We start from the raw sequence: 70,682 nt of genomic DNA, 5'->3' as shown, positions 1-70,682 counted from the left end.
AGGGACATTTTGTGCTTCGAGCATGGGTTAAAGTGGGCAGAAAATGTGCACCGAATGATGTATTACGAGGCGTTCTGGCTCAAGTGGATCCCAACACTCAAGACCAAATGTTTACCCAAGGAGACGATGACGACGACCTGAAATTAGTTGGAGTCTTGGAAGACATATTGAAGGATAAGAAATGTCTCATTGTGTTGGATGATGTATGGGTATGGCACACACAACTAATGGGTATCTTGCCAAACAAGAATGTTCGAATCTTGCTTACAAGCAGGCTAAGAATTAAAGATTTTCCAAATCAAGTTGTACGCTTGTTGAATGAAGAAGAAAGTAAGAAATTACTTTGTGAGAAGGTGTTCGGTAAAGAGGGTTTCCCTCTTAGCCTTGAGAAATTGGGAGAGAAGATCATCAAAAAATGTGAAGGTCTTCCACTTATGATAGTCATAGTTGCAGAGCTCCTGTCTGAAGACAAGACCCCAGAATACTGGACTGAGGTAGCTACAAAACAACATAATTCAGTTTTTGTGGATGCATATAATCAAATATCAGAGGTATTTTTCCCAAGCTATGAATATTTACCTCAATATTTAAAAATGTTTTTTCTCTATATGGGATCTTTCCCTCCATATTGTGATATTGAAATAGGCGATCTCATCCGTCGATTGAGAGCTGAAGGGTTTCTTGAATCGACTGAAGAAAGAACTTTGGAAGAGTTTATGGTCAATTGCTGGAAAATTCTTGCTCATTGTCGTAATCTTGTTATGTATGAATCAAATGTAGAATCTTGGTTCTCGAAGGGGGAGTTTCAGGTGCATTCGTGTTGGCAGCACGTGTGTAAAAAAGAAGCTAGTAAGATCAAGTTTTTGCATGTTTTACAAAGTTGTGACGATGTTATGAAAGGCCAGCGGCGGTTGTGTACCCATCATAACACTTTATTTGCCTTCAAAGAAGTGTATAATTCAATAAATAGTACTTGCGCATCCACTGCCCGTTCTCTCCTTTGTTTGGGTCGTTTCCACCAATATCCGGTGCCAATACATGATATGGATTTCAAGTTGCTCAGGGTATTAGATGCTCAACAGGTCCGATTTTACCATATCCCACCTTTTATTATGAAACTAGTCTGTCTAAATTATCTTGCCCTAGCTTGCAATGGAGAGATCCCTAATTTCATATCCAACCTTTTTCACCTTCAATCATTGACTATCCATACACATATAAACATTAAAAAGCGTGGGGCTCCGTTATACGTGCCATTGGTAATATGGGACATGCAAGAGCTACAACATATTAGTATCTTAGGAAGAGACCTACCGACCCCCAAGTCTGATGCTACTTTGGACAAACTCGTTAGTCTTTTTGGTATTAGTCCCAAGAGTTGCATTAGAGAAAATCTCAAGAGAATCCCTAATTTAAGGATGTTAGAAATTATGACGGAGTTGAAGCCTTATGATGATGACGATGATATAAACCTATTGAGTGGCTTGGATTACATCTCAAAGGAACTCCAATATTTGCAACTACTTATATATGAAGTAACAAACCCCAACATGAAGTATCAGTCCATAGTTCCTCTTTCAATGTTCCCATCAAGTTTGATAAGGTTGGATTTGAGTGGCTTAGGGTGTCCTTGGAAGCACATGAATGACATTGGTTCGCTGCTGCCAAAGCTTAAGTACCTCAAGTTACGTCACTATGCCTTTCATGGACCCGAATGGAATATAGAATCGGGGTGTTTTTTGAAACTTGAGACACTTGTTATTGAAGACACCGATTTGATGCTATTGAGACCTCAACATGGAAGCCTCCCAAAGCTTGAACTCCTAAGCATAAGGCATTGCTACAAATTACAACAAGTCGATTGGACTTGTGATCCCTCAATGGTCACAAAGCCTACAATTGAACTGGTTGAGTGCAGTCCTACAGTTGAGATGAGACCTCACTTTATAGTTCGTTGCCACTCTACTATTTGAGATGAGAAGTCGTAGCCAGACTCTGAGCTTGGTTAACAGGTTAGATTTCCTACTTCATTTAATCTTCACAAACCTCATCAACTCATTTCTTTCTTAACTAAAATGCTTGTGCTTGTGGTGAAGATGAAGTTGCACCAAGTTTCCTTTGCAAAACATTATCGGCTTCCGAAGATTGGAGTGCAGAAGTGTTTTTGAATCCTCGTTGGAGGCCTTACTTCAACGTAGAACCTGAGTCGATTTGATAATAAATTTGCTTCATATTCTTCAGCGTGAAGTGCAAATCCTTATATGAAGAAAGCTTGAACCAGATATGTGAGTATAGTTGATGGATTTGTTTAGTATAATGTTTTATGTTGGTGTTGGAAGAAGATGAGAGACATGCCATCTTTTTTCTGCAATTAAACTTCTATTTCTTTGAAACTTTGTTGATTGACTCCTTCATCCGTTCTTGGATGTTTCCTATTCATTTTTTTTGTGTTTTCTTTTGCTATGAATGTTGGTTTTATATATCTTCTTTTGATGTTTAGTGCATGTTTGATAGAGTTGATAACTTATCTAGGGACGAAATTCTATGAAAAAAATAATAATGTTGAAGTATACCATCTTCTTTATTTTTCTTGTGTCTTTTGGTTAAAGTGGCTATATAAGTACGAGTTTCGAACGTTATTCAAATATTCAACTTAAAGATTATAGTCTCAACAGAAATTTAACAGTTTTGAATGTTAGTGTACTCTTTTATGCCTCGTTTGGTAGCTGGTTTAAATTATTGAAATTTTTATTACTAATTAGTTAATAATGTAAGATAGATTATGTAGTTCTATATAGTTCTATAGTATATGAATAAGACGACTTGAGTGAATGGCTTGTATATTTGATAAATAAAACAGATGCTTTAACCCTATGTTTGGTAAATATAATTTTGAGTAAAGGCTAAAACTGGTCCTGTCCATTTTACGATTTGATCTTATACTTTATTTTTTGAATTTTTGCATCCTGAACATTTCAACTCGAATCACAATTAGTCATATACTAACAATTCCGTCAATTTTTAAACGGTTTTAACTCGATTTGACTGATTTTGAAAATGTTTTAACCCATCAAGTTTCGGATCACCTCTTCTAGAAAAATTCATTCCTAATCCTAAATGTTCGATAGCTCGTCGGGCTCATCGAGCCATCAGTTTCGGGCTACTTTTTCACTTTTACTTAGTTTACCACAAGTTCCGATGAGATGGGCCTTCAGTAAAGCTTGAATTGGGCCTTTATCTTTCCCTTATTTAGCTATATAATAGGCCCAACAGTAGCGTCGTCCCCTTGTTAGTTTCCACTCCGCTTGTTAGAGGGGGTGAATACCCTTACTAAATGAATATATTTTGTTTTAATAAATAAAGTTTGAAATTAATTAAAATTAAAACGAAAAAAGAAACTAAATAAATATAAACAAAATCAAAACAAAACTTAAGGTCTCAAATTCTGTTTTTATGTTATCCGAAAAATATTCATCCCTCCCTACACACATAATATTCGAGTACATAAGGAAAAGAATGTTTGCAATCCATTACAAGAATTTCACAAAATTTCAAATTATTTATAATTTCCCAAATTTCTTGTAAATAGGGTAGAATATTTCATTTGTGCATGCTATAGCAATTTGGTATTTGGAGATACCCCATTTTACCACTAATCATTCAATTCCAAACATTAATCACCTTTAAAATATTTTATGATGAACCCAAAAATATGAACATTAATGGACACATCATGTGCAGTGCTGACTTTGCAGAGAAATGCAGGTATGGATATAATTAAGTATTAGAATTCCCATAACCAACTTTAAAATAAGTATTCTATTGACTGATCCGATCCAATCGATATGATTGAAAAATAATATTTTTGCATTATTGGATCGTCATAGTCAATACACGTTATTAGCAAAATCATTTTAAAAATTTCAACTCCATCATCTTCACCACCACCAACAATTGTAGCATACTCATTTCCTTGATCATTCATGGCGGCTTATGGTGCAGCTGTTTCTCTCAAGAATACGATCAAGCTTTATACGCAATCGTCTCGCATTTCGCTGGTTTCTCCCTATCCAATAGTCGAGCAATTCATCGCTTCCTATTGTGCTTTGTTTGATCATTCATACATCAAAGTGGTGATGGCGGCTTATGCTGCAGCGGTTTGTCTGAACTACACAATTTCGAGCATTCGACAATCGTTTCTGATTTCACCGGTTTCTGTCTTTCATATCTCATATTTCAAATGGTTGATGGTGGCTTATGTTGCAGCGGTTTATCTCAAGTATAAAATTCTACCTCGTGCTCTCTCCGTAAAATTCATAGTGCCCGCGAAGGCCTACAATGCCATGTGTCGCTTGCAGAAAGTTCTGCTGAAATTGGAGGAGACCGGCTTCAGCAGGATCAGGACGAAGGTGAATGCTTTGGATGAACGGATCAAGGAGGCCATATGGGAATTCGAAGATTTGATAGAATCCAACTTCACCAATCAGATTCTTCCACTGCTCGAAAGTGGAACAAGTCACTTGTCTTACTCCGTAGATCTTTGGAGTCTGAAGCAGAGTGTTGATTGCTTCGTGGAGAGGGTGGCGGTCATGGAGGCAGAGTATGATGTTGAACTGGCTAATATGTCTGAAGAAGAAGGCGAACCTATTTCCTCGAGAATTGATTTTGGTAGAATCAACTCGGAGATGGTTGGATTGTCTCTTGAATTTGAACGAGCCGTGGATTACTTGATCGGAAATGAAGGGAATCGGTTGTTAGTTACTGGGATGGCTGGGGTTGGAAAGACAACTATTGCGAAGAAAATATTTGAAGATCCATCAATTCAGAGACATTTCGAGCTTCGTGCATGGGTCAGAGTGGGCAGGAAATGTGGAGCAAATGAGACATTACGATGCATTCTAGCTCAACTGGATCCTAACATGCTTGCCCAAGATGATGGCGCGAAATTAGTTGGACTCTTGGAAGAGATATTGAAGGACAAGAAATGTCTCATTGTGTTTGATGACGTATGGAAATGGGATACATGGGTGATGGACAACTTGCCGGAAGAGAATGTTCGAATCTTGGTTACAAGCAGGCTAGCAATTGAAGAATGTGCACATCATGCTACATTACGCTTGTTGAATAGAGAAGAAAGTAAGAAATTACTTGGTGAGAAGGTGTTCGGTGAAGAGGGTTTCCCTTCTTGCCTTGAGAAATTGGGGGAGAAGATTGCCGAGAAATGTGAAGGTCTTCCACTTATGATAGTCACAGTTGCAAGGCTCCTGTCCAAAGACGACAAGGACCCAGAGTGTTGGACTGAGGTGGCCGAAAAGCAACATAATTCGATTTTTGTGGATGCATATGATCAAATATCAGAGGTACTTTTCCCAAGCTATGATTACTTGCCTCAATATTTGAAAATGATTTTCCTCTATTTGGGAGCTTTCCCTCCGTATAGTAATATCGATATAGACAGCATCAACCCTCGGTTGATTGCTGAGGGGTTTCTTGAACCGACTGAAAATGAAACTACTAGTGATTTCATGGCCCAATGCTTGGCAAAGCTTTTTAACTGGTATCATCTTCTACTACTCGATACAAATCTAGAATCTTGGTTTTCAAAGCAAGAGTTTCGTGTACATTCTTGTTGGCAGTATTTGTGCAAGAGAGAAGCTAGTAAGATTAAGTTTTTGCATGTCTTACAAAGCTGCACTGATGTTATGAAAGATCAGCGTCGATTGTGTGCCCATCGCAACACTTTGTTTTCCTTCAAAGAAGTGTATGATTCAATAAAAAGTGATTGTGCATCCACTGTTCGTTCTCTCCTTTGTTTTGGTCCTTACCACAAATATCCGGTGCCAATACATGACATGGATTTCAAGTTGCTCAGGGTACTCGATGCTGTTAAAGTTCGATTTTACCATATCCCACTTGGAATTCTTAAACTAGTTTGTCTAAAGTATCTTGCTTTAACTTGCAACACCGAGATCCCTATTTCCATATCCAATCTTCTTCACCTTCAATCCCTGATTATCAAACCACATATGAACATTAGAAAACGTGGAGTTGTGTCGTATATGCCAACCGAAATATGGGATATGCTAGAACTACAGTATATTGCTGTCATGGGAAGAGACTTACCGACCCCTAATTCTGATGCTACTTTGGAAAAATTCTCTTGTATTTTTGGGGTGAGTGCAAAGAGTTGCACAAGAGAAATACTCAAAAAAGTTCCTAATTTAATTGAATTGGGAATTATAACAGAGTTGAAGCCTTATGATGATGATGATGATTGCAACCCGTTGAATGCCTTGGGTTATATCTCAGAGGAGCTCCGGTATTTGCATATACTTACATATAATGTAATGAACCCCGAGATGAAGTATAAGCATATAGTGCCTCTTTCAATGTTCCCACCAACTCTTATAAGGTTGCATTTGAGTGGCTTAGGGTGTCCATGGGAGCACATGAATGAGATTGGTTTGTTGCTACCAAATCTTATGGATCTCGAGTTAAAACACTATGCCTTTCAAGGTCCCGAGTGGTATATAAATCCAAGGTGTTTTATGAAACTTGAGACACTTGTAATCGAAGACACGAATTTGGTGCGATGGAAATCTCAAAATGGAAGCCTCTCAAGGCTTGAGCTCCTAAGCATACGGCATTGCTACAAATTACAACAACTCTTTTGGAAACGTCATCCCACAGCAGTTCCAACTACAGTTGAGTTAGTTGAGTGCAATCCCTTAGCTGTAATTTCTGCTCATCACTTGAGATCGCGATCTGCCTTTAGAGTTCGTTGCCACTCTTCTTTTTGAGATAAGAAGTTGTAGCTAGACTCTCAACTTGGTTAACAGGTTAGCCCTCCTACTTCATTTAATTTGCATAAACATCATCAATTCCTTTAGTTCTTAACAAAAATGTATGTGTTTGTAATGAAGATGGAGTTGCATTGACCTTCCTTGCAAAACATGATCATCCCTCGAAGATTGCAGCCTAGAAGTGATTTTGGATTACATGTTGAAGGCCTTTTTCTAATTATGCTTTAATTTCAGTACTTGAGGTATAGGCTTAGCCCATCTTTATTTGACTACAGTTATGAGTTTCTTCTATGTATTACTCCCTCCGTCTCCAATTAATTGACACCGGTTAATTTGACACAGATTTTAAGAAATATAGTGAAAAGTGGTTAAAAAAGAGTTAGTGAATGTGCGTCCTACTTTTATATATTAATCATAATAAAATGTGAGGGGAATGAGTTGATAGAATGTGCGATTCATTATAAAAAAAATAGTAAAAAAGAAAATTGATGTCAGTTTAGGGTGTAATCACAATTCTTAGCATAAACCATAAATGAGTTATACTACTATATGATTAAAGCTTCGGAATGGACAAATTCCATGTTCTCTGATTTGACTAACTAAATAATTAATCTCCTACATACATATAATAATAAAATAAAATTAATTTCATATTTGGCGCCAACACCTCCTCGTTGCTTCGTCTCTAGTTTCGACCAAGTGTGAAAATTTTATTTTTTACGTTTGGTTTGGCGAAAAGTTTATTTATTGGAGATGGTAAGCAAAATGCAGATATAGGTCTAATTATTGATCATGTTGCTCAAATTCTGACCCACACAATCATAATAAATTGGGGGCAGGCTTAAAATGACTTAATTATACCAGTAGAAATATCTCCTTAATTAGTTCGATAAATTTAATTCAAACTGATTCAGAATAGGGGTCTTTGTCTTTAAATTCCTTTTAACTTTCATTAAAATTCAATTTTATAATCCAACTTGAAAAATTCGCCAATAAATTTATAACCAAAATATTAATTTGTAATGATTTTAGAAGTAATCAAAATTTTGATTCTATGGCTTATTATAACTTATACTCCCTCCGTCCCGGCTAAGATGACACATTGCTTAGCCGGCACGGGGTTTTAGGAGTTATTGGTTAAAGTGTTTAATTGGAGAGAGAAAAGGTGGGTGTAAGTATTAAAGTAGAGAGATAAAAAAAGATTGAATATTTTAATAGGAGTGAGAAAAAGTGGTTGAGTGTATTAAATGGAGAGAGAAAGTTACCAAAAAATGAAATGTGTCATCTTAATTGGGACAAACTAAAAAGGAAAACGTGTCATCTTAAGCGGGACGGAGGGAGTACTTTATTCGTCCCAAGAAAGATGACTCATTTATTGAGCGGTACGAGATTTTATACAGTTTGATTTTGTGTGTTATGTGAAGAGAGTAAAGTAACAGATTGGGAATAATGTAGAGATAAATATATTTCTATTTTAAGTAATGGATCATCTTGGTCGAGACAAACTAAAAATAAAAGTGAGTCATTTTCAGTGGGACGGATGGAGTAGTGATGACACAAAATTTTAGAAAATGTCTTTTTGTGTGTTTAATGGAGAGAGAAAATATAAATTTATATATTAATGTGCTAGAGAGTTTAAAAAAAAAAGAAATGTAACTATGAGAATAACTAATAAGACAAAAAAAATATAAATTTTACAGTGATTAAATATTCTGTAATGATATTATTATTACAAAAAATATAAAAAAATCAATGATGGTGTAATTGGGTCATTATTGATAAATAAAACAAAAATATGATTAAGTTAGATGAATATTAAAAATCGGAAGAGAGAAAATAATTAAATATGAAAAAGATGATTGGCTGGATAGTCTTCTTGGTTGATGATGAACATGATATATGAATTTTGCAAAATTGAAAATTCTTGCAATCGTGCGACCAAGTATAAATAATTACATGGTTGACTGAAAAACAATTTATACAATTGATAAATAGTGAGGTATATGGACGTGCATACACGTTGTTAGCAGTTTCACTTTAACAATTGCATACCAAACCCCGCCGCGGCCAACTCCTCTCCTCCAACTAAGAATGTAAAATTGACTTCGCCACCACAACTCAACCTATATTTCATATTTCAGTGGCGGCTTATGGTGCAGCCACTTCTCTTAAGAATACGATTCAGCGTATTCTACAATCGTCTCGCATTTCACTGGTTCCTCCCTCTCCACAAATCTCACTTCCCGCCTACGAAGCCATGGTTCGCTTGCAGAAAGTTCTGCTAAAATTAGAGGACACCGGCTGCAGCAAGATCAGGTCGAAGGTGAATGCTTTGGATGAACGAATCAAAGAGGTCGTGTGGGAATTCGAAGATTTACTAGAATCTCATGTGTATCAACAGATTCTTCCACAACTCGAAAGTGAGAGAGATCACTTGCTTTTCTCTGTAGATCTGCAGAGCCTGCGACAGAGTGTTGATCGCTTCGTCTCTAGGGTGATGGTGATGGAAATGGCTTACGATATTGAACTGGTGTACATGCCAGAAGAAGAAGGCGAGCCTATTTCGTCAAGAATTGATTCTGGTCGAATCGACTCAAATATTGTTGGATTATCTGATGAATCTGAACAAATCAGAGATCATCTTCTTTCAGAAAATGGAGATGGAAGGAATTGGCTATTAGTTACTGCCTTACTGGGATGGCAGGGGTTGGAAAGACAACTCTTGCTAAAAAAGTATTTGAAGATCCATCAATTCAGAGACATTTCGAGTATCGAGCATAGGTCAAAGTAGGCAGAAAGTGTGAATACAATGAAATATTACGATGCATAATAGCTCAAGTGGATCCCAACTCTCATGTTGAAATGCTTACCCACGGAGAAAATGTTGCTGACCAACAATTAGTCGGACTCATGGAATACAGATTGAAGTATAAGACATGTCTCATTGTGCTGGACGATGTATGGGAATGGGACACACGAGTATTGGTTAGCTTGTCACAAGAGAATGTCTGAATCTTGCTAACAAGCTGGATAGGAATGAAAGAATCTTCATTTCTAAGAATGCACTTGTTGGATGGTGAAGAAAGGAAGAAATTACTTGGAGAGAAGGTGTTCGGTAAAGAGGGTCTCCCCCTTAATTTGGAGAAATTGGGAGAGAAGATTGCCAAAAAATGTGAAGGTCTTCCACTTATGATAGTTACCGTTGCAAAGCTTCTATCCAAAGAAGTTAAAACCCCACAATACTGGACAGAGGTTGCTGAAAAACAACATAGCTCAGTCGTCATGGATGCATATAATCAAATATCAGAGGTACTTTACCCAAGCTATGACTACTTACCTCAATATTTAAAAATGTTTTTCCTCTATTTGGGAGCATTTCCTTCTTATAGTAATATTAAAATACACAACCTCTTTCAACGGTTGATTGCTGAGGGATTTCTTGAACCGTTTGGAAAACACACTTTGAAAATGTTTCTAGCCGAATGCTTGGCAGGGCTTGCTCATTCGTATCATCTTGTTCTATACCAATCAAACCCAGGATCTTGGTTTTCTAAGGAAGAGTTTCGAGTGCATTCTTGCTGGCAGCATTTGTGTAAGAAAGAAGCTAGCAAGATCAAGTTTTTGCAAGTTCAACAAAGTCGCCATGAAGTTATGAAAAACCAACGTCGATTGTGTGTCCACTGCAACACTCTATTTGCCTTCAAACTAAGTGTTTGATTCAATAAAAAGTGATTGTGGATCCACTGCCCGTTCTTTCCTTTGTTTTGGTCGGTACCACCAATATCCGTTGCCAATACATGCCATGGATTTCAAGTTGCTCAGGGTACTTGATGCTTTTGTAGTACGATTTTACCATATCCCAATTGAAATTTTGGACCTACTTCATCTAAGATATCTTGCCCCGACTTGCAATGAGCTCCCTGTTTCCATATCCAAACTTTTTCACCTTCAATTCTTGATTATCCATCCGCATATGAACATTAAAAAGCATGGAGCTCTGTCATTTATGCCGGTAGAAATATGGGACATGCAAGGACTACAACATCTTGAGGTATCCGGAAGAGACCTACCAATCCCTATTCCGATGCAACTTTGGACAAACTCTCTAGTGTAAGTGGTGTGAGTGCAAAGAGTTGCAATAGGGAAATTCTTAAAAGAATACCCTATTTAAAGGGATTAATAATTCTGATGGAGTTGGAACCTTGTGATGATGATGATGATGATGATTATAGCATCCTATTTAGTGGTCTAGGTTATATCTCAAAGGAACTCCAAAATTTGAATGTACTTACTTATAGCGTAATGAACCCTGAGATGAAACATGAGTATTTGGTACCTCTTTCAATGTTCCCAGCAAGTTTGACAGTATTGTGTTTGAGTGGCTTAGGGTGTCCATGGAAGCACATGAATGACATTGGTTCACTGCTACCAAACCTTAGGACCCTCAAGTTACAACACTATGCCTTTCAAGGCTCAGAATGGAATATAGAATAATGGTATTTTTTGAAACTTGAGACACTTGTAATTGAAGATACCGATTTGGTGCAATGGAGAGCTCAACATGGAAGCCTCCCAATGCTTGAAATCTTAAGCATACGACATTGCTACAATCTACAACAACTTGATTGGGCGCGTTATCTATCAATGGTCACAACTACAGTTGAATTAGTTGAGTGCAATCCCTTAGCCGCTGCTTCTGCTGAACAAATAAGACCGAGATATCTCTTTAGAGTTCGTTCCTACTCTTCTTTTTGAGATGAAATGTCGCAGCTACTCTCTTGGCTAACAGGTTAGCCTTCCCTACTTCATTTAATTTGCACAAACCATATCAATTCATTCGTTTCTTAATGAGATATCTGTGCTTTTGATGAAGCTGCATTAGTTGGTATCACTGTCAACATGCCGCCTCGTTGTCAACCCATCGCAATGGAAGACGTTTCCTAGTTGTCCTATGTCTCGTTGAGTTTCAATTTAGTCAGAATTGTGTTTCTAGTTGTCTCGGAGTTTCCTAATGGTATTATGCAGTTTGTAATACATGAAAGATTAATGTTTGCAACTTATGATATTTTCTTCATGTAGAATTTTGGTGTTATTTATTTTTCGTTGCATGGTATTGTGCTTGAACAATTAGTAGAGGCCTTCATAATTTTCTATAAGGATTTTGGTTCTCTTGTAATTAAATTGATAGAGATGGACAGAATTAGCAACTAATTACCTTCTGTTCGGACATGTTTTTGTCGACAAGATGGAGATACACAGAGAAAATTCTTTTTTTTTTCAAGGGAACAATAAACATTCCATAAAAGGGGTAGTTTTTTCTTTTTTAATTCCCACAAAGTGAGCGACGCCATGATGGACATGCGTTGCTGTTAATGACACGCATATTATAAGCGCGTTTTACCGTAAGATGCATGTGACTTATGTGTCGATAAAACGACACATTAGGTAAACATGTTTTTATTTATCGATGCTTGAGCCTCATGCGTCGTATATGAACATTAGAAAACGTGGAGTTGTGTCGTATATGCCAACCGAAATATGGGATGTCGTATATGCGTCGATAAAACAACTTCAAATAATTTGCATAAACATCATCAATTCCTTTCTATCTTAACAAAAATGCATGTGTTTGTAATGAAGATGGAGTTGCATTGACCTTCATTGCAAACATGATCAGCTCTCGAAGATTGCAGCGAAGAAGTAATCTTTGACTATTATGTTGAAGGCCTTTTTTGATCATGCTTTAGTTTAAGTTCTTGAGTTATGGGCTTAGCCCATCTTTGTTAGACTACAAAGAAATACTGGGTTGTGGTCACAACCCATTGGACTAATTCTTGATCATGTTATTTAAATTCTGACCCATCTAATCATTAATTATAGAGACACCAAGCTTGAATTTAGTACTTTTTGTATGTCCCATTAAAAATGAAACGTTTTTTCTTTTTGGGTTATCCTATTAAAAATAAAACGCTTCCTAAAATGGAAATAACATATCTCTACATTTTCATCTTTGTTACTTTAGTTTCACTTCACTACCTCACAAACAATACTTCATAAAATCCGATGTCGAAAATCAAATGTTTCATTTCTAAAGGAACAGAGGGAGTATATCATTAAGACTTGAACAGATGAGAATAAAACAAATGTTTAGCTAGACTCTCAATTTGGTTAACAGGTTAGCCTTCCTACATCATTTAATTTGCTCAAACATCATAAAATTTTGTAACCTTCTTAACTAAAATATGTGTGTTTATTATGAAGGTGGAGTTGCATTAGCTTTCCCTGCATCAGATTATATCATGAGACCGACCAACGCTCCACACCATGACTCCTCGCTCCCAACCCAACAAAGATCTTTCTAGTTGTCTAAGGTTTCGAGGAGTTTTTCGACTAAATCAAAATTGTGTTTTCTGATTGTCTGATGAGGTATTGTTGAGGTTTCCCAAGAGTACTTTTCAGTTTGTTGTTGCAATAAATAAGCAGAGACAAGTAATTAGACATGACTACAAACATGATTGAATGTTTAGACCTTATGATTTTTTTTTTCATGTACAGATTTTCATTGCATGGAATTGTTCTTGAACAAATTAGTTGTGGCTTTCATAATTATCAGTTTTTCTTACTTAATGTGTATATGTACTCTTTTAGATACAATTATTCGGCTATATATTTAATGGCTATATTATATAAGGTGGTTCCTAGCAAATAAAATCATTACATATGATCAAATTTGCAATTATCCGGATTCTTGGTTTTTAACGAAAGAGTTTCACGTGCATTCTTGCTGGCAGCACTAGTAAGATCCTAGGAAAGAGTTCCTAGGAAAGAAGCCAGTAAGATCCGGTTTTTGCATGTTTTGCGAAGCTGCGGTGATGTTGTAAAAGACCAACGTCGGTTGTGTGCCCATTTTTATACTTTATTTGCTTCGAACAAGTGTATGATTAATGAAAAAATGATTGTGCATCCACTGTTCGTTCTCTCCTTTGTTATGGTCCTGACCACCAATATCTGATACCAATAGATGCCATGGATTTAAAGTTGCTTAGGGTACTAGATGCTCTTAAGGTCCGGTTTTACCATATCCCACGTCAAATTATGAAACTAGTTTGTCTAAAGTACTTTGCCTAACTTGCAGCGAAGACCTCCCTATCACAATATCCAACCTTTTTCACCTTCAAGACTTGATTATCCATCCACCTATGAACATTAAAAGGCGTGGAGTTTTGTCATATATTCCAGTAGAAATATGGGACATGCAAGAACGGTAGGAACTGGCAGCGGAAGCGCTCACATAAATCAATTACATAATAATTCTGATCAATTTAGCAGATTATTTAGAAAAATTTTATTCGCGCAATTATCACATGTATCATGCCTCATAACTCAAATAAAACATGCTTTAAATAAATTTAAACCTAAAACATGCTTTTCTACGGTTTAGCCATTATACCTTAATGATTCTCCAAAGAATCGAAGATAGCTAGCGCCTTCTCCACGTGAAGATCTTTAGTACAAAATCACGGATCTTCTGTCTGGGAATCCCAGACTGTAAACTGATATCAGGGTTGGCTGATCTCACTAGTATACTAGGACTTAAATAAAGAAGACAGAAATCCTTTCCCACGGAGGAGAAGAAATCGCCGCCCCTTATCTGTGTAGAGAGGGGTCGAAATTTTTTAGTAAAAATAAGTGTATTTTATGTCTCCTTTATTTTCCTATTTATATTAAGTCACATATTGGGCCCAGACAGGGATCTATGGAAGGCTTTGGATATGGGATCCTCCAATTAGTTTTTTACTAATTAAATTAAACCCAATTTAATATAAGCTTATAATTGGAATATTACGAGCAGCCACTACAGAAGTAATATTGCACTCCCCATCCAAATCCGAAATTATAAGTACTCCGGGTTTCCATTGCTTGATATTTATTTCCCGCGCTTAAGATAGAAACATCTATTAATTAATTATTGTCTGCTACGGACTTAATTAATTAATATCTTATTTATTCCAAGAGTGGACTCAACAAGAAAATCTTATTTATTATTCATAGAGTAATTAAACTCCAACTAGCTAGGTTTCGAATAATAAAATCTTATTTCAAGCTCCTATTGAGGATGTTATCAAACAAGACTCACCTCGCGCACGATTCAACATAATAGCAATTCTAGCACCGCTAGATATTAATCACCACTACCCAATATACCAGTCTTATTGGGTTGCGAAAAACCCGCACCATTTGGTAAGTCAAAGTAATGCATAATCAATACCATATGCTCAATGCTAACGTACATTGATTAAGAAACAATAATTTACAAGACCTCGTCTTTCCGTAGATAGCACAAAGGCATGTCTCGCTGTTAGATCCAATTCGGTGCTATACCACACCAACGTCATCTTATTTCAGTAAGGCTTAGAAATAATCAGATCGACATTCCAACCTTGCACGATAGGTAGTGTAAGCCTATCTAGGTTGTGAAATTCTTTTTTTTCTTTTTTCAGAACTGACCGTGTTACCTTAAATTGAACGACGCCCGCAACCGGTCTACTAAAACAAAGACTTAGACTTTGTTAAGTTACTTATACATTTAAACATGTGATAAACATCCATTAAATGTAAAACATAACATTATTATGACAAAAATAATCTATTTGTTCCTTTGAAAAATAAAATAAGAGTTTTAACAGCATTCAATCACTCGAAAGGTGATTTCTAGTATACAAACTCTAACAAGAACTACAATATATTAGGATTTGTGGAAGAGACCTACCAACTCCTAATTCTGAAGCTACTTTGGACAAACTCTCAAGTCTTTTTGGTGTGAGTGTTCAAAGTTGCACTACAAATATTCTCAACAGAATCCCTAATTTAAAGAGCTTAGTGATTCTGATGGACTTGAAGCCTTATGATGATGATGATTATGATGATAGCAACTCATTGAGTGGCTTGAGATGTATCTCGAAGGAACTCCAATATTTGAACATCATTTCATATTTTGATATGAAGTACGAGGTCATGCTACCACTTTCAATGTTCCCATCAAGTCTAATAAGGTTGGAGTTGAGTGGCTTAGGTTGTCCATGGAAACACATGAATGACATTGGTTTGATGCTACCAAATCTTGAGAATCTCAAATTACAAAACTATGCCTTTCGAGGCACAGTGGGATATGGAATCTGACTGTTTTTTGAAACTTTTGACAATTGTAATCGAAGACATGGATTTGGTGCGATTGAGAGCACAACATGGAAGCCTACCAAGGCTGGAGCTCCTAAGCATACGGCATTGTTACAGATACCAACAATTCAGTTGGACGTGCGATCCTTGATGGTCACAACGCCTACAATTGAATTAGTTGAGTGCAATCCCTCAGCTGTTGATTCTAACCGGAATCTCACTTTACAGTTCGTTGCCACTCTTCGTTTTGAGATGAGAAATCGTATTTAGACTCTCAATTTAGTTAACAGGTTAGCATTCCTACATTTAATTATGCATAAACCACATCAATTCAATCTCAATTCATTTGAATATATATGTACGCTCATATACTATATTCATTTATCGTTTTTATCAGGAAAATGAGAGAGCAAAAGGGGCCAAGTGTCGCCATATCCCATCATTTCCGTTATATTACAATGTTATTTCTTGAATCTAGTTATCTTTATACACTATGAGTGAGAATAATGTGTTTGCTAAAGCAAGAAAACATTCATTTTCTTACATCTTGAAATGAAAATTTATATACAAACACAGCTAATTAGGCATGTATTTCATCAGATGTAGATGTAAGATATATGACACGAACCGAATTCGTCTCATGACGAACACCAAAATATGTAGCCCCAAATCTTGTGCAACACTCTCTGATCACTACCAGAGAAGCCCATACCCCATCACGAAAACTGGTCCACCTCGCCCTCGCCAAACGAATAACCGCAGAGACGAATACTAACCCTAGGATGGAACCTAGGATCATGAACAAGCCTGAGAACGGACCGGGGCCTAATCTTATGTCGTCGGCCGCCTTCTGTGAGGATGCCGGCGACGAATTACAGTTGGAGTGATTGAGCATGTTCTTCTCCAATGTGTCAACATGTCCACTCTATGATACTTTGAGTATTGCTTCTGATATATCAATTGCTAATGGTGACCCCTTTTGGAATGCCTAGTCATGTACACACATATACAAAATTAACAAGAAAATTCTAAAATATGACTTGTTTTACATTATATATATATTCATTCATTTCCTATTTTCATTCTGTTTCATCATACCAAGCATGTCCATAGAGTAAGAGAAAACTGTAGGAAATAAAAGGATGAGAAGTTGATAGTATCTTACAAATCCAAAGCCACCTAGTTTGAATCTAGGCCCCGATTCAATGTAGCCGTTGCAATACGTGGCGAGGAACACCTTGGCATGTGGTACGACGAAGAAAGCGGCTTTGATCTCACCGTTGTCTAAAGCTCGTGGATAATCATCAATGGACTTGACCCGCTTGATATTGTTGGGTTTGAAGTTTAGGACATTGATGAGATAATCACAGATGAAGGAGTTGCCATTGCATCCTACAGCTGCATTGGAGCTCCTTAAAACGTCTATCTCCCTCACAGATGGCTCCAATCTTGGAACGGTCATCATCGAGCTTAGGACAGCCGTGAAACTCGCTCCGACCACGAAAATCACGCATATCCACACCGCCAACACAAGCTTGGACGTTGAGTTCTTGATGTTCTCTCCTGCGATAAAACACGGAGTTCACTATATTAGTATTGAACTCATCATCCCTTAACAAGACCAACATACAGACCACCAAACATGAGAACTCAACTTAAAAGACTAGCCTCTTAGAAACCAACTCATTTGGTCTATAAATCCCACATCTGTTTTCTTACATAACTAATACTCCCTCCGTCCCCTATTAGGAGTCACTCTTTGACCGGGCACGGGTTTTAAGAAATGTAAAGAAAAGTTGGTTGAAAAAGTTAGTGGAATGTGAGACCCATTTTTTTATATTGGTTTTATAATAAAATGTGAGTGAATTGAGTTAGTGGAATGTGGGACCTACTTACTATTTATGGTAAAAATGAAGTGTGACTCTTAATTGGGGACGGACCGAAATGGAAAAATGTGACTCTTAATGGGGGACGGAGGGAGTATAAGACAAATTTGAATTGAGCCTTAAGCATAAACGGACAAGGATCTTTCCTAAGTCAATATGGGACAAACACCATAAGTTCCTCGGGGACATCCAACAAAATTGGAACGATTGACAGAAGATTAACATGGGCCATATGTAAGAATCACACGCACAAATCGAGAAATTGTAGCTTACTCACTTTGTGACAAGGAGATTATGGTGACTGAGAGCCAAAGAATAGAGCAAATAGTTTGGAGAATAGACTTTCCGGTGAATTGGTCGTTGCCGGCTGCGAATTCGCTGAGCCAGATGACAAATCCGGTGGCTGTGCTGACGCCGGCGAGCTGCAGCCACATCATCTTGGTGAATGGATTCAAAGCTATGAATTTGGAATCTTTAAGTCCGGGTTTCACAGTCACCACCATCACCAGCCCCGACTCTATATAAGGCTGTGAAAACTCCACGTAAACGGTCCGGTTTGCCATTATTTCTGTGTCACCTACTGCTGCATCCAAGCTCTATTGCCACAGATTTAAAGAGTATTGAAATGGAACGGAGTATTTTCTTTTATATATGCTATTCTCTTATTACTTATTTTTTTTCATATTTATCTGTCTTACTTAATTCACTATAAACAATTTCCTTAAATTTTTCCGAAAAAAAAGAAGCGATTCAAGTACCAAAAGTAAAACAGAGAAAAACAGGGGAAAAACAGAGGAAACAGAGGAAGTACTACCTTGTTGTGAACATGAGCAAGCATTTCATCATAGGAGCCATTAATGGGAACTAATTCATATTGAATATCGTACGGAAGTTTAATCACCACCGCTTTGAAAACCTCGATCGAAAATCCGGAGATCAGAGACGAACCGGAATCATATGTGACCTTCACGAACTGATTGAACGCGCCTCCAGCCGGAACGCCGATTTTCAACGGCCTATCTCTGCTCCCCAAGATCCACCCTCTCGGAACCCAACTCCGGTGACCACACCGCCACTTCTCTGTAGCTCTTTCCGATCACATTCACAATGTGGAAAACAGGCTTTTGTGTGAGGAAGCCGTTTTTGAAGATTAATTTTCCACTCAGGCCTTCGAAGTATTCGCCGGCGCCAGCGCCGGCGAAGATGGCGTCGTAGGCGCGGAGGGCGTATATGTTCGGCGTCGGATTTTCTTCTGATGGAAAATTGGATTCATATTTTCTTCTGAATTTAGATTTGAACGCTTTGAAATTGTTGTGATCAGTTGAATAATCTGATTTTATGGCAAGAACTCCTTCCATGTTGAGTAGAAGCGATGAATCGGCGGAATCTAGAAGATTCGAGATCTCGTCCGCCACGATCCAGACGAAGCCCTTCTCCATCAATCCCAAAACCCGAGCTTTCTCGAACAAGATCGCTGCAAATTCGAGAGAGCAATGCATAACGACGAAGACCCTTGAGTTGGTGGCCCTGATCATCTTTGTTAACTCGCTCTCGATGGATGCGTGGGGGACGGGGGCGGTGGCGTGGAGATTGATGGAGATGTCGAGGGCGTGGAGAGCGCGGGAGAGGAGGAGGAAGAGGGTTGGGTCTTGGGAGATGGAGATGAGATTTCTCCAGTGGAAATGGGCTATAAGTGAGGCGATGCATTGGATTTGGTGGGCCGCGGGGAGGGTCATCTGGTTGAAGGACGGGGGAGGTTGCGGTGGAGGTGAGGCGGCCAGGGAGAGGGAGATGATGGGTGGTGGGGTTTTGAGATGGGAGACTAATGCGGCTTGTTCGAGTGTTAGGGTTCCGATGATCGTGTCAACGTGTTTGTGGTTGATGAGATCCAGTGCTGCATACGTTTAAAAAGATTTGTATCAACCATCGATGCTATATAGCTTTATAGTACTATTACAGACACGAAATAAAAGATTTGTATCAACCATCGATACTATATAGCTTTATGATAATTCATTAATTCATGTTTCATAATTGAAAATAAGCCAACTATGCACATACTATATACTCCCTCCGTCCAAAAAAATAGATCACTTTTGCCGTTTTGGGACGTCCACAAAAAATAGATCACTTTCTAAAAATGGATAGTTTATCTCTCATACTTTTCCCACTTTTTCTTCTCTCTCTCATACTTAACTCACTTTTTCTCCCTATCTCTATTACTTTAACTACTTTTTCTCCCCCTCTCTCTTACTTTACCAATTCTACATTAAAACTCGTGCCGAACAACAATAGATCTATTGTTTGTGGATGGAGGGAGTACATAAAATAAAAAAATATATAAAAAGCTAAGATAATTCTTGAATTTTACAAGACTCTATATAAGAAATACTTGTACTACATACCTACTTCACCTCATAACATTGAAGGCCCTCTCTTCCTAAATATAAGTAACTAAGCAAATTAAATAAACAAACTAAGTAAAGAATGCCGTACCAGCAGAGGCAGCAAGAGCTGAATTACCATGTAAATCTTTGATGTGCAAAGCCAAGTTCAAACAATGTCTCAAATCTTTGGCAGCCATTTTCATGGCTATCTTTTGCTCTTTTCCGATTCTCGAGCTCTCATCGATGATTACTCCCACACTCAAATTATCCCCACGAGCTTGAAGCTCCGGACATATCGTGGATTTCAATGAGATCGTCGACTCTACCAACCAGCATGACACAAATAGTAGGAGGTGGAGAGTATGCATTCCCAAAGAAGAATCAGAATAATTTCCTCCAATTTTGAGGGAAATCTTGCAAATTAATGAGAAATTGGAACATACAACCACTATATTTAATTTGATTCCTCTACCTTACACTGACCTTTTATTATATAATAATTTTATTTTATTAAGTACTACGAGAATATCTAAGTGGCTTTGATAAATTGAATAAAATTTACGTTAAAGGATTATGGCGACCTTTTCAAACTGATTTTATTATGGTTGTTATTGGCTGTTGAGATTAAAAGAAATGGAGTTTGAACAAATAAATATTTATGTATAAATTATTACGTCTTTTTCATAATGAATTATTACGTCTTTTTCATAATGACTGTCACGCTTTGAGTAGGACGTGGAACTGGAAATTTCATGTAAGATGCCATAGGATAGTTACTAGAATAGATGATGTTGAATTTTGGTGGACTTATTATTTGGGCTGGTTATTTAATTTGACCCATGTATTGGTTTTTTGGGCTGAGCCCAGATGACTTACCTCTTGCTCCAGATGTTGCCACGTGGACTCCCTCCACCCGGATCATGGCCCTGAGCCGTTGGATTGTGAAGTGTGTTATGTGAGATGAGAGACTCTTGAGTCTCTCATTCTTTCGAACTCTCTCTCTCTCTCTTCTCTCTGTAGACCTAAATCTCTCTCTCTGTTCACCCTCTCTTCTTCGATGGATCTTTCACCATTCTTGTGTGATCTCTCACGGTTTCTTCAGTGATTGAACAAGTGTGAGTGGTGGTGAAGGCAACTGCTTTGGTTGCTGGTTGTTGTGAGGAACTAGGGTTTGGTGTGTGAGGTTTTCTGTGTGAGTTTGTGTTCGGTGCTTCCAGATCCTGTGTGGTTGAGTTGTGTTGTGTTGACTTCTGTGGTGAGAGGTTAATCTCTAGTCAGATTCAACGGTGCTCCCTTGGATTGGTTTCTGGTTAAATAGATCTGGTTATTGGCGGGTTTCTGAGCCATTCTTTGATCTATTCAGTTTCTCTCTTGTTTCTTGAGTTAACCGGATTGTGTATGCTTCTTTTGATCCGAGAGGATCTTGTTTGCTATCACTAATCCGTTTATTCAGTGTGCAGGTTCCATTAGGAGAACTTTGGTGATACTTCAAGAACCCTAGTTTAGCTTATTAACTACGGTTGTAATAGTTGATAGTTCTTTGGTTGTAATCTTGAAAACTCAACAAAATCAGTCGCGTGGTTAGAGTTTGATTGAGCTCTCCTAATGAAGAACAAAGAGGTTTGGTAAATAGTGAATCTGTACCTTATCCGATCCCTACAGATGACTTACGACTTAAAGAGTAACGAATAATAGTATTTCCAATACTTGACTGTGGGAATATCACTATAATTAAGTTTAATTAAACTGTATGGTATTAAAAATAGGATATCGTTGTGTGTGTTAGAGTGTCGACCTGGATATGAAAATAGTACTTCCTACATTCCAAGATAAACGAGTCATATTCCTTTTTAGGATATCCCACTATAAATGAGGGATTTCCCTTCTTGGCAAAAAATCATCACTCTTACTTTATTGTCCACCTATTTTATTCTCTCTTCACTTCTATACTTTTCTCTCTCTAATACTTTCTTCTCTCCACTTTACTGTTTAAATATCAATTCATTATATCTCGTGCGCAAAAGAAGCGCTTCGCACCTTGGGACGGAGGGAGTACTATTATTACAGATGAAAACGTGTGTATGTAATGTTGAAGGTCGAACCACCTAGGGTGGGTTTTCTCTTTTAATACTCCCTCAAACCCCATTAGTTGACACGAATTTTAAGAAATATAGTGAAAAGTGGATGAAAAAGTTAATGGAATGTAAATACTACTTTCATATATTAATTTTATAATAAAATATGAGTGAAATGAGTTAGTGAAATGTGAGATTAATTACCAAAAATAGTAAAAATAAAGATGTATTAATTAAAAATTAATATCAATTAATGTGGGACAGAAGAAGGGCTATAAATAGAATATTGTAATAAAAAATCATAACACAAAACCACCCTATCAACCATATCAGTATACAATCTTCTTCATATTTTCTTATGTATTTTAGTCATTTAACAACCGACAATATAAGTAGTTGCAGTCGAGAATGCCAATGACGTGGAAAAGTCAACAATCTTAGAATGACTGAAATTCGTGCCGAAATCACCATTTTATTATTTGTGTATTTACTTTATTACTACTCCCTCCGTCCCAAATAATTCGGGACACTCGGACCCGGCACGGGTTTTAAGAAATCTAATGGAAAGTGAGTTGAAAAAGTTGGTGGGATGCGGGTCCTATTTTAAAGTATTAGTTTTATAATAAAATGTGGGTAAGAATGAGTTAGTGGAATCTGTAGTCCACTATAAAAAATGGTAAAAGTAAAGTGGGACAAATTATGTGGGATGGCTTGAAATGGAATACTGAGTCGAATTATCTAAGACGGAGGGAGTATTCCTTTTAAGCTGCTACGGCTGTTGGACTATTTACAAATAGTCAGATTATTTGTTTTGCACTCAGTGTTTTCTCTATCAGTTGGTTTATTCTTATGGCGAGTTTGCATCATTCTTATAACTTTAGATATTCTTGCAGTATATTAAACCCACCCCAAAGGTTGCTAACAAAATTATGTGTTGACATTAAAATTTTAATGTAGTCGTGTTGACATTTTTAATACACTGTGTTGATGAGTCAGTAGAGTTAGCAACTTAAGAAATTAGCAATTGATCACACCCTCTTAATTTTATAAGGGGGCACTTAATTAACTCTAATATCTTAATTAAATATCCTAATTCTGACTTAAAATAGAAATAGTGCAAGTAGGTTGGGATGGACAGAAAACAAAATGTTGCGAGTAGCATGGGCTAGAGGAAGTAAGGGTGAGAGCATATTATGCATTCGCCAAAGCAAGAAAACGTTCATTTTCTTACATCTTGAAACAAAAATTATATACAAGCACACTTAGGCATAGATGTAAAGATACAAATCACAACCAGTCGATACTTTGTCACTTGCGTATTTCACAGGATGTAACATCTATGGCACGGCCCGAATTCAGCTCATGACGAACACCGAAACATGTAGGGCGAAACCTTGCGCAACACTCTCTGATCACTACCATTGAAACCCACACCGCATCACGAACACTGGTCCACCTCGCCCTCGCCAAACGAACGACTGCAACGACGAATGCCAACCCTAGGATGCAACCTAGGATGAAGAACAAGCCAGAGAAAGGCCCGGGGCCTAATCTTATGTCGTCAGCCGCCTTCTGCGAGGATGCCAACGACGAAGTGCAGTTGGAGTGATGGAGCATGTTCTGCTCCAATGTGTCAACATGTCCACTCTGTGATACTTTTAGTATTGCTTCTGATATATCGATTGCTAATGGAGACCCCTTTTGGAATACCTTATCATGTGCAAACATATACAAAATCAAGAAGAAATTTCGAAAATGTGACTTTTGATTGTCCCAAAAAAAATGATTTAGTCACAAAGTACACTTTTTTCTTAATATACGTATCCAAAGTAAAATATGTCACTTATAATAAGATGGATTGACTAACACTTTCTAACCCAAAAGTATGTACAGTTCTCAATTGTCTTTTGTCAATGACATATTAGTACTCGATAAATTGACTTTGTTTTAAGATTTTAAGACGAGGCCACCTTCACCCGAGCATAAACTCCGCACAAATCTTCAGTTACAAACACGACTTTTCTAAACCTAAGAAACGGGCTTAAATTGAATTCAATGAACGAAGCCAATTTATGGGTGTCGTTAGAGGCAGTCTTAGGACATGCTTAGTACGATGAAATGAAGATAAGAATGAAATGATCATTCATATCTCTGTTCCAACGTTTGGTACGATATTTTTACATGAACCGTTATTCTTTTCGGAATAATCGTCCCCACTAGATTAGGAATAGTCACTGACTCACTCTATATGCTACTAGTCTTTCCTTATCTTCTAAAATTTGTTCTTTGACAAAATTATCTTTTATGGTTTGTCTTTAGTTATCTATGTTCATTCATTCCTAGTTTCAAGTCTTATTTCACCGTCGTTTCTATTTCATCATACCAAGCATGCCCTTAGAGTGAGAAAACTGAAATAAAAAAGGATGAGGAGTTGATATCTTACAAATCCAAAGCCACCTAGTTTGAAACTAGGCCCCGATACAATGTAGCCGTTGCAATACTTGGCGAGGAACACCTTGGCATGTGGCGCGACAAAGAAAGCGGCTTTGATCTCGCCATTATCGAAAAGTCGTGGATACTCATCAATGGAGTTGACAGGCTTGACATTGTTTGGGTTGAAATTTAGGACACTGATAAGATAACGACAGATGAAGGAATTGCCATTGCATCCTACAGCTGCATTGGAATTCCTCAAAAAGTCTATCTCCCTCACAGATGGCTCCAATCTCGGAACGGTCATCATCGTGGTCAGGACAGCCGTGAAACTTGTCCCGACCACGAAAATCACACATATCCACACCGCCAGCACTAGCTTTGTTGTTGAGTTCTTGATGTTCTCTCCTGCGACGAAACACGGAGTTCACTGTTTTAGCATTGAGCTCATCATCGCCACAATACGTCCAATGTACCCATAGTTGGTTACTGACCAGAAACATGAGAACTCATCTCAAAAGATTAAGCATGTTCGAAAACAACTTATTTGGTCTTAAAATTTCACATCTATTTTCTTAGATAACTAATGTTTAACAAATTTCACACCTATTTTCTTAGATAACTAGTGTTTGGCGGAGGAAAAAACTTCGCGGAAAAATAACGAAGAAAAGATAAATGACTATAAAAGATAAAAGAACAATAAAAGATCATCTTAATTGATATTTCTTGAATTAATAATATGAAGGTCTCCTATGTATAATATGTGGAGCTAAAATAATATCCTACCAAAATAAAGTAAATCAAATCATATATTCCCTCCGTCCCAACTAAGTTGAGTCGTTTCCATTTTGGATTAAAACTAAAACATCCGATCATTTTTACTTTATTCTATCACCAACTTTACCCTCTCTTTGTCTTTCTTACTTTATTCATCTTTTCAATACAATTTTTTAATCTCCGCATGACTCAACTTAGTTGGGACGGAGGGAGTAATATCCTAAACATATATAGAAAAGATAGGATTTATCAATAACTAAACTAAATAATAGGGAATGGTGGAGTGGGATACTCAGTATCAGTATTAGTTAGAAAGAGAAAGTGACCTTATTGTTTCCATAAATCGAAATGTGTCATCTTATTTAAAATAAACTAAAACAAAAAGTATATCATCTTAGTTGGGATGGAATGAGTAATTCAGTAGGTTGAAGGTTGAATATACTCACTCTGTGACAAGGGTATTATAGTGACTGAGAGCCAGAGAATGGAGCAAATGGTTTGGGGAATAGAGTCGCAAGTGAATTGGTCGTTGCCGGTGGCGAATTCGCTGAACCAGATGACGAATCCGGTGGCCGTGCTGATGGCAGCGAGCTTCAGCCACATCATCTTGGTGAAGGGATACACAGCTATGAATTTGGAGTCTTTAAGGCCGGGTTTCGCCGTCACCACCATCACCAGCCCCGACTCTATGTAAGGCTGCGAAAACTCGGCGTAAACGTACCGATCTGCCATTATTTCTGTGTCACCTACTGCTGCATCCAAGCTCTATTGCAACATAGAAGAAAAACTAAGACTGAAGATTGAATGGAACAGAGTATTTTCTTTTATTATAACAGGGTTCGTTTTCATATGTCTGAATTGACACAAAATTAGTACTCCCCTTATATCTTGCAAAGTTTGTTGCATTTCCCTTTTATATTTGTTTTAGTATTGAATGTATAACTTATTTGCATTCATATTTTATTACTCCCTCCGTACCATAAAAATATGTGCAATTTTCATTTTCGTGCGTCCCACAGAAATATATGCATTCCATTTTTGCAAAATTATATCAATTTAATAATAGGTTTTACTATCCCCTAGAACTATTTTAACTATCATTCTTCTTCTCTCTCTTACATTTATTTTACAAGTCTCCTCCTCTCACTTACTTTGCAAATTTTTTCTTAATTCTCATGCTAATACCCATAATTTTTATGTGATTGAGGGAGTATAAAATTAAAATATAAAAGTACATTCTACCAATTTTCAATCAAAATGGAAATAATTTCTATTTTAAAAAGACTAAGGGATTACTTATATATTTTATTTTTTTTCAAATTCTACGTGTCTTACTTAATTCACTATACACAATATCTTTAGATTTTATACCGAATATCTTTAGATTTTATACCGAAAAAGAAGCAATTCAATTATCTAGAGAAAAAACAAAGGAAGTAATGATCTTTTTTTATGGTTCCGTAAAAAATTTAATGGTCATGCCACTGTGCAATTAGCGTTAACTGTTAAGTTTTTGACAGAACTGTAAAAAAAAGACTACTTCGTCGACATTTTCATTTGTCATGGACTTGCTTTTAAAAAAGTTGAATGTTTTGAATCAAATTCGTATTTTGGTCATATGTTTAGGATAGAATTGATCTTTATTCTTAATTCTCGCGTCATTTCAAATTTTCATTTAAATATGGGATGGAGAGGGTGAAAAAAAATAATAAAATATGAGAAAGAATAAAATATGGGATGGAGAGGGTGAAAAAAATAATAAAATATGAGAAAGAATAAAATAAATATTTATGGCTGAAAAATGAATCCAACAATAAAAAAGGAAATTCAATCACTTGGAAAAGAGAGTAATAGTACCTTGTTGTGAACTTGGGCAACCATTTCATCATAGGACCCATAATAGGGAACTAAAACATAGTGAAGATCATACGGCAGTTTCTTCACCGCCGCTTCGAAAACCTCGATCGAAAATCCGGTGATCCGAGCCGAATTCCGGCCAGTATCGTACATGACCTTCACGAACTGATTAAACGCGCCTCTAGCCGGAACCCCAATCCTCAACGGCCTCTCTCTGCTCCCCAAGCTCCACCCTCTCGGAACCGTACGCTCTCCGCCCGGCCAGAAGATCGAGCTCAGTCCTCTGTCGCCGGAGATGCCCAACTCCGGCGACCACACCGCCACTTCTCTGTAGCTCTTGCCGATCACATTCACAATGTGGAAAACCGGATTTTGCGAGAGGAAGCCGTTTTTGAAGATTAATTTTCCACTCAGGCCTTTGAAATCTTCGCCGGCGCCGGCGCCGGCGAAGATGGCGTCGTAGGCGCGGAGTGCGTAAATGCTCGGTGTTGGATTCTCTTCTGATGGAAAATTGGATTCGAATTTTCTTCTGAATTTGGATTTAAACGCTTTGAGATTGTTGTGATTAGATGAATAATCTGATTTTATAGCAAGAACTCCTTCCATGTTGAGTAAAAGCGATGAATCGGCGGAATCTAGAAGATTCGAGATCTCCTCCGCGACGATCCAGACGAAGCCCTTCTCCATCAATCCCAAAACCCGAGCTCTCTCGAACAAGATCGCAGCGAATTCGAGAGAGCAATGCATGACGACGAAGATCCTCGAGTTGGTGGCGCCGATCATCTTTGTTAGCTCGCTCTCGATGGATGTGGCGGTGGTGGTGTGGGGCTCGATGGAGATGTCGAGGGCGTGGAGAGCGTGGGAGAGGGGGAGGAAGAGGGTTGGGTCTTGGGAGATGGAGATGAGGTTTTTCCAGTGGAAATGGGCGATGAGGGAGGCGATGCATCGGATTTGGTGGACCGCGGGGAGGGTCATCTGGTTGAAGGACGGGGGAGGTTGCGGTGGAGGTGAGGCGGCTGGGGAGAGGGAGATGATGGGTGGTGGGGTTTTGAGGTGGGAGAGGAGTGAGGCTTGTTCAGGGGTTAGGGTTCCAATGATCGTGTTGATGTGTTTGTGGTTTATGAGATCCAGTGCTGCATAAAAAGATTCCTGTAAATGACCAGTAATTGAATAGCTCGAATACCTATTATTGACGAAAAATTAAGTGAGTTGACTTGATTGACATTCGTAATTGGTTTTGTAATTCATTTTATGCTCATTTTATTAGTAAGTAGGATTACTTGTATTAAAAAAAATATCCCTATTTTAGGTCCATTTATTAAAATTAGTACTATCTTCATCCATAAAAAATAGTCTTATCTTGCCATTTTAGGATGTCCACGAAAAATAGTCTCATTCCTTAAAATGGAAAGTTTCTATCTGATATTTTTTCCACTTTTTCTCCTTCTCTCTCTTATTTTACCATTTTTTGCATTATAACTCTTCTCATTCTACACCAAGGTGGCGTTCGGTTGCCATAACTAATAATCATGGGACTATCTAGGATTAAGTTGTGGGATTATTTTAGTTGGAGATGGAAGGCTATGACTAATTATCATGAGGACTATCCATCTAGGATTAAGTTGTAGCTATGGTTCAATTTTATGAAACAAACATGATACACATTTAATCATGTAATTTAATCTTAGCAACCGAACACCCCCGAGGTATTAAGTAAATATGGAATGTAAAATGTTGTGCCTAAATGTGTGGTGGTCAAACGATGACTAAAAAATTATGTAAAGGCACAAGTTGTTGCTTATAGTATTATTCATATGTATGTGATCATAACCATTCTATTTCAATTTTAATTTTCGATGTTTTTTAACGGAAAAAAAAAAGCAGAAATGTCAAATATGCTAGTATCTTAAAATCCGAAATTCCAAATACACTCTGTATGATTGTCATCCTTATATCCTAAACCATGGTAAACACGACATGATACATGCAGCTTCCCTCTAAATAATAATTCACCCGTCTCAATCTACTTAAATATGTACTCATTTCTTGTTAAATACTACGATATTTACGTCCCAAAAAATGTAGGAGTACTATTAAATAGGGTGAAATAGAGGGAGTAATAAATAAATACATATAGTTACGTATGAAAACATAGGAACAATTTACCTAATTCGACTTAAGTCAAATTTTCATCCATAACTTTGAAGACGAGAAAATCGAATTTATTTCCCACCCGAAATATAAGAGTGACGCAAATTCAGTAAATATATCTAAAGTAAAGAATTTCGTACCAGCAGAAGCAGCAAGAGCTGAATTACCATGTAAATCTTTGATGTGCAAAACCAAGTTCAAACAATGGCTCAAATCTTTGGCAGCCATTTCCATGGCTATCTTCTGCTCTTTCCCGATTCTCGTACTCTCATCGATGATTACTCCCACGTTCACATTGGCCCCGTGTGGCAGCAGCTCCGGACATACAGCGGATTTCAACGAACTCGTCGAGTCCACCAACCAGCATGTCAAAAACAGTAAGAGGTGGAGAGTATGCATTCCCGACCAAGGACAAAAATAATTTCCTCCACTTTTGAGGGAAAGTCTTGCAAATTAATGAGAAATTGGAACAACATCCAACCACTTTATTTTGATTCCTCTACCTTAGATTGATTATTTTATTAGTTGAACGAGATTGAATGAATTTTATGTTCAAGGACAAGGAATGGAGACTTATTCAAACTGATTTTATTAATTGGTTGTTTTTGGCTCTTGAGATTAAAAGAAATGGAGGCTTGAACAAATAAAGGGTTATGTCTTATTCATAGCGACTGTCACGCTTCGAGTCTGACGTGGAACTGGAAATTTCATGTAACATGCCATAGTAAATTCACTAGAATAGATGACTTATGAGTAACGAATGCAGTGTATATTACTCCCTCCGTCTCACAAAGATTGACTCACTTTGATCGGGCACGAGTTTTAAGAAATGTTATGAAAAGTGAGTTGAAAAAGTTAGTGGAATGTGAGTCCTATTTTTATATATTAGTTTTATAATAAAATGTGAATAGGAATGAGTTAGTGGAATATGAGGTTCACTACCAAAAATAGTAAAAGTGAAATGGGACAAATTTTGTGTGACAAACGGAAATGAAAAAATGGGACAATCTTTATGGGACGGAGGGAGTAGTATTATTTCCAATACTTACCTGAGGGAGTATCACTATAAGTTGAATTAAATTGTAGTACGGTATTAAAAATTGGATATCAATTGTGTGTGTTGACCTAGATGATAGTATCCTCAACAAAATCAAGAATTCACATTCGTTGAATCAACGTTTGACAAAGATTCAAGATTTTTAATCTTCATATGTTAGCCTGATAAAATCAAGGATTGAAGTTGAATAAGGTTGGATTTGAAGCATGGAACTCTTTGTTGCATGTTAGGGACAAGGAACTTTGGATAAACTAGTTTCATAATTTTAAGTGGGATATGATAAAAACGGATATGAATAGTGTTTAGTACCATGATCAACTTGAAACCCATGGCATATATTGGCACTGGATTTGTGTGGTAAGGGCTATAACAAAGGAGAGAATGGGCAGTGAATGCGCAATCACTTTTTATTGCATCATACGCAAATAAAGTGTTGCAATGCACACATAACTGGCGTTGGTCTTTCGTAACATCATCACAACTTTGTAAAACAAGTGCTGCCAGCAAGAATTATGGTAACAAATTTTTGAAAATCAAAACTATTAGGATATACTTTCATTCAAGCTCTACCACTAGAGGTTCGTCCCTAGGGTATACTCCCACTCAAGCTCTGCCACTAGCTACATGATGCTATTGTGAATTTAGCAAGTGGCTAACCTCGGGCTAACCATCAAGTAACCATAGCCCGGCCATGGATTTTCCAAACATTTATCTTACCCAACATGGGGAGGGACTCTTAAATGAGACACTTAAAACTCACTTCTAATCTAGTAGTATCTATTATAAATGATACTCCATCCGTCCCAGATAATTCGACCCATTATTCAATTTCGGGTCGTCCCACATAATTTGTCCCACTTCACTTTTACCATTTTTGGTAGTGGACCCATATTCCACTAACTCATTCCTACTCACATTTTATTATAAAACTAATACTTTAAAAGTAGGACCCACATCCACCAACTTTTTCAACTCACTTTCCATTAGATTTCTTAAACCCCATGTCGGGTCAAGGTGTCCCAAATTATCTGGGACGGAGGGAGTACAAAGGACCCTTTTATAGATGTGGAAGATTGGGAAATGAAAGGTCACTCAAACTAAAGTTGGAATATGAAAAGACACTAAAAAATACTCCCTCCGTCCCCAAGATAAGTGATTATATTCCTTTTTGGGGTGTCCCACTATAAGTGACTTATTTCCATTTTTAGCAAAAAGTCATCTCTCTTACTTTATTCTCCACCTACTTTATTCTATCTTCTCTCCTCTACTTTTCCCTCTCTCATACTTTACTCTCTCCACTTTAACTTATTTAAATATCATTCCTTAAATTATGTGCCGAAAAGAAGTAAGTCACTTATCTTGGGACGGAGGAAGTATTCAAAATTCTGCTTGTGCTTGCTCCTAATCCGACGAGTTGTTGGGGTTAATTAGTCGGTGTACGAAGCCGGCGACTCACTAGAAATGCTTCTGAAATCACTAACAAAACTGTCGGGTCGCTATGCCTTGCGAACACAATGAGTCGCTGGGTTCGCACTGCTCCACGCAGCCTTCGTTAGACTACTAACTTCTTCATCCGGATTAAACTCTTTTGATGATGAAGAAAATGGTGGTCTTAGAAGCCTATTTGGACATCATCCTGATAGGAAACAAACGATTTGAATCAGGCCCAGTTTTGGATTGATTTCTTGCCATGCATTCTTCGTTTCTCCCATGAAAAATGGTTTAGCCCTATCCAGATTCGCATCGTATGCAATTGAACTTCTATTAAGACTTCAAAAGAAACCAACAAAGAAAATCCAAGAGCATAAATATATATCCTAATCTATTTTAATTCAATAATTAATACTCCCTCTGTTCCATTAGAAATGAAATGAAATGGGATGGAGGGAGTATATAATTATTCTCAAATAATCCATTTAAATTATCTTATAATACAATTTTTATATTTTCTACGTATTTTTTATTCTTCTAATTTATAATTGTCATGCATATTTTTTTATGATGATACATAAATCTAAAACCTTTCCATTTCAAAAATTGGAGTCATTTAAATAGTAATATTAGAAAGTAATCCACAATCAGATATACAAATAAATTTATTTACTAAAAAAGTACTAAAACAGATTTTGATTAATACAAGAGAAGAAACATTACTAGAGTAATAAAATAAGTAAAATGTAAAACTTGTGTTGTATTTTTAATTTTTATATTAGGAAATGGTTGCCCGACCCGGCCCGACCAGGCCCGATATTCTCACCATTGTCCTTGTGTTATCTTCTACTCCTCCTCGACTGCTAAACAAAATTTTGGACTGAAGAAAATTCACCAAAAGCAATCGAAAATATGATTGCTTTTCGCGAATTGGAAGTGTAATTCAATCCATAAACCGCATAAAAACTGTGCCTCTTGTTGGATTTGTTAGAATGATTCTTCACTCTCGAAAGTAAGCTCTTCTTTTTGCTTCTTTCACTAATTTGATTTGCTTGTGTGATTTATGCATTTTCAGCTTGCATTATGTGTATTTATGTTGCATACAATAATACAAATACACACTTGTGATTGAATCAAGGGAAATTCGTGTTTGGGAGATGTTTACCGGTCTTTTAAGGGTTCGAGAATGATCCCCTGTTTCTGGTTTTAGTATCACAGTGATTGACAACAAGAAACTTGTTTGTGAATTACTGATGGATGATATGAGTTGAAAAGAATTTGAGGGCATTCTAAACTTATAATGGGGACTTCAAGTTTTGTTCGGGTTATCGAGAAGGCGAGAATTAATCTATGACTTTTCAAATGTAACTAACATATGAGCAAAGAAATTGATGAAGGTGCTGGTTGAATGGATACCGCATTGTGATGCTTGATAATTTTGTGGTTGAATCTTGTGTTTACTTGGGAACTACCTTAGAGTTAGAATTAGGATTATGGACCTTGTCTGAGGACCAGAGGGAAAATCGCGTTAGGGAGATGTTTAATGGTCTTTCAAGGGCTTGAGAATGATCCCCTGTTTCTGGTTTTAGGATCACAAGGACTGGCTTGTGTAGCTTCTTTGAGAATGTCAGCAAGAAACTTGTTTGTTCATGAATTACTAATGAATTATATGAGTTGATAAGGATCTGAGGCCATTCTAAACTCATAATTGGGTCTGTACGAGCAACGAAATGGATGAGGGTGCTGGTTTAATGGACACCATATTATGATGCTTGATCAATTTGTGGTTGGCTCTTGTATTCGGTTCGGAGCTACCTTAGAGTTGGAACTAGAACGATTGACCGTGTCTGAGGACCAGAGGGATGTCACCACGAAACGTGGTTGTTCGTGTATTACCGGTGAATTATATAAGGTGGTGTAAGTCACATTTTTTTGTCAAACTTATCAGCATATTATAAGGTGCGTGTTTGAGTGTTGACCTAGTACTATTATTACAGATGAAAACGTGTGTATGTAATGTTGACCGGCGATGGGCTTCGCAACAACGTTCATCGGGGAGTCTGTTGGAGGTGTTCGTCGGCGGTAAATTAGCAACATTTAAGTATTAGTTCTGCCGATATCACAACCCTATCTCATTAAATTCATTGGCGAATTACTATTTGTGGCACTAAGTCTTTATACACATGGACGGATGCCAAAAATAGTTTTGGTTGAAGCTATACGTACATTGTAAATTTCGAATTTGATATTCAAAATTCTAATTTTAATTACATTTTCTCAGATCATATGGGTTTTTGCACAATAATTCACAAAAAATGCGGACTTTCGTGTGAAACCTCAGACCTAACAGAATGACCAACAACAATATCTTCACAAGTTATATATCCATTCACAGAAGTTACAATTTCAACAATCCCTTCAATTCAACCATTACATAAATATTCAAACATTATACAGCAATGAGGTTTCATAATCCTCAACAAAATCAAGAATTCACAATCGTTGAAACAGCGTTTGACATCCTTTTTCTCTCTCTCATTTGCCTAAGAAACAAAAAATGAATAAAGGATGTGAGCACATAAATTTTTTTAACATGTTATTCAAATTAAACAACACTAACATGTTAAATTCTCATTCATAAACTAACTAGTAATTAGAAGATCAACCAGCATACACTGTAACGGATAGCAAAACACAATAAATTCCATATTCAGTCAATTGTAAGTAGGGAAGGATTAGGGGGTCAAACCTGTTAGCCATGTTTAGAGTCTAGCAACAACTTCTCATCTCAAAAAGAAGAGTGGCAACGAACTGTAAAGAGAGATTCTGGGAATTGCTTGGTAGAAGCGACAACTAAGGGATTGCACTCAATGAATTCGATTGCAGCTGTTGTGACCATTGAGGGATCACGAGTCCAAAAGAGTTGTCTTAATTTGTAACAGTGCCGTATGCTTAGGAGGCGAAGCATTGGGAGGCTTCCATGTTGAGATATCCATCGCACCAGATCAGTATCTTCAATAACAAGTGTCTCGAGTTTCAAAAAACAATCTGATCCTATCTCCCACTCTGGCCCTTGAAAGGCATAGTGTTCTAACCCAAGTTCCTCGAGATTTGGTAGCAGTGAACCAATGTCATTCATGTGCTTCCATGAACACCCTAAGCCACTCAACCCCAACCTCGTCAAACTTGATGAGAACATTGAAAGAGGAACCATGCACTCATACTTCATCTCAGGGTTAGGCACAGAATAGATAAGCATCTCCAAATTATGGAGTTCTGTTGAGATATAATCCAAGTTACTCAATGGGTTGATATCATCGTCATCATCGCAAGGATTCAACTCCATCTTAATTTCTAATGACACTAAATTAGGGATTCTTTTCAGAATTTCTCTAGTGCAACTCTTTGCACTCACACCAAAAAGACAATAAAGTTTTTCTAGAGTAGCATCAGAATTAGGGGTTGGTAAGTCTCTTCCGTTTACCTCAATGTATTGTAGTTCTTGCATGTCCCATACTTCAACCGGCATGTATGACAAAGCTCCACACTTTTTAATGTTTATATGCTGCTCAATAATCAAGGATTGAAGTTGAATAAGGTTGGATATGGAAGAAGGGAGCTCTTTGTTGCACGTTAGGGCAAGAAACTTTAGACAAACTAGTTTCATAATTTCAAGTGGAATATGGTAAAACCGGACATGAATAGCATTTAGTACCCTAAGCAACTTAAAATCCATGGCATGTATTGGAATTGGATATTCGTGGTAAGGACCATAACAAAGGAGAGAACGGGCAGTGGACGCACAATCACTTTTTATTGCATCATACACTTGTTCGAAGGCAAATAAAGTGTTGCAGTGCGCACACAACCGACGTTGGTCTTTCGTAACATCATCGCAACTTTGTATAACAAGCAAAAAGTTGATCTTACTGGCTTCTTTCTTACACAGGTACTGCCAGCAAGAATGCACGCTTAACTTGTTCTCAGAAAACCAGGAAGTATAATCGCGTTCATGTAGAACAAGATGATACCAATCAGAAAGCACATCCAAGCAGGGGCGGAGCCACGCTGGGCCCAGGGGGGCCCTTGGGCCCCCCACCCATTTTAACTTTTCGTATATATAATATATGTATACAACTATATTCAATTGTTTATTTAGCCTAGCTGGTTACAAGACCCGCCTATTCTATGTGAGGTCCCGTGTTCAATGCTCCCTAGGCACAAAATTTGTTATTTCTATAGCTTTTTTATATATATGTATCTCTTTTATGTTTAATTTCCTTTTATATTATAATATTATATTTATTTTCTTTGATGCTGAAATTTTAATCGATACATATTCATAAAAAAAATACTTTTTATCCCATAAATATGTAAATACTATTCCATATTACTTGTATCGTTAATATTTATCTATCGATTTTGATGATTTTCTCACAACTTGTAATTTTATATAATGAATTTCACACACGTATTTATTATCTCTACAATTTAAGAAAATAATTAATTCAGTTTCTGCTATTCATGTTTTAATTATTTTCACTATTCTTCTTGTTAACGATCCCTTTTGTTGCTTATGTGGCTATGCGACGTCAACTTCTGACAACATTGACACTAAATAAACTCAACAATTATTTATCAGAAATTTGGACCCCCCGTCCATAAATTCCTGGCTCCGCCACTGATCCAAGCATTGATTTATATATTCAAAGAGAGTGTGCATGCTATATGATTCAAAAATTCCTTCCGCATTTATCTGAGGGATGAATTCCTTACTATAGATATCAGTGTAAGAAGGGTAAGCTCCCAAATAGAGAAAGAACATTTTCAAACATTGATCTAAGTATTCATAGCTTGGGAAAAATACCTCTGATATTTGATTGTATGCATCCACAAAGACTGAATTATGTTGTTTATTTGCTACCTCAGTCCAAAATTTTGGTGTCTTGTCTTCTTTGGATAGGAGATCTGCAACTGTGACTATCATAAGTGGAAGACCTTCACATTTTTTGGTTATCTTTTCTCCCAATTCTTCAAGATGGGGAGGGAAACCCACTTCACCAAATACCTTCTCACCAAATAATTTCTTACTTTCTTCTTCATTCAACAGGCGTGCACGTTTATATGGACATTCTTTAAATCTTCGCCGGCAAGATTCTGACTTTTTCTTGTGGCAGGTTATCCATGAATCGTGTATCCCATTTTCATACATCATCCAACACAATGAGACATTTCTTATCCTTCAATCTCTCTTTTAAGAGTCCAACTAATTTCTGGTCATCCTCATTGACTCCTTGGGTAAGCATTTGGTGGCGAGTGCTGGGATCCACTTGAGCAAGAACACATCAAAGGCTTCATTGGATTCACATTTTCTACCCACTTTGAACCATGCTCGAAGCTCGAAATGTTTCTGAATTAATGGATCGTCAAATACTTTTTTAGCAATGGTTGTCTTTCCAACCCCTGCCATTCCAATAACTGAAAAGCCATTCCCTTCATCTTCTCCAAGAAGATAATTGCGAGTATATTCAAAATACTCAGATAATCCAACCATGTTTGAGCTGATTCCACCAAAATCAATCCTTGAGGCAATAGGTTCGCCTTCTTCTTCAGGCATATTCACCACTTCAATATCATACTCCAACTCCATTTCTGTCATCCTCTTGACGAAGCAATCAACACTTGGTTGCAGACTCAGCAGATCTACCGAGAAAGACAAGTGATCTCTCTCACTTTCGAGTTGTGGAAGAATCTGATCATAGAAATGAGATTCCAGTAAATCTTCGAATTCCCATACGGCCTCTTTGATTCGGTCATCCAAAGCGTTCACCTTCGTCCTGATCTTACTGTAGCCGGTGTCGTCCAACTTTAGCAGAACCTTCAGCAAGCGATTCATGGCCTCGTAGGGGGGTCGTAAGACTTGTGTAGAAGAGGCAGGAACCAGTGAAATGCGAGATGATTGAAGAATACATTTAATGGTATTCTTGAGAGAATTCGCAGCGCCATAAGCCGCCATCACCTGAACACAGCAAAATAGTGGCGGCGGCAGAGGTAGGTGGTGAAGACGGAGGAGCTGGTGGTGGCGGAGGTAGGTGGTGATTGGAGAAGATAGAGGGTTTTGAAATTGTGGGATGCAGTTGGAAATCACGACTGAAATATTAATTTTCAATGACTCGATTGGATGGAATCCCATGTTTTGAGGTTGGTTATGGGAATTCTAACATTTTTAATGTTTGATTCTTTATTCACCTGTATCAACATTTGAAAAGATAAAACAAAAATTATTCACCATTTATTAAGGTTAAACAAAATATTATTACAGCAAGATAATGACATTTATCTAGGCTCGATTAATGTGGAGGAATAAGCTTGGAGCCCTTATAAACTCCCCCATCCTTGAAAAACGCTTATCCTAGTCATGGTGTGTAGGACTAGTGAACTAACCATTGAACTTGAGGTAGGCCTTGCAAGAGCACGGCGAGGGCAGCCGTTGCTAAAATCGGGGCATCGATCAGTCGGTCATGGTGAAACTTCGACGGAAGTTTGAGGGTTAGGTTCGATGGCTTGTGAGTGATGAAAGGCCTAAACAAGGAGACATGGTAGACATTTAGTTGGAACTTGGCTGGACTATCTTTCTGAAAATTTATGACACCCCAAACCAAAAATTCAGCATATGTCATCTTATTGCCATTTTATTGTAAATAAAATCAGTACTGCTCCCTCTGTCCCATTAGAAATGAAACGTTTTCCTTTTTAGGTTGTCCCAATAAAAATGAAACGTTTCCTAAAACGGAAAAAACATTCTATCTACTTTTCTTCTCTCTTACTTTACTGTCTCTTCATTAACTCACAAAACACCACTGCATAAAATCTTGTTCCGGAAACCAAATGTTGCATATTTAGTGGGACGGAAGGAGTATAAAATTAGTACTCCCTCCGTCCCATAAAAGTTGAGTCGTATTCCTTTTTAGTCTGTCCCAACAAAGTTGAGTCATTTCCTTTTTTAACTAAAGACAAAACATCTAATCACTCTTATTTTATTCCATCATTTATTTTACTCTCTCTTATCTTTCCTACTTTTTTCATCTCTCCTATTTATTTAACATATATTCTTAATCTCCGTGCCCAAAAGTTTTGTCTCAACTTTTATGGGACAGAGGGAGTAGAATATAAAATACTCGCTTCATCTCGTCTCACTTTGACCGGGCACAAATTTTAAGAAATACTCTTTCTAAGAGTTCCGTTTTTCCACCCACTTTTCTTAACATTTTTTAAAACTCGTGTCGTCCATAAATGGGACTCCTAAAGGCTGACGGAGGAAGTATAATGAAAAATGAATTGATAAAGTTAGTGGAACGAGGGTCATATTTTTATAATAAAATGTGAGTACGAATGAGTAAGTGGTATGTGGTCCACTACCAAAAATAATATTTCATCCGTTCCAAGGTAGATGTCACACTTTCTTTTTAGTTTGTCCCACAAAAGATGTCACATTTCTTCTTATGAAAAAAGTTCTCTCTCCTTCAATTATAATTCTCTCACCACTTAACACACAAAATAACATCTCCTAAAATCTTATGTCATTTTCCAAATGTCACATCTACTTTGGGACGGAGGGAGTAAAGAGTAAAATGAGACAAACTATGTGCAACAGACTGAAACGAAAAAATGAGATAAATCATCTGGGACGGAGGGAATGAATAAAAGTTTGTGTAATTTTATTTTTTTATCAATGGCTATTTTTGTAATAATAATTGTAGTTTTATTTTTTACTCTATCCGTCCCCCAAATTTTGACACGGTTTGATCCGACACAAGTTTTAAGAAATGTAATAGAAAGTGAGTTGAAAAAGTTAGTGGGATATGAGTCCTACTTTTAAAGTATTAGTTTTATAATAAAATGTGGTATTAATGAGTTAGTGGAATATGTAGTCCACTACCAAAAATGGTAAAAAGTGACGTGTGTCAAAATTTGGGGGACGGACCGAAATAGTAAACTGTGTCAAAATTTAGGGGACGAGGGTAGAGGTGCCCACGGTTCAAGAACCGTCGGTTCCGGTTTTGGAAATTGTTGAACCGGAACCGAACCGCGAGGGTGTTTTGCGGTTCCAGTTCCGGTTCCAAAACTGCCTGTTTCGGTTTTGATTCCGAATCGACGGTTTTCCAGCAATTTTTTACGATTTTTAACGGTTCCAAACCGCCAGTTTTGCTGCTATTTTTTGCGGTTCCGGCTTGATTTTACGGTTTTCCGGCGGTTTTTCGCAGTTTCGGTTCGAAAATTTTTGAACATGAACCGAACCACGATTCAAAAATTCGACGGTTTCAGTTCGTGTAAATTTTTATGGTTTCCGTTCAGAACCGTAACCGACGGTTACGGTTTCGGTTTTAACTGCCGGTTCTCGTAAACCTTGGGCTCGGTCCAGACGAGGGAGTATAACTTAAGAGCATTTGCAATAGGCCGCCTACGCTAGGCCTACTCTCTCCCCGCCATCGTCCATCAACACTTAAAATTCCAATTCTCGCTACATCAAGATTTTTTTCAAATAACAGCTAAATTCTAAGGCTACACCACATGCTAGCCGCGTAATAAAAATAAATAAAAACAACTAATGATATAATGGAAACTAAACACATAAATAATTTTTAATTAAATTTACGACACATATACGGAAAAAAATCGCTAATTTTATTTAAATAAAATAAAGTACATTAACTAAAAATCAAAAAAAAATTACATAATAAAAAAAAAAACTGCTTCCACAAACGAGCGCACCACCCTACTCTACTCCTCACTAATTTATTAAAAAATACATTAAAAAATATTAGTGATGCCTTGAAAATTATATAATTAAAAAAATTCATAAAATAAATACATAATTATAAAAAACAAAAAAATAGCACTGACCGATCGCTCGCACGATCGGCACGCCACAATGGCGGCCAGCGCTCACCTATTTTTTCGCCGATTTAGCGCTGGCCGATTCCAATAGTTCGACTAGCCAACCGGCTAGCGACGCGAATAGGCTAGCCGGTGGGCTAGCCGCCACTGGAAATGCTCTAATAGAACATGGTTGCTCAACCCGACCCGATCCGATTTCACTCTCTGAACGCATGTTATCTTCTGTTCTTCGACTACGGCTAAACAAAATTTTGGACCGAAGAAAATTTACCAAAAGCAATCGAAAAATGATTGCTTTTCGCGAATTGGAAGTGTAATTCACTCCATAAACCGCTTAAAAACTGCATCGCAGTCTTAGTTGGATTGCTATGGCGTCTTCAATTGCATCTTCAAGTTCAGCAACTGTATATTCATTCCACGGAAAACCAATTTCGCAAAACCTAATTTTATCCCCATTTTCCATATCTTTCCCGCTCCACAAAGCTCGATTGCGCGCCGTGAAGACCAGGTCGGTCGGCGGCGGCGCGGTTGGGAGCAGCCAGGAGCGCGGCGGCGACTTGTTGAGGAAGCCGGTGGCACCTTCCCCTGCTTCGAACGATGAGGAGGATTCGGCGGCGGAGTATTCGGATGATGATGGGAGTGATAGGAAGCGCGGAGATGGTGACACGTGGGTAGATTGGGAGGATCAGATTTTAGAGGACACTGTGCCTCTGGTTGGATTTGTTAGAATGATTCTTCACTCCGGAAAGTAAGCTCTTCTTTTCTTTTAGATTCACTAATTTGATTTGCTTCGCTTCTGTGATTTATGCCTTTCCAGCTTACATTATGTGTATTTCTGTATACAAATACACCTTGTGATTGAATCTTGGGAACTACCTTAGAATTTGAATTAGGATTATGGAACAGAGGGAAATTCGTGTTTCGTAGATGGTTACCGGTCTTTTAAGGGCTTGAGAATGATCCCCTGTTTCTGGTTTTAGTATGTCACACTGATTGGCTCGTATAGCTTCTGTGAGAATGAAAACAAGAAACTTGTTTGTTTGTGAATTACTGATGGATGATATGAGTTGATAAGAATTTGAGGGCATTCTTAGGGTTACCGAGAAGGTGAGAATTAATCTATCGGTTTTCAAATGTAGCATATGAGCAAAGAAATTAATGAAGGTGCTGGTTGAATGGATACCACATTGTGATGCTTGATAATTTTGTGGTTGAATCTTGTATTTACTTGGGAACCACCTTAGAGTTGGAGCTAGGATTATGGACCTTGTCTGAGGACTTCAGGGGAAATCGTGTTTGGGAGATGTTTACTGGTCTTTCAAGGGCTTGAGAATGATCCCCTGATTCTGGTTTTAGGATCACAATGACTGGCTTGTGTAGTTTCTCAGAGAATGCTAGCAAGATTTGAGGCCATTCTAAACTGATAATTGGGTATTCAAGTTTCTTTAGGGTTATGGAGGATTAATCTATTAATTTTCAAATGTAATATATGAGCAAAGAAGTCGATAAGGGTGCTGGTTTAATGGACACCATTTTTTGATTGAATCTTGTATTCGGTTTGGAGCTACCTTAGAGTTGGAACTAGAATGATGGACCGTGTCTGTGGACCAGAGGGATCAGCAAGAAACCTGTTTGTTTGTGGATTACTGGTGTGAGATGGTGTAAGTCACATTTTTGTCAAACTTAACCCCATATGATTTTTCTATTGCAGGTATGAATGTGGCAATAGGTTGAGTCCTGAACATGAGAGAACTATTCTAGAGAGGGTGCTTCCTTATCATCCTGCATATGAAGACAAGATAGGATCTGGAATTGATTACATCACGGTATCTCTCTTACACTATCTGTGATTGAAGCTTTCATACAATGTTGTTAAGTTTATGAAGTTCGTTACTAATAAATTTGAACATTGCTGCATTTTGCATGAGTTTAGAAAAGAGCTACTCTGCTGAAACATCTTCACTCATTCCTACTCACATTTTATTATAAAACTAATATATAAAGGTAGGACCCACATTCCACTAACTTTTTCAACCCACTTTTCATTACAATTCTTAAAACCCGTGCCCGGTCAAAGTGACCCGAATCATCCGAGACGGAGGGAGTATTTTTTAAATAGAGATAAAACAACCACACTGACCCACAGGCAGGAAAAGAGCCTAATATCGCAATAACCATAAGTTCGTTACCCATTAATAACTTGCCTACTGAACAAAGGCAGCGGTCCGTCTAAAATTATAAATATCCTTTTATTCTTTTTTCTTCAAATGGTATTAGAATTAGACTGTTGATGATGATGGCTTCTGGGATGTAGTCAGGCGGTTATTCTTCCGCTCAAGTTCTGCAGCTAGTGTCATCTGGAGAAACAAAATAATGGGGAAAAAATTGAACCTTGTAATCTCCCTTCCCGCCTTGACATTTTGGCATGTCGAGGACACCTAGGTTTCAATAGCTCACAACCAAACGCTCTAACAATATCCATTTCCCCAGTTGTCCTTTTATTAGATTCATGGTACCTCTTTCGGGTTCAGCCATTCAGGAGAAGAAATGAAGTAGGAAAATCGGTCCAATTAGGTCATCAAATATCAATACTAGAGGCTATAAGCTTATATCACTGTCGAACACTTTCAGCAAGTGTAAACGTAATACAACCTTTTTACTTTTGTGTAGAGTATTATCATAATGTAATGTTATACCCTGCATCTGTCATGTTTTCGGAAAAAGTTACTAGAGGCAAATTTTTGTTGGCTCAACCAGAAAGTGATACCAAAAATAGCTAGCTTTACTTATAAATTTCGTGAAACGAGATTTTCAAATGTGCCAAGGCCGGTTTTTTATCACATGGATACACACATCAGTTATGCACCTGAAAAGGTTCATTCGCTTAGTTAATTGCTGAAAGTTTCTTATGTTTGAATCTGCTCGACAGATTGGGTACCATCCTACCTTTGAGAGCTCAAGATGTTTATTCATCGTTCGCAAGGATGGAGATTTGGTCGATTTCTCATACTGGAAATGCATAAAGGGCTTGATAAAGAAAAACTACCCTTTATACGCAGACAGCTTTATTCTGAGACATTTTAGGAAGCGTAGGCGCAACGACTGAAGGTAAATTTTTTGCTTAATCATGTCATAGTACTGAGCTGAATAGTTGGATACTGTCAATCTGAATATAGCTGAGTTGAATTATTAATGTTTAAATGGAATAGTAGCTTTGCCTTATCATTATCAGTTTATTAATTGGCAATAAAAGCCAGGCATTTTTCTGTTGTAATTTTAGGATGATGTGTATTCTACATAATTTTGTATTATTTGATTTTGTTTTAAAATGACTGGCTACATTTTGTTGTGTTCCATGATATCCATTAGTATTTTCCTTTGATTCATATTGTTGATATCATATAAATTGTTATTTAATTGGGTAACGCAGATATGCATGAACAAAGAAAAAGAATATTTAATTTAATTTTTTATTATGCATCATTAGAGAATATTTATGAGGCTAAAATTGATTTTATATAGGTAAATTCTGTTTGTCGACCAAAGTTAGGCATCCATATATATTTTTTATATCGTCGTTGATTTTTTTGGAGTACTGGTAAGGATGAGGTTTTGGAAAAGTAAGGTTTTTAGGATAAAGTTTCATTTATTATTTTAATTATAATAAATTTAATTTAGTTTGTGAATTGTGATGATGATTTTTTCAGGAAACGAGGTACTCAACTAAATCAATTTTTTTTATTTTACTATTAACACAAGTATTCAAATATTCTGTTTTGTTAGTTATAAGCAACGCTCTATCCAAAACTATTACTCCATCCATCCGCCATTAAGAGTCTCATTTGAGTTCGGCACGCACTTTAAGAAATATAGAGGAAAGTGGGTGAGATATTGGAATATGGGGTTCATTTTTATATATTAATTTTATAATAGAATGTGAATAGAATGAGTTAGTGGAAACTGACGTGTGCCAATCATTTATAGTAAAAGTGAACCAGAACTCATAATTGCGAACGGACTAAAATGATAAACCGGGACTTCTAATGGCGGATGGAGGGTTATGAAAATAGCAACAAATAAACACAGTAAGTACAAGTATATGAACAATATACATTCTAGCGTTATTCATCAATTACATCCATTCGAAGAATCCGATAACCGCAAATAACAAGGAATAGAAAACTAAAAATAAATAATAATTAAATTATAGTTCGTGTTGTTTGATTCTTCATTTGTTTCTATTTTCTTATTTTCATCCATTAATTTTTTACTTTACTACTGTTGCATAAAATGATAGTACTACAACAATTAAACCATGGTTCAAAATTCAAATCATATGGTCAAAAAAAATTGTTGTTGGGCTATTCATTTGCTTTCATTTTCTTGTTTTCTTCTGTTGCTTTTTTATTTTACTGCTTTTGCATAAAATTAAAATTATTGTTTTTATTTATATAATTTTGTTGTCTTTTATTATTATTTATTTTCTGCAAACAACAAGTGAAACAAAAAGTCAAGTGTGTGGGCTGCAATCTTACGAAAGGTGTACACGTGTCAACTATAAATACAACTCCCATGTAGTATGTGTTATTTTCACCATAAATGGAGATTGCAACTTTCAACACTATTGATCCTTTTTCAGCATATATGAATCACAAAAAAATTATGTGCAATCATCTTATAATAAGATAAAACTTTAATTCTAGTACAAGTTGTACAATTATCTATCTTAATTACACATTAATAATTTCAAAATTATGTTTTTAGTGTATAAAGTGAAATTAGAATCTTCACGATGAGACAGTCTTCCATCATTATTCAATCTTTTCAAAATTAAATTGGACGGTGAAAATGATACTCCTATTTTCATTAATTGGGCCCTTGAGAGGATAACATGGATAAGATATTATATTTCTTCTCGTCTAAGCATTAGTTTTCATTTTCTTTTTTGTATCACGATCGTGTATGTAGTGGTGGAAGGTGATTTAATGGATATACTTTTTAATATAGCATGTGACTTTGTTAGTAGATTTAGTGTGGATATTGACAATTGAATTTCATGTGAGGTCTTTTCTCATGAAGTTATGTGACTTTCTAAAACATAAGTCTAAAGTATTCGATAATTTGAATAATCGAACTCAATCAAATCAAAATATTAAATTCAATAAGAATTTCTTTGAAATTTGGATTTTCTATTGGGCTCAGATTGATAATACATAAAACTTATTTAAATACTACAACTAAATAAATATTTTATGCAAATAATATATTTGTAATGTCCAAAATTTCTGAAATGAGAAAGAATAAAAATCAATAATATATCTTCTTTTTCGAATTTTTTGAATCTTCAAACTTTTTTATTAATTGAATTTTCAATTCGATTCGGATTGAGGTATAAAATTTTAGGATTTTCATATTCGATTTTCAAATATTTAGGACTGTTTCATATTTATGAAATCGGAAAGTAGGGGTGAACTTCATGATTGTTTCGTATTTATGCAATCACAAACAATTATGAGAAATCATCTCATCAAAAAATCCAATCTGAAATTTGAATGTTCATCCCTACTCTCCAACATCATATTATTGATTAGTGGTGAAATATTTTTTCGAGTATTTTATTTACATTAAAATATATAAGTTCATACAAATTTATGAAAAGACTGACATTTGGATAACAAACTATGCTCAATTCTATTTTATAATCATTTATAAATATATTAGTTAGAAGCAACATTACTTTGTGGTATTGTGTAGTAGAGCCATAATAATATATACTTACACTCTTCTAGCCAAAAAATTTGTCCCTTGAAATGTTGTATACAGTCCAAATTTTATATACATTTTCAAAGTTGTATTCTTTGAGAGAGAGAGATACTAAATTTGGGAGGCCTGCATTGTATTATGATCACAAAATCGGAATGATAAATAAATGCCAACCGACATTCAATCAATATACAATTATGCAGCACAATAATTCACTACTATATGCACACTAGGGTTAGTAAGATTGGTTGAGATTGATATTGCTAAATTAAATTAAATTGGTCAACTTCCCCAATATATATAAGATTGGCATGTGCTTTACGGAATAATTGTATGGATTGATTACATTTTTTGTCATATATATGCATATATATTGATCCTATACTATTTATAGAAACTATTTAGAATTTCGTCTAGTTAAAATAATCTCATTGACATACTAGATGTTCAAGATCTTAGCATTAACAAAGTAGGTATATCAACACGATTGTGTAAGAGTTCAAATTGGTATATAAACATAATTGATTTTTATAAGGATTATTTGAATTGATGTTACTCGACCCAATTATTTTTGTTATGATATGATATTTCTTCTATCATCTATTCATTTTCTAACAAAAGACTGTGCCTTAAGAAATGAAAAAGGATCACGAGCGAGTTTGGCTCGATGGGCTCAATTGGTTCACCAGAGCGCGGTAGAGCATCCAAGTTTTATGACTAAGCCATGCTCGAATAATATATTCAACCACACCCTTTTATGCTAACCTAAAAAGTATGGTATAAAATTATAATTAGAGCAAAACAAAAGGCCGTCGTTGCCTTTCGAATTAAATAAATTGCCAACTTTTTTGAAGAATATTATAATATGGGCATATGCTTTACCAAATAATTGTATGGGTTGATTGCACTTTTTGTCATATGTGTAGAATAGATTTATTTGGTCCTTTACTATTTGTAGAAATTATTCTTAGAATTTCATCTAATTTAAATAATCTCAAAGACGTTCTCTTAAATTGCATTACTAAGTAGGTATTAAATGAAATATAAACACATAAATGCTATCTTATTAATACATTCATTCATTTTATTCAGATTATAAAGTCATGCATAAATGCTATCTTATCAATACATTTCTTCTAGCAAAAGAACTTCCATTTTCATGCTACGTTCACTTTTTTTATTAAGAGGGGAAAAGTTTGATTTCATATTTTTATGATCACATTTTAGAAAAAGTATTCTTTTCTTTTGAAAGTTCTCACTTGACTAAACTGTTATCCAAAATTTTTGAAGCTTTAAGTGATGTTAGTCAAATATTAAGATTTTTTATTTCGAGGATTACATGAGGTACTATGTATATACAAGCATAACTCGTGATCACTCTCGTTTAATTTAGCCATATCTATTGTATTTCATACATTTAGTTTGATTTTAATATTTAAAAATTATTATTGGCATAGTTAACTTATAAATTTTTTAAAATCAAAGATTGATTTGTTATACTAAAATGAATCCAATATATCTTCAACGTGCATAAGTTAAATTCTATGCATTGATTATTCAAGTGAAATAATAAAAATTAATTGTTACTAATTATAATTTAGATTAATGACAAAATACACTCATTTTCGTAGGCAAACATATCCATGTATAATACTTTACATGGATAGAATTAGCTTTTAATATTATGCAGTGCTGTTCGCTTGTGATAGGCAGGATTGGATTTTCTTTTTCTCCACAGAATAAAAGAAAATGGAAAGTGTAGATATTAAGCACTTTAATTTGTAGGTATGATTTTTTATAGAAGATATGGTATATATTAAATAATTGTGTTGATGCTGATTTCTGAGTTCATCTATTTTTGTCCTCATATATATGTCACTATCAATATCATTTTTTTTCTATTTAAACTATGTCAACTTTAATGGATAGTTTTATATTATGTAGTGTGTATATGTTTGGGTCGTCACTAAGCATGCCAAATGGCACATTGCTACGAACAACCTCCAAAATCAACTGTTTGGAATTTATATATGTCTCTCTCTTTTTTTATTTTTTACTTTTATTCGAGACTTATTGACAGAATATTGATAAACCAAGTTGGGTTTGACGTTTTCCAGTCGTCACATTTATCTATTACTATTTGTTTGAATATTTTCTAATATGTATCCCAAGAAAAATAAGTTTCAATTTATGTTGCTGTTTTTCTTCTGTATTTATTTAAATATAGTTTTTGAGTAATTTTTGTTTATCTTCTGATTATGGTGTACTATTATTTGTTTGAATGTTTCATAACACATAGTTAAAAATATCAATGATAGGCAGAACACATTTTTCTTTTTTGCACTAAATTTGAACCTTATATGGTATAAGTTTCCTACAAATTATCGGTTTGAATTCTCAGCCCCACAATTTTACGTAGTACCATATATATATATCCACCATTTAAATTTTCACTTTCACTAGATGCGGGTTTCATAAAATATAAAATAAAGCGGATGAAAAAAATTAGTGTATCATGAGTGTTATTTATATATTTAATAGTCGTACTAAAATGTGACTATAATAATTTAATGGAGTGTGTGATCTACTTCTCTAAAATGAAAGAGGTAAATAATGCCTATAGTTGTATTAAAATGTGACTATAATAATTTAATGGAGTGTGTGATCTACTTCTCTAAAATGAAAGAGGTAAATAATGTCTTTATGTGAATATCTAGAAATGACAAAATAAGATATTACTACTGTATTATTTTGTAGATGGATAGAGGCACTTGTGTCCTGTTATTGAATTAAATTAAATATTTAATTACAACATTTAAGATTTTTATGCTAACGGTTTTTGTGATATTTTTGCTTTCTCCACTTTGGGTTACATTAGTGTGACTTATATAAAAGGTGTTAGATTTCCATCTCAGAGTGAGAAACTTGTGTGGGTTAATATTGATGGTGATGGTTGTAACATCATGGCTAGGAAAAATATTGTGAAATATTTTAGTGAAGAAGGTATATGCAATGTGTATCATGGTTATTGGATGTGACATTAGAGTTATCCATTGTACCAATAATAAATTAAAATATGCTCAAGTTTATGAAAGTTAGCTTTATAAAATGTTCATTTTATTATTTGAAAAGTAGTGTATGAAAAAAGTATCAAAAGATAAAAATAGATTAGCCGTTTTTCAATAAATGTATATTTTTGCCACTAATTCACTTGAATTAGCTTTAGTTCACAACTAAAAAAGATTTGTAGTTTTGAATTGGAGTCCTAATAAAATTAACCGAGTTCACGATTACTTAGATATAGACTTATAGTCATTGTTGTATTTATTATATATATTCTTTTATCATTAATTACTTATGGTATTTTGTTCTTTTTCAATAAATTATAAAAATTTGAAAAGTCGTGTAACGATGGACTCGAACATACACGAGACTTTTGACTTGGCTAACCCATGTACAATAGTACTACTATTTTGATCTTTAAAATTTATATTATGAGTAAATAAAATGTCCATGGGGTTATTCTTATTTAGTTTAAAAGTCTCGTAATATTTTAGTGTAGTCTTAATTTCTATCTTGTTATTGGATCCAATAAATGGAATTTGTAAAGTCGGACATAGTGAAGAAAGTCATCGTCAATGCCAGAATACGATAGAGATGCCGCGATCGTTGTTGATGTCAGATTGCAGAAGCGGTGGAACGATCTTCAAGCGAAAGAAAAACGAAAATGAACTCAATCACTAAAAATAGAGGAGAGCTATATCACATGAATTTCATGTTCATGACAACTCCAAAAATCGAAATTACCAAATTTTTAGAAACCTCATGACCATTGATGGGGTAAGTCGACCTTATATTCGCAATAAAATCTATCATACGTCACTAGAAGGACACTTAAGCTAAAATTTGAAGTTAACCGAATTAACTATATTGCCGTTGGTTGTAAGATATTTTAACTAAAACTAGAAATTGTAACAATTATTGTTTGATGTTGAATTTTCTATTACAACTATTGCATTGCCTCAACCAAATTGACACCATCATTTTTCTATATTTGGCTCTTCCAGAGTGAATCAAATTAAAGTGTGATCTTATCCCCTCAATTATTGTTGAGTGTTGGCAAAGCCAAGATTATTAGATATTTCAGTTCTTTTTTGTCGAGTATATATCCATATTGATAGCAATGTTCAATTATTTCTCATATCGCGTAACATAATTAATCACATTTTTTTTGTAAGCAAAAAGTTTTAAATTAAGCACATATCTATATTTATTTACATGGCAATTTTAAATCAATTAAATAATAATTTATAGGCCAAAACCTTGCTAAATTTCCTTAGTATGAATTATGTTTTGTTTTTTTAATTTCCAAAATATTTTTAGAAATTTACTTAAATTAATTTTAATTAATCTGTCTTTTTGCAAAGATTTAGAAACTACAGTTTATAGATATATAGTTTCCCTACATAATGATTAAGTCAAAAATATTTTTAAGACCATAAAATGCCACGTAGCAAGCCATCAAGCCATTTCTTTTATGAAATTATTGCGTCCCTATTTAACAATTTTATGTTCTCTATATAATATCATTAAACGGTTAAAGCCGAAAATAATTTTATCGATTCAAGTTTAACTGATTAAAAACTACATTCATGTTCTCCATATCTATATTTTTTTCTTGAGGTATAAAGTAATTACTTTACTCCAACATTCCAAGCCAATCAATTCGAACAGAATATAAGAATTGGTCCGAAAATTGATGGGAGATAAGGTGAGAAAAAAAAAACAGATTTAATTGGTTTCGTATGAAAAAATATTCACTTTTTCTTGGAATTTATTTGTGAAGAAAATAACTTATTATTATGACATGGATATTACACGTTTATGTTGGATAACCTTGCGTGAAGGGTTCGTTTGTTCATAAATATGTATGATAATAAAATATCTTGTTTAATCAAATACTCAAAATTCTGTTAGTATTGTGATATATATTAACCATAAAGACATATTTTTTTGTTTCATCAAATAAGCAAATTATAAAACAATAGATAGCTGTATAACATATGTAATACCACTAAATTACCATTAGACTTAAACTATTATGTTATTGCTCTCGTAGTTTCAAAAGGATATTTTAAAAATTACTCTCTCCGTCCCCGATTAAGAGTCACATTTTTCCATTTCGGTCCGTCCCCAATTAAAAGTCATACTTCATTTTTACCATAAATGGTAAGTACGTCTCACACTAAGTCACTTCACTCACGTTTTATTATAAAACCAATATAAAAAAGTGGGTCTCACATTCCCCTAACTTTTTCAATCAATTTTTCTTTACATTTCTTAAAACTCGTGCCCGGTCAAAGTGTGACTCTTAATTAGGGACGGAGGGAGTAAAACTTTATATAATTTTTCATATAATTAAATATAAAAATAATTCAATTTAACTATAAATGGGCGAATCTAGCCTATTAGGTGGTGGGGCAAATGACCCTCCTCAATTCTTGTTTGACTTTATAAATTTTTAAATATATGTAAGAAATTGCATTTATTGCCCTTGCTCAAATATAATTTTTTTTTCCTATATGAGATATCGTATGTAAAAAAAATTGCACGGTGAAATATTTATAATTTTTATTTTTCAAATTGTATTTGGTTCGGCAATTTTTACGATCAATTTTAGTAGTAAAATCACGATTTGTAGCTGCAAATGCATATGTATTAGTATTAGACACATTCATACAAATTTAATTTTCTCACAAGATTTGAATACATTGCATAGTAAAAATTAATTTTCTCCACACACAACGACATACATTTGTAATGTTCACTCAATTTTGTAGTGATGAATATTAAATGATTTAAAAAAAGTGCTATCAACCAGAATCTCATACATAACACATGTCGAGCTCTTAACAAGACTCACCAAAACAAAATTTCCATCAATCTTTCGTTATAATTAATTACTACTACATGAAAAAGTGACCAAACACAAAAATAAACATCGCATCCCTAGTCTTCCCACAAATCAATCATGAAATGACATAAAATCAAAATTGCACATGCAAACTGCGATTAGCAACAAAAACAACCAAATTAATCAATTCAAAAAAAAAAAAAACACCAAAAACTAGTGGAGCACCAAAATCAAATCATGCCCGGGCCGGGCCGGGCCGGCCCACACCAATCCCCACTACCCGACAAACCAAAGAACCAATCTCAGCCGTCCATCCATCACGCAACGCGTACGGCCCAGATCTCACCACTTATCCAGCTGCGGTTGGTCTGATATCACACCAAACCCTTCCTACTCCACAATTATGATTGGTCCACGATTTTCAGTGGGTGGGTCCCACCATTTTATTTTATTTTATTTTAGCCCATAAATAAGCATTCCCACTCTCCTCTGTTGAAAAGTCATCGGGGGACACATGGCGGCAGCCCACAACCATATTTTGGTAAGAAAATAATATATTTAATTAATGTAATTATTTGTTTTTTTCTGCATTTTTTTCGCTATATTTATGTCTTTTTTTCGGGCTAGGAGAACTTTTGTGTTTGTGTTTTGCTAATTCTTTTCTTGGATTTATCCCATTTCTCACTGCCATCAGTTAACTGTTAATTGGGACTGCTTTGTTCAGTTTCCATTTTGGGATTTGCGGTTAGTTTTTTTTCTCTTGAGCTTGTGTGTATGTGTGTGTGTGTGTGGGTATCCCAATTTTTAGGGAATCATGCTTTTGAGATGATAGCTTTATAGATATTTTGTTGTGGGCTCAATTTACATTTGCTTACTAGATTTGGATTCTGTTATCTTTTTGCTGTTTTTGGGATGAATCTTGTGTGGGCATCTTTACTTTGGTTTCTTTACATTTTGAAATTGTGTGGATTGAAGCGTGAGAGGATAGTTTGCTTACAATTTATGTTGTGAGATTGAAGCATGAGAGGGTAGTCTGCAATTTTGTTGCTAAAGATTGTATTTTTATGTGTTTGGTACTTGTGAATTTGCTGATTATAGATGGCTTCACTTTTGTTTGTAGGTGAATTTGTTGAAGGAGTGAAGGAAATAGGAAGGTGTGATCTGTTGTTTATTGGTTTGGGGGTTTATTCTGTGGTTTGATTGAGTAAGGGGGGATTGGTTTGGATTGATTTGGATTGGTTTGGATTGAATTGGTGGTAGTGTGAGGGGAGGAAGTGTTGGAAATGGGGAGTAATTTAAATTTCAAGAATTTCGCGAACGAGCCACCAGCTGGCGGTGGTGGGAGGGTGGCGAATAATAGCCCATTGACGCGGCAGTCCTCTGTCTATTCTTTGACCTTTGATGAGTTCCAGAATACTATTGGGGGGAGTGGGAAGGATTTTGGGTCAATGAACATGGATGAGCTTTTGAAGAGTATATGGAGTGCGGAAGATAATCAGAACTTCGCTCCCACCATTGGTGGTGGTGGTGGAGGTGTTGGTGGTGGGGGAAGTGGTGGTGTCCAAGAAGGGGGTGGCTTGCAGAGGCAGGGATCGTTGATCCTTCCCCGGACACTAAGCCAGAAGACGGTTGATGAGGTGTGGAGGGATATGTCGAAAGAGGGTGGTGCAGCGAAGGAGGGAGACGTCAGCGTTGCTAGCTTTGGCGTGCCACAGAGGCAGCAGACGTTGGGGGAGATTACACTTGAGGAGTTCTTGGTTAGGGCCGGGGTTGTGAGGGAGGAGGCTCAGTTAGCTGCTGCGAACAATGCTGGGATTTTTGGTGATCTGTGGCACCCTGTGAATAACAGCTCGGGTTTGGGGTTTGGATTTCAGCAGCAGCAGCAGCAGCAGCAGGCTAGTAGGAATTTGGGGTTGATTAGTGCTGGGGTTACTGAAACTAGTAATCCGATGGCTGCACAATCGGCTGCTAATTTACCGTTGAATGTGAATGGCGTAAGGTCTTCCACACAGCAGATGGAGAATCATCAGCTGCAGCAGCAACAACGGCAACATCAGCCTCAGCAGATCCTTCCAAAACAGTCCGCGATGGGTTATGGATCAGCTATGGGGATTCCAAGTAACGGTCAGTTGAGTAGCCCACGGATTAGGGGCGGAATGGTTGGGATTTCTGACCCGGGAATGAATAACTCACCAGTCCATAATTCAGCTTTGCAAGGTGGAGGGCTTGGGATGGTTGGTTTGGGGTCTAATGGATCTCCAGCTGTTTCGTCAGACGGGCTCTCTAAGAGCAACGGGGATACGTCTTCAGTGTCACCTGTTCCTTACGTGTTTAACGGGGGTTTGAGGGGTCGGAAGAGTGCTGCTCTGGAGAAGGTGGTTGAAAGGAGGCAGAGGAGGATGATAAAGAACAGAGAGTCAGCTGCAAGGTCACGAGCTCGTAAGCAGGTAAAAAGCCTTACAGTTATTGGCTTTGATGTTTCTTCATTTAAGTTCTAGGACTAGAAGGCCCTAACATGAAGATCGAACGTATTATAAACAAACTGAAAAAATAGGTTTTTACACGATAGATTACTTGCTATTTCAAATGAAATGGCCTGTAGAGTTCTAGTCAGCTTCCTATTTTTGCAATTGTATTCTGTCAACAGTCGTGCACCCTTGGATCAAACGTTTCATTCCTCGTGTATTCAAGGTATCTTTTGCGGCCAATGTCCTCTTAAGTAGTGAATTTGTACCCTACCCATCTCTATTCTGTCCGCTTGCTTTTCCCGAGATTTTAGATTGATGTTTAGAATCGGTTTTCATTCAAAAATATGGAACAGACCTATGACTTTTACCTTTCATGAAGTTCTATATGGTGCCATGTCGAAAGATTTATAGTTAGTAATATATTTTTGTTTGTGATGTCGATGTTACGACTGCCCGAGAAGAAAGTAGAAGTAGGGCTTTAATAACAAAGTGCTGCATAGACAAACGACTATAGATTTCATATTCGTGCCACTTTCTAAGTTATGATCGTCAAACTTCTTTTATCGTACATGGACGTCCCCAAAAACATTTGAATAAGAAAATTGGATGTCTTATGCAGCACAGTTGTATTGTGATAGGCGGTCTAGTGTGACGAGACATGAACGTTACTCTTCATGAGACGCTTAGAGATCTCATTTTGCACAAGGTAATTTAGTGTATGCTTACACTAAATTACCATATTAGACGTTGGAATTAGACGTTGAACTTGACTAACCAGCTCTCCTTTTGGGTTCGTGCAGGCTTACACCATGGAGTTGGAAGCAGAAGTTGCTAAATTAAAGGAGGAAAATGAACAATTGCAGAAGAAACAGGCGGAGATAATGGAAGTGCAGAAGAATCAGGTTCGTTGCTTCGCCTTCACGCCACAAATTTTGAATACGACATTTCATATGTGGCTACCATTTTCATCCTTCCATTTCCTTATCAAATTCTTGGGTTTTAGCAGTGGTGACCCAAGGTTGTCTCCACTCCCTATTGATCCCATTTACTGAAAATTGAATTTCCACCACACAAAGCTGGCTCTTCCCGTCAAGTTTCACTCTTTGATACTCCCTCCGTCCACGAATAAGAGTCCCGTTTTTCCATTTTGGTCCGTCCACGAATAAGAGTCCCGGTTCATAATTACCATAAATGGTAAAGAGACCCCACATTCCACTAACTCATTCCACTCGCATATCATTTAAAACTAATATATACAAGTAGGACCTCTATTCCACTAACTTTCTTCCACCCACTTTTCTTAACATTTCTTAAAACTTGCGCCATTTGGAAATAGGACTCTTAATCGTGGACGGAGGGAGTATTTTCTTGTTGCTACTTTTCCCATCAACACAAGTGTTTTTATCGTTTCATTCTCCCTTCCATTTCCTTATCAAAATCTTGGTTTTGTGCAATGGTGACGAATTGTTCATCTCCACTCCCTACCGATCCTATTTTCCCATTTTCCGAAAGTTGAATTTCCACTAGACGAAGCCGGCTCATCCAAGCAAGACTTATTCTTGATATTTTCTTGAAACTACTTTTCCCATTATATCCTTTTTAGCATTGCTGATGGGAAGAGATAATGAACCCCATTCGAAATGAGCACCTTCTCATAACCTTTTTGTTTGCTTTGGCAGGCGCTGGAAATGGTGAAACAGCAGAGTGGGGCGAAGAGGCAGTGCTTGAGAAGGACACAAACTGGGCCGTGGTAAGGGCCACGTGGAACGAGCTAGATACGCCTGTGTAAATAGTACATAGAATACGACGTGGTTCATGTTGTTGTAGATGAGTATAGAGAGAGTTAGAGGAGTAGCGCTTCATCGCCTTAGGATGCATATCTCATGTTTCGATGGAATGTAGGTGGAAAAAGTTTTACAAAGGGTAGTCGATTAGGTACAAAGATTGGTAGAGTGCTGTTCCCATCTCCCAAAGTGTCGTGTTTCTCATGTTCGTATTCGTGTTCGTGTTGACATAGAATAGATTACAGTTTATTTATATATTTACATTGTTTGTGAGTTACTTTTTCTGTTTTTGATGGCTTCTTCAAAATTCTTATGATCATTTTTCACTATGTTTTGATCCCTTGTTGACATGACCTCTTATAATTCTCATGGCTACATAAACTCGAAGCACAACACAACAATGGTTATAACCATATAGTATTTGTTATGATTGCAGATAAACTTAACCCTACCTTAGAAGATGCAATTCATAAAAACTTCTTCAAGCTTAGTTAGATTGTTCGGTATTGTGTTTGAATGTACTGCATCAGTAAAATTGAGTTATGCATATATCACAACTCTATTGTAGAGTTGCAGTTATTTGTGCTGCTAAGAGAAAAATTCCACTTCAAATTATTGTAGAAAGGCAATGCAAGGTGGTCCATTTCGAACCAATAAATATGAATAAGCATTAAGAGGGTCATTTGGATCATACTCCCTCCGTCCACGAATAGGAGTCCCGTTTTTTCATTTTAGTCCGTCCGCGAATAAGAGTCCCGGTTCACTTTTACCATAAATGGTAATAGGGTCCCACCTTCCACTAACTCATTCCACTCACATTTCATTTAAAACTAATATATACAAGTGAGACCCCTATTCCACTAACTATTTTCCATCTACTTTTCTTAACATTTCTTAAAACCCGTGCCATTGAGAAATGGGACTCCTAATGGTGGACGGAGGGAGTAGCATCAAACGAATGGTAATGAATTTGTTAAGTCAATATGCGTGCAATTATTCGGATGCTAAGTGTTGGGTTTCCAATTCCATTGAATTATTGAACAAAAGGCAAGGCAAGGTTGGCCCAACTCCTTTGCTTTTATAAAAGATACTTTTTCATCTTTAACAATTCTGTACTTGCTAACACAAACACACATTCCTCTCAAATATCTCGTTTGGCTATCTGAAGAAGAAAATTAACTATTGTTTTGTTTCATAATGGCAGAGGCATTTCTTCAACTCCTTCTTGACAATTTGAGCTCCCTTATCAAGGAGGAGATCGGACTGATCTTGGGCGTCGATGATGAGATGAAGAAGCTCTGCAGCACTCTCACCACCATCCAAGCTGTGCTGGAGGATGCCGAAGACAAGCAAATTGAGAGCAAGCCAATTCGAAACTGGCTGCAGAAGCTCACCGCTCTTGCTTATGAGATTGATGACATTTTGGATGAGTGCAACACTCATGTCTCCAGACTCAACCACTCTCGTTCAAAACTCAGCCGCTACAACCTCAAGAAATTATTGTATCGCCACAATATAGCAAGGAGGATGAAACAAGTCAACGAGAAAGTGGAGGCAGTTGTTGCGGAGCGTGCTAAGTTTCATCTGCGCGAGATGCCTATTGATAGGCCAAGAGAAGCTGCTCTTACCTCACGCGAGACGGCTTCCCTGTTGAACGAGTCTGATAAGATTCATGGCAGGGAAAAAGATAAAGACAAGATTGTGAAGATCTTGGTGAACGATGTGAAGGAGAGACAGGAGATGTCCGTGCTGCCCATCATCGGTGTTGGTGGCCTTGGGAAGACCACTATTGCTCGACTAGTGTTCAACGATCCACGGGTGGAAGAGCACTTCGATGTAAGAATTTGGGTTTGTGTCTCTGATAATTTTGAGATGAAAACTTTGGTGAAGGCCATGATTGAATCTGCCACTAGAGGGAGTGGAAAAGCTTCGGATCTGCAACACTTGGATGCTGCAGAGCGTCGCCTATGTGAATTATTGAGCAAAAAGAGATATTTGATTGTAATGGATGATGTTTGGAATGACCGCCAAGATAAATGGTTTGAGTTGAGGGACGTTTTAACATGTGGCTCAACCGGCTCTTCTGTCGTAGTCACCACACGCCAAAGGAAGGTTGCTGATATAATGACTACACTGCCATGTCATTGCCTTGAGGGGTTGTCGGATGAGCATTGTTGGGCGCTGATGAGGCAACGTGCCTTCGGAGCAGGTGAAGAGGTGTCTCCACAGCTCGAAATAATTGGGAAACAGATCGTGAAGAAATGTGCTGGAGTTCCCCTGGCTGCGACAACGCTTGGAGGAATCCTACGGTTTAAAAGGAAGGAAGAGGAATGGGTATATGTGAGAGACAGTGATATATGGAAGCTGTCTGCAGAAGATAGTTTGATAATACCAGCTTTGAGACTGAGTTATCATCATCTTCCGTTGGAGCTCAGACAATGTTTTGCTTATTTTGCAGCCTTTTCTAAAGACCGTTATATCAGTAAGGATGATCTGATCCATTTATGGATAGCTCATGGCTACATTTCATCAAAGGGGAATTTACAAGTGGATGATGTTGGGAGTGAAATATGTGATGAGTTGCTCTTAAGATCTCTTTTTCAAACACATGTGGAAACCACAGACATGATTGGTGTGCATGATCTCGTTCATGATCTGGCAGAATCAATAATACAGAACAAAGTTCCGGGAATACAAAGTGAAAGAAATCTCGCAAGTGCATCAACTATCCGCGAGGTAAATATGCTAGAAAAAACATTCTTGTTTCCTAAAACATGTCAGCAAGACATGAGCATTACTTCCATTATGGCACACAGAAGTTTAAGAGTATTAAATGCAACAAGAATTAAAGATTTGCCTCCTTCTATCGGCAATCTTAAACATTTGCGATTCTTGAATTTGTCCAATTCAGAAATTCGCACTCTCCCTAACTCATTATGTACACTTTGGAATTTGCAAATTCTCAATTTGGATTACTGTTACAGTCTTGTGGCTTTACCTAAGAAGCTAACATGCTTACGTAAGCTCCGACATCTATGTTTGTGGGAATGTCAGTCATTGTGCGAGATGCCATCTAAAATGAGAGTGTTAAATGGCCTGAAAACACTGAGTAGGTTCATAGTCGGTCTCAAGAGAGATAACCAACTTGAGGAATTGGAATGCTTAGACCTCTATGGAACGCTTGAAATTAGACATTTGGAGAGAGTAAAGGACTACATGGATGCGAAGAAAGCAAAGATTGCAGAGAAAAACAATCTTCAGTGGTTATATTTGTCATGGGAAAGGAATTATGTATCCAAGATAGAGGAGGATAATGATGAAAAGGTGTTGGAAGCACTTGAACCTCACCCCAATCTTCAATGTCTTGATATACAAGGCTTCAGTGGTAGATATCTTCCACGTTGGATGTCAAAGTCAACTCTGGGAAAATTAGTTGTGTTATGTTTATGGGATTGCAAAAATTGTAAGCGTTTTCCAAAATTGGGAGAGCTACCTCGTCTTCAATCGCTATCCTTACGTAATGTGGGGGTGGAGTATATTATTGAAGAAGAAGAAGTTGGGTGTGGACACCCTGTAAAGATACAGTTCGTGGCTTTGAAACAACTGGTTTTAACTGATCTCCCAGATCTGAAGGGGCTCTCAAAAGAGCAAGGGATTAAAGATGCATTCCTGAATCTTGAAACGCTAAGTATTAAGCATTGTTCTTCATTAATATTGCATTCACTCTCATCCCTCAAAAAGTTGGAGGAACTAACATGCAGTAGCTCAACTTTGGCTTCACTATCTGAGGAGGACATTCCTAGATTACTGTGCGTGGAAGTTGAAGAGAGCCTGGCATGCTTCGCAATGGAAACGCTGGCAAAGTCTAGTAAGCTCCGGTCATTGGTAATTAAGGATGCAAAAGAGATCTCCGTGACAATAAAAGGTCTTGAATCCTTAAAAGAGCTTACAGAATTATGTCTAAATAGGTGTCGGACGATGAGATGTTTACCAGAAGGGATGTTGAGGCACCTTACTGCTCTAGAGGTCCTATCCATATATGAGTTCCCACAATTACTAGAGTTGCCACAGGATATTAAATATCTCCATAAACTTAACCGGCTCTCATTATATGCTCTTCCCAAGATGACGCGCTTGCCTCAAGTCATCGACCAACTCACTGATCTATGCCTTGATGATCTTCCTATGCTGGAATCACTTCCAGATCAGCTACCATCTCTTATTAAACTCAGTATTATATGCTGCCCAAAGGTTGTAACGATTCCTGCTCTGCCAAATCTGAAAAAGCTAAAAATCACTGAATGCCCGCAGCTGGAATGGAGATGTCAGAGAGGAAGTGGTGAGGATTGGCACAAGATTTCCCATGTTCCCAACATATCTTTTTCTAGAAGATAATTGAACTATTTTTGCCGGTTCAAGTTAAAGTGCAACAGTCAATTTCATTAAGGATGCCTCCTTTTCATTGGCCCTTCAATTAATGGTAAGAAATCCTTCTCACTTAAATTTTAATACCAATGCCTCTTATTATGTTCTTGGAATATGACATTGTTTAGGGATTCTTAACATAGTGAATCAAAGTTGAGTAAGTTTCCTTTTTCTTTTTTAATTCATGTGGCAAACTATACTTAATCCTCATGCGGGTATTGCTTGTTTTTTGGTTGTAAATTGACTCGTGTCATTCATCAACCTTAAACTTGCGTGTCATACACTAACTCTTATTCTTGTTGATCTTCGGAAAGTTGGTGCAGTGGCAACGGGCAAAGCAAGTACATGTTCGAGTGCACAGGTTCAAATGCAAGTATCTTAGAATTTATGGCAGAATTTCTGTGTTGCTCAACTTTTTAAAAGTATTTGGTGGCAAGATTCTCATTGTGTGTTTCTACTTGGATTGATTTCCTATATACAGGGCATGGTGTTGCTATGTTGGAGAAATTCAAAACAATCCATGATGCTGGAATTTGATGTGATGGATCTTTACTTCTATGGTATTGATACATTCATTTCTCAGTAGAAATATGTTGGTGATAATCTTGATGAGAATCTTGTTTTACATATTTGAGGATTAATTTCATAAATGGTTGTATCAAATTAGTTATTCCCCTGTTCCATTATAAACAATCAGTATTCCATTTAAGCTATTCCAAATAAGTCAGGTTTGGGTACACATCACACATACAAAAACCAACTGAAAGAATAAAACACATGTTTTACAGAAAATGTATTCTACCCAAATCCAAGAGGAGCACGACACTGCACAAAGGGAAAAAACCACCGAAAGATTTTTGTGGAGGTCCTGGGAAAGAAAGTGGGAAGGAGGGGAATACATTATCTGCATAATATGAATGCCGAGCGTATTCCCAAGGATGTGCTAGCGAATGGTCAGACTCGTGTTATTGAGCCATCCCTCACACTCATCCGTGAGCCAGCGGCGGATCCAGAAATTTTAATTCGGGGATACGATATATAATTGTAGAGATATAGGGATTTAAAGTTTAAAATTGATCATTTTTCTTCTATTTTACTGATTTTAAATATTTTATAATAATAGTTTGTGAGTCGTAAATGTCTTAATTATTAGTTGTGAATGTCTTATATAAATATAAATGTAAAAATTAAAAAAAAATTAATAAAGTGCTTTGGAAGAACCAAAATATTTGAGCAAAGTTTCATATTTTTTTAAAAAAAAATTGAAAAGAAACAAAATATAACTACACAAAATAAATTTTTTCAATTTTATATCAAGAGACTATCATAAATTATTTGTTAAAGGTGTGAATTAATTTAATATTTAGTTATATAGTACTCCTACCAATTATACAATAAATAGGGGAAGATCTAAAAATATTAAAAAGAGTAAAATAAGTGCATAAAAAGTAAATAAAGAACCGCAGCTACTGAGTACTGAGAATTGAACCTGGATCCCTGCTCAAACATTAGAGGTCGACTACCACTGCACCAATTCAGATTTAGTATATAATATGTCTCCATATATAATTAAGTAGGAATATTTGGGGGTACAATTGTACCCCCTTGTTATACATTGGATACGCCACTGTCCGTGAGATAGCCAAGCTCAAGGTAAGTATTCTCAATGCAATACAATGTCTGGAACCATTGTTTGCTAATTAACCTAGTTTTACTACTTTATCAGGAGGAACTACTACGAGCTTTGGAAGCATCTATTGTTGAAGTTCTAGGGACACAACAGAGTGGGGTGAAGAGACAGTACTTGAGGAGGAGGCAGACTGAGCCGTGGTAAGCACAGTGTGGAACGAGAGACGTCTGTGTAGATAGTACATAGAATACGACGTGGTTCCTGTTGTTGTAGATGACTATACAAAGAGAGAGCGAGAGGAGTAGTCGATTAGGATGCATGTTCCTTTGTTACTTACTGAATGTGCGTGGAAAAAGTTAAAATGGAAGGGTAGTCGATTAGGACAAAGATTGGTATAGTGTGTGTGCTGTGTTTCTAATGTTCGTGTCGGTGTTCATGTTCGTGTTTTTATAGAATAGTTCTTACATTGTTTATTAGTTACTGTTTTCTGTTTATGCTGCCTTCTTCAAAGATCTTATGATCATTTTCTTACTATGCGATTAATATTGATATTTTTAGTTCTTAAGTCAAATTTTAAAATTGGTGGCAATTGGTTATGTAAAAGGTCTGAATTTAACTTTGTGAACTTTGAGAATAAAAACAATATTTTTGAAACTTTAATCTATCCGATTCCTCCTTAAAAATACAGAGTTTCTAATAAAATAAAATTTAAACTACATTGAATTAGATCTCCTTGGAAGCATGGTATTCCATTTCTTTCTAAAATGATGATTAAATTTCATTCCACTTCTTACAAAATGTGTAAGAACCTAATTAAATGTTTAATTAGCCGTTATTTATTAGTATTACCAAAAAATCCAGTTTCAAGAATTGAGCATCTCTCTGTAGAAAGCTCTTAGCCCGCTTTTCGTGGTCCAGCTCCATTCTCTCCCTCTATCTATGTGTGTGTGTGATAGGGACTCCGACCCAGATCAGCCGATGAATGGAGATACAACACAAGTCTCGGACGGCAAGGACAAAGAACAAGATGGAAGAGAAACTGAGGCCACAACAAAAAAGGGAAAGAGACAAAGTGACAGAGGGAAGAATCATGCAGAAGGTCCAGCCCAATTGGAACTCCAAAAACGAGTCACGAAGAAGCCCACAAAGTATAAAGATTTCATATCTCATTAGGAGATCTTTTCCATATATTTTGTTTCCTTATTTTATTACCTTTTATTTGCAAGAACGATTTGTTTAATATTTTGAGTCAATCTTCTCGGGTTTTCTTCTTGATTCTTTCCCGAGTCGTAAGTTGAATCAAGTAGGGGGAATTCTATAAATAATAGAATTCCCAATAGATCGAGTCATTGAGAATTGATTAATAAAAAGATCTTTTCTCTAAGAAAAACCCTCGTCTAGAATTCTAGTTTCCTGCTAGGATTTGTGCCTCCATAATTTCGTCCATATTCTGTTACTTTTTTCGTGTGCTCTACAACAATTGGGGAAGTTAAACCCTATCAAGTGGTGCTGTCATTGACTACTCTTCTCCCATCCATACGATGTCATCATCCACGACCTCCCACACAGAGACCCAAACTCCTCCAGTGGCGTACTCCTTGGAAGAGGTCGGCCAGTCCGTCTTCGATATGGGTATCCATTTTGCGGGTCTAGACAAACGGTTGACTCACCAGCAGTTCGAATTTGAGGCTTTTGCTCGTTGACACGAAGCGAATCACAAGAAGATCGAGGATAGCCTTGCTCTCCTCATCGAGTCCAGCCTGCATCGCACCGGTACCTCGCAGGAATCTCAGGGGGCCCTACCACCGCCGCGGGGCTGGAGAATCCCCCCGTCCCTCGTCCATCCACCAAAGGGTGTCGAGGCTGACCCGGTGCAGCGCGTGAAACCAGAGGCTCCTTGCTTTAACGGCGAAAACGCAGTGGATTGGATCCGAAACATTCAGAAATACTATAACCATCACTTTACCCCACTCCATGATCGTCTTTATTTGACGTCATACTTGTTCGATCATCCGGCGTCTAGTTGGTTGGCTTATTGGGAGGAAAATTGCTCTAACAAAACCTGGGACGATTTTCTGCTGGCGGTCAAACATCGCTTTGATCCTGATCTCTATGTTGACCACGTCGCACGGCTTGCGACCCTCCGACAGACATCATCCGTCGCTGCTTATCAAACTGAATTTGAGGACATCATGCAACGTGCACCCAACGTCGGGGACGACACACTGATCTCCTTGTTTATTGCGGGATTAAATGATCCCATCAAAACAGAGCTTCTCACAAAACGGCCGCCATCACTCTCAACCGCCTTCGCCTTGTCACAGCAATTGGCTGCCTGCCAATCGCTCTCTCGCTCCTCATCAGGGTACGCCCAGCCGGCATGGTCCACCCGCGACTCTCGCCAGAAGCCCCAGCATCAGGCGCTGCGACCCACCCCCGGCATGCCTCCCAAGCAGCCACACCCAGCCTAACGCAAACCAGGAATACCGGTCGTGAAAATATCTGCGGCAGAACGCGCTGAACGCACCCGCCAGAACCTCTGCTGGTATTGCCCCGAGAAATATGTCCCTGAGCACGTCTGCGCCAACAAATTTTATGTTTTAATGGGTCCAGAGGAGGAGGTGGATGACAGGACCTCTCTTCGGATGAGGGGGACCTGCAGGCTGAGGACGGCGAAACCATGGCCATTACAGGTGACGTGTCGAGCCTTCGTGTGATTGGCCCGAAGCTCCGCCCTCGCTCTATTCGGCTAACTGGAAAAATTAATGGTAGCAAGGTGTCCGTACTGATCGACGGTGGCAGTACTCATAATTTTATTAAGCCTACCATCGCAGAAAAGCTAAGTATCCCTGTTCACCATGTGACTCCTTTTCGTGTTTTCGTTGGTAACGGGGCTTCCATCTTGATACCCCAATTGATCTGCAGGGTTACCCTTTTCGTATTGATCTATTTCTACAAGGTTGAAGGGCCAGATGTCATCTTGGGTGTTCAATGGCTACAGGATTTGGGGGATGTCACTAAAAATTTCCGCGATCTGACTATGAAGTTTACATGGGGTGACACGTCAGTATTTTTGAGGGGAGAGTCGTTCCCACCACGCCTTATCTCATACAATAATTTGTTCTCCCTCGTGGGCCTCGCGCCGGAGTCCCAAATCTTTGAAATTGTCCCTCTCGCGCTGGCAGAGGGCTCGCCGTCTGAACCCAGCCGCCCTGCAGACCCGCAGATCGCAGAGGTAGTCGATTCCTTCCAGACAGTTTTTGCGACACCTAAGGGCCTGCCTCCAACGAGGGTGTGGGATCACCGTATACACTTGCCGGCTCACACTAAGCCGATTAATGTGCGACCATACCGTTATCCCTACTTTTAGAAAGCAGAAATTGAGGCACAGGTCCGAGACATGCTAGACAATGGGGTGATCCAACGCAGCACCAGCGCCTTCTCTTCCCCCGTCCTTTTGGTGCGTAAGAAAGACGGTAGTTTCCGTTTCTGCGTGGATTACCGAGCCTTGAATGCTGCCACTACACCAGATCATTTTCCTATCCCCACGGCAGATGAATTGTTCGATGAGTTGTCTGCAGCCAGAATTTTTTCTAAGCTTGACTTAAGGTCGGGCTACCATCAAATCCGGATGAATGTTGAGGATGTCCATAAGACGGCTTTTCGTACTCATGACGGCCATTTTGAGTTTTTGGTAATGCCCTTTGGCCTAACAAATGCTCCGTCTACCTTCCAAGCCGCGATGAATAGCATATTTCAGCCCTTCCTGCGAAAATTTGTCATCGTCTTCTTTGACGATATTTTGATTTACAGTGACTCCGTTACCACCCATGTTGATCATTTGCGCACAGTTTTGGGTATTTTGGCGGACAACACTTTCTTCGTAAAGCTCTCCAAATGCTCCTTCGGTGTCCCGACGATAGATTACCTTGGCCACATAATTTCGGCTGGCGAGTTGAGAGCGGATCCAGCAAAGATCGCAGCAATGCAGTCTTGGCCGCTACCGAGAACAATTAAGCAATTACGAGGTTTTCTAGGCCTCACGGGTTATTACCGGCGCTTCGTGAAGGATTACTCCATCATTGCGGCCCCTCTTACCGACCTCCTCAAAAAGGATTCATTCAAGTGGTCGGACGAGGCCACTAAAGCTTTCAACCTACTCAAGACGGCTATGCACTCAGCCCCTGTTCTCCGTCTGCCTAATTTTGCTGAGCCCTTCATCATTGAGACCGATGCTTAGGACTTTGGCGTCGGAGCGGTGTTGCTTCAGAACGGTCACCCTCTTGCATTCTTTAGCAAAAAGCTCGGTCCTAAGCGCCGCCTAGCTTCGACTTACCACAAAGAGCTTTACGCTATTGTTGAATCGGTACAGAAATGGCGGCAATACTTGCTTGGGCGTGAATTTATAATCCGAAGCGACCAACGAAGTTTGAAGGACTTGCTATCTCAAATTGTGCAGACACCGGACCAGCAGTTCTATATCCGCAAGTTAATGGGGTTCAAATTCAAAATCGAGTACAAGTCCGGTGCGTCTAACCGTGTGGCTGATGCCCTATCCCGCCGTGATATGGACTTGTCCCCAGAAGGCGAATATCTCGCCCTCTTCGTTCGCCCAACACCCACGCTGCTGGATACCATCCGCAGCGAAAATGGTACCCTGACCGAGCTCCTAGATTTGCACAAGGCAGTGGACGAGGCTGCTGCACCGGCGTATATCACAGCTGTAGACGAGCTTATTTATTTTAAGCATCGTATTTATGTTGGTCGCGATTCGATGGTTCGAGACTTAATCCTTGACGAATTCCATGCTTCGCCATCCGCGGGCCATCCTGGTGAACGTCGAACATTCGCCCGCATTGCAGGCGTGTTTTATTGGCGGGATATGAGGAGGGACGTGCGCGATTACGTTGCAGCTTGTCTCCCTTGCCAAGCCACTAAATATGTGCGTGATAAGCCAAATGGGCTCATACAACCTCTACCTATTCCCGACATGGTGTGGGAAGCGGCTTCAATGGACTTCATAGTGGGCTTACCTCCATCGAATGGGTACACGGCGGTAATGGTAGTGGTGGATCGTCTCTCCAAATATGCGCATTTCGGTGCCTTGAAACCGGGTTTTGATGCCCCTCGTGTGGCCCGCCTTTTCATCGACACTGTGGTCAAGCTGCATGGATTTCCAAAGAAGCTACTATCAGACCGTGATGCTATTTTCTTGAGCGATTTCTGGAAGGAGCTTGTCTCGCTGAGTGGTACCAAATTGCAATTCACCACAGCATATCATCCTCAAACAGATGGCCAATCCGAAGTGACCAATAGAGCTCTCGAACAATACCTGCGCGCCTTCGCTTATGATCGCCCGTCACGCTGGTTTCACCTTCTTCCATGGGCCGAATTGGCATTGAATTGCAGCTTAAATGTTAGCATTGGGATGTCGCCGTTCAAGGCTTTGTATGGGCGAGATCCTCCCAACCTCTTTGATACATATTCCAAGCCGTCCCACAACCAATCGGTCCACGAGCTCCTCACCGAGCGCGAGGAGATTTTGAAGTTGCTGAAATCCCGTATTGCTCATGCCCATGACCGCATGGCTGAGTTTGCTAACCGCCATCGTCGCGACATTGAATTTGCTGTTGGAGATAAGGTTTTGCTTCGTCTACAGCCATATCGCCAACATTCGGTGGCCAAACCCCTATCCACAAAGTTGGGTCGTCGATATTATGGTCCCTTTGAGATCCTCGAGAGAGTGGGCAAGGTGGCATATCGCCTAAACCTGCCTTTGGACAGTCGAGTGCATGACGTTTTCCACGTCTCATTATTGAAACCATTCATTCCATCATTTTCTCTAGGACCAATCGAGCAATGGCCGAGGCGGTTTCGGCGTGGCAGCCCGATGGATGCACCGATTAAGGCCACAGATTCACGCACGGTTTTGGTTGATGGTACGCCGCAAGATCAATGGCTGATATGGTGGGGGTCAGGGGTGGCATCAAACACGACTTGGGAGCCGGTGGATGTGATTAGAAAGCATTTCCCTGATATCCACCTTGAGGACAAGGCGGCTGCTATGGGAGGGGGAGTTGATAGGGACTCCGACCCAGATCAGCCGATGAATGGAGATACAACACAAGTCTCGGACGGCAAGGACAAAGAACAAGATGGAAGAGAAACTGAGGCCACAACAAAAAAGGAAAAGAGACAAAGTGACAGAGGGAAGAATCATGCAGAAGGTCCAGCCCAATTGGAACTCCAAAAACGAGTCACGAAGAAGCCCACAAAGTATAAAGATTTCATATCTCATTAGGAGATCTTTTCCATATATTTTGTTTCCTTATTTTATTACCTTTTATTTGCAAGAACGATTTGTTTAATATTTTGAGTCAATCTTCTCGGGTTTTCTTCTTGATTCTTTCCCGAGTCGTAAGTTGAATCAAGTAGGGGGAATTCTATAAATAATAGAATTCCCAATAGATCGAGTCATTGAGAATTGATTAATAAAAAGATCTTTTCTCTAAGAAAAACCCTCGTCTAGAATTCTAGTTTCCTGCTAGGATTTGTGCCTCCATAATTTCGTCCATATTCTGTTACTTTTTTCGTGTGCTCTACAACAATTGGGGAAGTTAAACCCTATCAGTGTGTGTGTGTGTGTGTGTAAATAATGGATAATTGCAAAAGTTTGGATTTTTTTACCCAACAGGAACGAGGGTTCAAATAAAGTGGCGGAATTATCTTATGTTCAATAATCCGTTGTCAGTTTTGTGCTGTTTTTTAATCTTGTTTAATTTGATTTTTGCTCAAAATAGAAATATCCTAATTTGAAAATATGATCATGGTAACTTGGTGGAATTTTAATTTGCTGTATTGAATCTGCTTGGTTTATGTGAAATGCAGGTACTTGTTAGAAATGGGAGTACTTTTGAGAGGCAGGATTAAGGGATAAGTAATGGTCAGTTTTTGTATTTCTACTTAGCTTTCTTGAAGTTTTTGTTGTTTATCTGATATTATAGTTGGAGAATGATTGTTTGATGTCTGAAGATGTTCAGGATTATGATCGGTGCCCAAAGATGTAGATGTAGTGCTAGCCAAAGAAATGAATGATCTGAGCCTTCCCCTTTCATTCCGAACCAATACAGAGGTATGCTTATGCAGTTCGTTATTTCTCTTTAGCATGTTAGTTTGGCGATGGAGTTGGAACTTTACTACTAGTAAACTGAAATTTCAGAGTTTATTGTTGCTTGATTAGGATTCTGAAAGTGTTTTAGTTGCTTCGCCAAATACATCATAATCTTTACTATGATGTTGATGTGCCATCATCTTTCACTGTTGACCTTAGCTTATTACATTTGGCTAGTGTGACTGAGTGTTGATGATCAAACGTATTATAAACGAACTGAAAAAATAGGTTTTTACATGGTACCTATTTCAAATGAAATGGCCTATGGAGGTCTAGTCCCTTCCTACTTTTGTGCCTTCTCCACCTTCTCTTGGTTACAACTTACATGTCAACTTTGTACTTTCTCCACCTTCTTTGTGTTTGTGAAATATGCCATCTGGCTACCTTATTTCCGGATGCTGTTGCTTCGCCTTTTCCTTTCATAAATATTTAGCAATGTTGTATCTTTTGGGGTAAATTTAATCTTAAGTAGTGAATATATCATCTATGGTACAAACTTTTTCACACATTGAGATTTCCATATGGTGCCATGTCGAAAGATTTATATAGTTAGTATATTTTTGTTTGTGATGTCTGATGTAACGACTGCTCGAGA

At 37.5% G+C, this 70,682-nt stretch overlaps 7 protein-coding genes, 1 non-coding gene and 1 pseudogene across 17 annotated transcripts in view; 6 read left to right on the top strand and 3 right to left on the bottom strand.

Annotated features, from left to right (window-relative positions):
* Positions 1–3,983: 3,983 nt before the first annotated feature.
* LOC125220754 (putative late blight resistance protein homolog R1B-17) lies at positions 3,984–7,165 on the top strand. The gene is made up of 2 exons (XM_048122900.1): positions 3,984–6,839; positions 6,924–7,165. Exon 1 carries the CDS (start codon positions 3,984–3,986, stop codon positions 6,798–6,800), a length of 2,817 nt encoding a protein of 938 aa, XP_047978857.1. The 3' UTR covers positions 6,801–6,839; positions 6,924–7,165.
* A 9,322-nt stretch (positions 7,166–16,487) lies between these two features.
* LOC125200070 lies at positions 16,488–20,621 on the bottom strand (annotated as a pseudogene).
* LOC125202953 lies at positions 18,041–18,148 on the top strand. Its single transcript, XR_007173278.1, has one exon. It is a non-coding gene; the product is annotated as a U6 spliceosomal RNA (small nuclear RNA).
* A 2,882-nt stretch (positions 20,622–23,503) lies between the features above and the next one.
* Positions 23,504–29,957, bottom strand: LOC125202135 (glutamate receptor 2.9-like). 2 transcript variants are annotated; one of them, XM_048100478.1, is made up of 5 exons: positions 29,687–29,957; positions 27,396–28,528; positions 25,985–26,303; positions 24,772–25,169; positions 23,504–24,038 (listed from the first exon to the last, which is right to left on the bottom strand). In XM_048100478.1, exons 1-5 carry the CDS (start codon positions 29,943–29,945, stop codon positions 23,637–23,639), a joined length of 2,511 nt encoding a protein of 836 aa, XP_047956435.1. In that variant the 5' UTR covers positions 29,946–29,957; the 3' UTR covers positions 23,504–23,636. The 2 variants fall into 2 exon arrangements, with proteins under 2 accessions (XP_047956435.1, XP_047956436.1); XM_048100479.1 differs by having other exon boundaries at positions 29,714–29,957.
* A 5,604-nt stretch (positions 29,958–35,561) lies between these two features.
* Positions 35,562–38,141, bottom strand: LOC125189772 (inactive disease susceptibility protein LOV1-like). Its single transcript, XM_048087033.1, has 2 exons — positions 36,902–38,141; positions 35,562–35,599 (listed from the first exon to the last, which is right to left on the bottom strand). The coding sequence occupies exon 1, from the start codon at positions 38,048–38,050 to the stop codon at positions 37,301–37,303; it is 750 nt and encodes a 249-aa protein (XP_047942990.1). The 5' UTR covers positions 38,051–38,141; the 3' UTR covers positions 35,562–35,599; positions 36,902–37,300.
* A 2,994-nt stretch (positions 38,142–41,135) lies between these two features.
* On the top strand, positions 41,136–44,314 carry LOC125214769 (protein DCL, chloroplastic-like). The gene is made up of 3 exons (XM_048115920.1): positions 41,136–41,680; positions 42,644–42,758; positions 43,862–44,314. The coding sequence occupies exons 1-3, from the start codon at positions 41,301–41,303 to the stop codon at positions 44,036–44,038; spliced, it is 672 nt and encodes a 223-aa protein (XP_047971877.1). The 5' UTR covers positions 41,136–41,300; the 3' UTR covers positions 44,039–44,314.
* An 8,813-nt stretch (positions 44,315–53,127) lies between these two features.
* On the top strand, positions 53,128–57,138 carry LOC125221514 (bZIP transcription factor 23-like). 4 transcript variants are annotated; one of them, XR_007176377.1, is made up of 5 exons: positions 53,401–53,637; positions 53,730–55,056; positions 55,702–55,783; positions 55,878–55,979; positions 56,757–56,794. XR_007176377.1 is itself a non-coding variant. In XM_048123642.1 (4 exons), exons 2-4 carry the CDS (start codon positions 53,893–53,895, stop codon positions 56,829–56,831), a joined length of 1,341 nt encoding a protein of 446 aa, XP_047979599.1. In that variant the 5' UTR covers positions 53,128–53,150; positions 53,730–53,892; the 3' UTR covers positions 56,832–57,138. The 4 variants fall into 4 exon arrangements, 2 of the variants coding, with proteins under 2 accessions (XP_047979599.1, XP_047979592.1); XR_007176379.1 differs by having other exon boundaries at positions 53,402–53,637; positions 55,697–55,783; XM_048123642.1 differs by lacking the exons at positions 53,401–53,637; positions 55,702–55,783 and adding an exon at positions 53,128–53,150 and having other exon boundaries at positions 56,757–57,138.
* An 852-nt stretch (positions 57,139–57,990) lies between these two features.
* LOC125221492 (disease resistance protein RGA2-like) lies at positions 57,991–62,393 on the top strand. Of its 3 annotated transcripts, XM_048123620.1 has the most exons (4): positions 57,991–61,341; positions 61,601–61,647; positions 61,768–61,846; positions 62,075–62,393. In XM_048123620.1, exon 1 carries the CDS (start codon positions 58,059–58,061, stop codon positions 61,254–61,256), a length of 3,198 nt encoding a protein of 1,065 aa, XP_047979577.1. In that variant the 5' UTR covers positions 57,991–58,058; the 3' UTR covers positions 61,257–61,341; positions 61,601–61,647; positions 61,768–61,846; positions 62,075–62,393. The 3 variants fall into 3 exon arrangements, with proteins under 3 accessions (XP_047979577.1, XP_047979584.1, XP_047979571.1); XM_048123627.1 differs by having other exon boundaries at positions 61,610–61,846; XM_048123614.1 differs by having other exon boundaries at positions 61,601–61,846.
* Positions 62,394–69,430: 7,037 nt separating this feature from the next.
* LOC125221537 (ABSCISIC ACID-INSENSITIVE 5-like protein 6) overlaps positions 69,431–70,682 on the top strand; it is a 2,470-nt gene continuing 1,218 nt past the window's right edge. The window contains exons 1-3 of one of the 4 annotated variants that reach the window (XM_048123673.1): positions 69,443–69,662; positions 69,805–69,859; positions 69,957–70,048. The gene's annotated coding sequence lies outside the window, so the exon portion shown is untranslated. Of the gene's footprint in view, positions 69,860–69,948; positions 70,049–70,682 lie in introns of all 4 variants that reach the window. The other 3 variants (XM_048123664.1, XR_007176383.1, XM_048123656.1) reach the window with 3 other exon arrangements.

Source organism: Salvia hispanica, chromosome 1, assembly GCF_023119035.1.
Source record: "Salvia hispanica cultivar TCC Black 2014 chromosome 1, UniMelb_Shisp_WGS_1.0, whole genome shotgun sequence".
NCBI classification, from domain to species: domain Eukaryota; kingdom Viridiplantae; phylum Streptophyta; class Magnoliopsida; order Lamiales; family Lamiaceae; genus Salvia; species Salvia hispanica.
Note: the sequence above shows the minus strand (reverse complement) of the source record. Positions and strands in the feature narration are given on the sequence as shown.

Excerpts from the sequence above, each read along its gene's own strand:
- LOC125220754 (XM_048122900.1), top strand. The coding sequence starts at position 3,984 with ATGGCGGCTTATGGTGCAGCTGTTTCTCTCAAGAATACGATCAAGCTT.
- LOC125202135 (XM_048100478.1), bottom strand. The coding sequence starts at position 29,945 with ATGCATACTCTCCACCTCTTACTGTTTTTGACATGCTGGTTGGTGGAC. Across the intron at positions 28,529-29,686 it reads AGCTCTTGCTGCTTCTGCTG|CACTGGATCTCATAAACCAC; the intron begins GTACGAAATTCT and ends CTTTTTATGCAG. Across the intron at positions 25,170-25,984 it reads TATAATACCCTTGTCACAGA|GAGAGAACATCAAGAACTCA; the intron begins GTGAGTATATTC and ends GTTTCGTCGCAG.
- LOC125189772 (XM_048087033.1), bottom strand. The coding sequence starts at position 38,050 with ATGGCGGCTTATGGCGCTGCGAATTCTCTCAAGAATACCATTAAATGT.
- LOC125214769 (XM_048115920.1), top strand. The coding sequence starts at position 41,301 with ATGGCGTCTTCAATTGCATCTTCAAGTTCAGCAACTGTATATTCATTC. Across the intron at positions 41,681-42,643 it reads ATGATTCTTCACTCCGGAAA|GTATGAATGTGGCAATAGGT; the intron begins GTAAGCTCTTCT and ends TTTCTATTGCAG. Across the intron at positions 42,759-43,861 it reads CTGGAATTGATTACATCACG|ATTGGGTACCATCCTACCTT; the intron begins GTATCTCTCTTA and ends TCTGCTCGACAG.
- LOC125221514 (XM_048123642.1), top strand. The coding sequence starts at position 53,893 with ATGGGGAGTAATTTAAATTTCAAGAATTTCGCGAACGAGCCACCAGCT. Across the intron at positions 55,057-55,877 it reads GGTCACGAGCTCGTAAGCAG|GCTTACACCATGGAGTTGGA; the intron begins GTAAAAAGCCTT and ends GGGTTCGTGCAG. Across the intron at positions 55,980-56,756 it reads TGGAAGTGCAGAAGAATCAG|GCGCTGGAAATGGTGAAACA; the intron begins GTTCGTTGCTTC and ends TTGCTTTGGCAG.
- LOC125221492 (XM_048123627.1), top strand. The coding sequence starts at position 58,059 with ATGGCAGAGGCATTTCTTCAACTCCTTCTTGACAATTTGAGCTCCCTT.